The 59,658-nt window shown below is 47.7% G+C and overlaps 1 protein-coding gene and 1 long non-coding RNA gene across 2 annotated transcripts; both read left to right on the top strand.

The window, feature by feature from the left end:
• Positions 1 to 17,311: 17,311 nt before the first annotated feature.
• TNFSF8 (TNF superfamily member 8) lies at positions 17,312 to 36,733 on the top strand. The gene is made up of 4 exons (XM_066201241.1): positions 17,312 to 17,728; positions 24,278 to 24,323; positions 35,004 to 35,075; positions 35,651 to 36,733. Exons 1-4 carry the CDS (start codon positions 17,441 to 17,443, stop codon positions 36,046 to 36,048), a joined length of 804 nt encoding a protein of 267 aa, XP_066057338.1. The 5' UTR covers positions 17,312 to 17,440; the 3' UTR covers positions 36,049 to 36,733.
• A 4,169-nt stretch (positions 36,734 to 40,902) lies between these two features.
• LOC136299681 (uncharacterized) lies at positions 40,903 to 42,080 on the top strand. The gene is made up of 3 exons (XR_010723550.1): positions 40,903 to 41,030; positions 41,138 to 41,204; positions 41,739 to 42,080. It is a non-coding gene; the product is annotated as an uncharacterized lncRNA (long non-coding RNA).
• Positions 42,081 to 59,658: the final 17,578 nt, after the last annotated feature.

Genomic DNA, 59,658 nt, shown 5'->3' with positions numbered 1-59,658 from the left:
CCCTGGGAGAAAGTGAAAGTCCATTGTGTGGTGCTGTGGTTGGGGCAAGGCTGGTTCATTAATCACCCACTGTTGCTCTACACTTTTCTGGCATTTTGCATTCTCCTTGCTCTCTTCCACCTGGGGAAGAGGTTTTCTTTATAGAAAAAGCCTTTCCTTGAAGCTTTGCTTGTATTGCTACAAAACAGCACAGCCAGATAGAGGTGTCCATGTGGGCACGGCGAGGAAGGTAAAATAAATGTTTCCTTCTTCTTCCATTTAGTTTTTTCTTCTCACAGAGAAATCTGCTGGCAAACACTTCTTATTGGAACCCCCCAAACACACCAAATCCTGGGGATTTCCATTTCACCTGTGTCAAAACCTGAGCAGAGACACAAACCAGTTCAATATACAGAGAAAATCATTGCCAGAGCCCAAAGCTTCATCCCCTTCCTCCCTGCACTGCCATCCCCATTCCTTCACATCCTCCCTCAGGGTGGGCAGAGCGCAGCACACAGAGCCTGCCTGCCTCCCGCTGTAATAATTTCCACCCAATGTCCTCAGTGAAAGAGAAAAAAAAAATTAAAAAAACAACAGAAACTACATTAAAGTTTTTTTTTTCTTTTAAAACTGAACTTGCCAGCCCCAGGGGAACATCTGACACAACCAGCTCCCTCCTCCTGTTCTTTCTGCATCACTGTGTGCACACAAGGTGCCCTGTGGGAGGCTCTGAGATGAATTTGCCACAGGTGCTGGTAAAGACAAACCACATTCTCCTTGCAGCTCCAGAACCTCACTGGCACATCCCAACCCCTGATGGGCCACAGGGAACCTCAGTGTGGGTTTGTGCCAGGGGCCAGACGGTAGAACTGACCAGGAGAGAGGCACAATCTGTGCCCCTGGGTAACCTCTCCCTGCACTGACCTGTTTGTTAGAGCACCACAGCACTCAGGCACTTGTGGGTTTTTGTAAAGCTGCAAAACAAGAAATGTCCCCTGATTCTCAGGAAACCTTACAAAACCACACCAGAAATCTGTCAGGCAGCCTGAGGTGTGTTCTCACTGTGCCTGCATCTGTAGGGATGGGAGAACGAACACACATCAAAATTAAAAATGACCTGGCATCCGCTGAAATGAAAACAAACCTAAAAAGCTGCCTCAGCTCTTTCAATGAGCAAATAGTGTTTCATTTCGGTTTTTCTACATGATTGCAGAGTTTTCTGCTCTCAGATAAACCTGTGAAGGCCAAGCAGAGCTGCTCAGTGCCTCCCAGCCGGGCTGGCCTTGGGAAGGGCTGCATCCCTGCTGGCTCCTCATGTAGGGGATGGGATGCAGCTGTGGGGCAGGGGAACTGTGCTGCCTGTGCTGCTTCATCCCAAAACCAGCAGAGACACCTTCCCCTTCACCATGCTCACTGTTAATGGCTTTTGCTCCAAGGGGAAACTCAGGCACTTTCTGTCACGGTCCCACAGGGGTCACAGCCCTCTGGCTCTGGCTGCCCAGCAGGATTCATACCAAAACCACGTCTTGCTTTTGATTTTTCCTCCTCCTTTCCCATTGTCTGAGACTTCAGGCAGTGCTGGCCTGTCCAGCCAGGCTGTGTTTGCCCAGACACTGGACTGCCCCAGGGATGGATCTCTCTCATCCAATGGCAGCAGAGTCTCTGGAGAGGGACAGGACATGAGCCATGCTCTCCTGAACCAGATGCATTAAACCAACTGGAAAAACCCCTTTGAAAAAGTTCCATTTCTCTCTCTTGATTTCAAAATAAAGAGATTTCAAAGATCCCTATTAAATCTTGACTGAGTGGAAGCAGCCAGGCAGAGATGAGCCCAGGGCATAACCCAACAAACCTAAGGAGCATGCCAGGAAAACAAACCCTTCAGCATTTAAAATAAACGAAAAGAATGTTTGTTTTCTACATTGCACAATTAAATCATGGATATCACTGTCACAGGGTGTTACTGGACTCAAAGAGGAATTCACTCAGGTGAACACTTGCTCTATTTTAGCTGTTGCTTTTCCTCTCTCCCAAAGCATCTTGTACTCAGTTATTGCTGGAAGTGTCCAGGGCCAGGCTGGATGGAGCTCTGAGCATCCTGCTCTTGTGGAGGGTGTCCCTGCCCATGGCAGGGGGTGGAATCAGATGATCCTTTAAGGTCCCTTCCAAACCATTCTGTGATTCCATTGATGAGGTGGCTCTGAAGAATCTGCCCCTGCTGGGCTCCAGAATGGTTTTATTTATTTTTATGTTTATCTTTATTTATTTATATTGTTTATATCGTTTATTTATTTATATCTATTTTTATATGTATTTATATATTTATATGTGTTTGTGTGATTGTTTGTTTGTTTATTATTTTAAGCATGTCTGGAAGACGCCTTTCTGTGTCTATTGCTGCTCCTGGCATAAAAATAAAGATAGAACTTTAGGCCAAGAGGGAGTTTCATCTTTACTGAGCTAATATTGAAAGGATTGTTGATCTCCTGTTGAATCCAGGTCATCAGTGGCTGAATTCACAGATTCCTCTAATACATACTCATTCTGGGAGCCCCAGGGAGGGAATTTTGTCTTGCACTTTTCATGGAATTATTATCAGGTATTTTCCTGTGCTTTCATTCAGATTATGGTATTCTAATTTGTGCATGCTGTCACAGTCATGATTTCTTGAAGATGGGGGAAGATTGCTCAAATCTGTGTTCCGAATTACTCAGAGAGGAGATTACATCTGTTATTATGGCACCTGTTGGTAAATCAATCAGCCTGGTAATGAATCAGGAAAAATGCTTCCATCACCTGTCTCAGGTTTTGGCAAGAGCCAAACCAATCAAGCAATCTTGGATCTAAACCACTGCTTGTATCTTGTCTAATTCTGATGTTTCAGCACTTCCAGACCTTGTGGTTTCACCTCAACCATTCAGCAAAACCCAACTCAAATTCATGAACAGGCTTGGTCAACCCGAAAGTTCCTTTTCTAATGAATTGATGAATCACTGAAGGATTTTTCTCCCAGTTTTAGAGCCCCAGCATTTCATGGCAGGCAGTTCTTTGCTCACAGAGATGGCTATCACAGCCCATTCTGCAGTGGGAGTGTTGAAAGCTTGGGCTGTGGGCTGTGCAGCTGTCTAGGACTGCATCCTGTGCTAACCTGAGCTCTTGGGGCACCTCCTCCTCTACCCCTCAATTAGTCCAACAGATTAATTGCCATTCAGTGGCTGCACCCAGTGAACTGCTCACCGGGATTGAGGTCACCAGTCTCTGCCTCTGTCTGGGATTTGCTCTGACTCGCAGTCCACAATGTGCTCTGTCATTTTGGTTTCCACCTGGCTGCTTTCCTTCCCTTTGCGCTGCACACTCAGCGGGAGGCCAGGCTAAATATTTAGATTTTGACATTGTAGGAACAGTGATATAGAAGTCTCCAAGGCTGCCTATAGAAAATTCCCTCTCTATGTGAAGAATCCCTAATCCAGCTGCTGGCTTTAATCAGAAGAATGGTGCCCAGAAGAACTTCCTAAAGAATTTCAGCGTTTGTTTGCTGCTCTGCTGGAGCTGCCTGACCTCTGCCTGGCTCCATCCCCTGCAAGGATGGGCACCTTTTCTTGCCAAGAAACTTTCATGACAGCATTCTTCCCATTCCCTTGGACCCACAAGTTTAAGACACCTAATCCTCACTTATCCCTGCAGCTCCTTCCTTCTCCACCTCTTCCTATAATCACCTGTTTTTCCTGCCTGCAAGTCCCTGTCCCCTCTTGTCCATCATCATCCAGTCCTTGCTCCACTGAGGAACACTCTGTTCCTTCAGCAGACAAAACAAAATAAGTCCTCTCCCAAAGTGTTACGAAATCCATCAGACTGGCAGTAAGGGAAGGCTTCCTGAATTGCTGAATAGAAGTGCTGACAGAATTTGCCATCACTGAAAAACTGCCAGTGATGCAAATCTTTCATCAGGAATTAATTAGCTGCTGCTGTGTTTGGTTTGTAACGAGGCAGTTTAAGAATGAATTCTGTTTACAAAAAAAAATCCTAGAAATGTATCACGAAGGAAAAGTCCCTTTCTCCACCACTCATATGTAGCACACATAGATCAAAAGGTTTAATTTTCCCCATAGTTTCAAGCTGAATACATTGAATAAATAAATTAATAACAAGTGGAGAGTTCCAAAACAAAATGTCGTTTTTATAGAAAAATGAAACCATTTTACTCCCCAAATGCTGAACTTGTGCCTTTCAAGCTTATTAAAATAAAAGGTTGTTTGTTGTTCTTTTTTTTAATTTCTGAATAATTTTATCAGAATGATCGTCTTTCCAAAATCCAGTTTTGCTTTGAGTGAAATGGAATTTCTGAGAGGAGGGGAATCCACTGCAATATTTCATAGAATCCCAGAATGATTTGGGTTGGAAGGACCTTCCAGCTCATCCAGTGACACCTCCTGCCATGGGCAGGGACACCTTCCACCGTCCCAGGCTGCTCCAAGCCGTGTCCAACCTGGCCTGGGAAACTGCCGGGGCTCCAGGGGCAGCCACATCTGCTCTGGGCACCCTGAGAAGCCCCAGCTAGTTTCATGTTGAGGTTGCCCTGAAGGTCACTCTAAAGCTTCCCTGGCCAGGTGTATCCCCAGTGCATCTCAAACATGCCAGGGCACCCCAGGATTTGGGGTATCTTGGGTTTGCTGATGCAGCTGGCACAGATTTACCGGCTGGCACTTTCTGGGACTGTCCCCTGTGGCTACAGCCCACCTAGGCATGCAGAAGTGCCTTGGGTGCCTCAGAGCCCCAGCTCCAAAGGTTTTCTCTTTCCCCCTTCCCAAAGGAAGATCCACCCCTTGCAGGACCAGCACTGAAGGCTTTGCTGCCCACCCTGGGGATGCTCAGCAGGACAAGGGCAGTCCCTGCACTCCAGACTGGGACACAGAGCCTCAAAACTCTGATAAATGTGCTTTGCTTCTCCTCCTCATCTTCCTCTGCACCACCTGATCAGGCTGCACTCACCAGACTACCCCAGAGCGTGTTTGTGCAGCACCCAACCGCAGGTTTCCAGTGCTGGCTGTCACCACGACACCAGCAAGGCTTTGCCAAGGCTAGAACACTTCCTCAAGCGCTCTGCTCACCCTGTCCAGCTGCTTGTCTGTGCCTTTATGCCTCATTTCTGGTTTTTAGGCTTTCAGGTTTTCATGCGCTGCCTAAGGTGTCTTTTGGCAAGAAAACTGCTGGTAGGGATATAAATAATGTCACAAAGCAGCAATAATCACAGCCCTAGAGCAGCAGTGTGCCTGTGCCCTCCCTCCCTCACCTATATTTGGTTTGTGGGGAGCCCAAATCTGGCTCATTTCAGCCTCAGCCCCTGCTCTCCCCAGCTTCATATTGATTATTAATCACAACAACTTCTCTGTGGGCTGTTTACCACCCACGGCCATCCACCCCCAAAAAGCCCCGGAGGAAATAACACGGGGTGACTTGTTGTGTTTTTTTCTATTTATAAACAGAAAAAAAGAGATGATTCCCAGCCATAAAAGAGACTGAGATGTTTATCTGCTACGGCAGAAATGTCGAGTCGATTTCTTGAAATTCCAAATGTGCAGTTTCCTCTGCTCGTGTCGAAGCTGCTTCATGTTCTCTCACAACCTACACCACCACCTCCTCACCATCTTCACCACATCCCTCCCTCATTCCTTGCCTTGCCCAGCTTGGGCTCAGCTGGGACAACAGGGACAAGCCCCTTTCACCAGTGCTCCTGGAGCTTTTCTCTGGCCAATGATCCTGTTGGAATTCAGGGATGAGCCCCACTGCAGCTCCATGGACCTCACTCACCCAATTCATCCAGCAAAGCTTTTGGGGAGTCTCTGCTCCATTTTTCACTTCTCCACCCCCTGCCTGAGATTTTCTGTCTGTAAAATGGTAAAAAAAATCAAGATTTTGCTTCTAACAGGATTTAAGCTCTGGGGTCAAAACAGCTGGATTTAGACAAGTAGATTTTATCATTATCAGCTGCTTCTGCTCAAAGCTGGGTTCAAACCTCTCCCTTCCCAAAGTGTTCACAGAAAAGTGCAGAGCACATCTTTCCTTGCAGAGTGCTCACTGCTCCTCTCCGACTCTTTTCCCTTGGGCTCCTGGCCTAAGAAGCTCGAGGCAAAGCCCTGAATATCTTCTCTAAATGATGCTCCACTCCCAAGGGATGCTGACACCCTCCCAGGTGGTTGTGCCATGCTCCTTTCTCCCAGAGCCACCGGCGTGGGACACGGTGGTGACACAGCCCTGGGCAGGGACCAGATGTGAAACCAGATTTCCTCCCAGTCTGGGTTTTTCCCACGGGCCAACCTCCTCTAGAAAATAGTTCAAACTCAACCAAACCAACCAAAAGCAGCGTCTAAAGACACATCCTGAAACTGCCTCGTTACATTTAGCAGTGGCCACGGAGAAAGGGGATATTTTTTGCATCTGAGTGGGTGCCTCAAACTCTCAATTGTTTGCTGTGTTTTTATTTCATTCATTCAAAACACTGTTTGAAGATGCATCTTCCCATCCTGCATGTTTTGAGAAGTCACTCTCTCTGCTGAGCAGGGGAAACTGGGTACAGATTTTCCCTGCTCAACAAGAACAAGAGTGAACAAATTATTTGGGGTCTAGAAAATCCCTTTACTGAGAGAAATTTGAACAATTTGGTTTGTTTATTTATTCCAACTGGGGATAGAAGGAAATCTGAACCTGGGTTCATGTGAATTTAGCTTCAAAAAATGAAGTTTTGACCATTGGAAATGAGAGTTAATGACAGCAGAGGGAAAATAATCCACAAGGTTTTTCTCTTTTCTCTCTGGCTCTGTCAATCCAACAGAAAAGAGAAGAAAAATCCATGAGACTGGAGTTAGTTAAACATTGTCGTGCCCTTGGAAGAAGTGGCAAGTCCATCCTGACTGGAAATCTGAGCTGAAACCTGGCTGTCTTCTAAAATGAAATCTTCCAGTCCAGCTGAGTTTTCTTGGTTCAGTTGTGCTCAATAAGGTGATTTCTAAGGAATTCAGAAAAAAATGGATTAGTACTGATGTATCCTGGATGACAGAATTGGCTCAGTAGGTGAGACACAGCCTTTGGAAGTGTACCCAGGAAAAATACTCACATTTGCCTCTGTACCACTAAAAATAAGATATATTTCAAGGCAAATTTTCTACAGATTTTCTCCAGCATTGCCCATCCTCCATCTCACTCGTGTTTTCATTTCTCTGCTATTTGATTGTCACAAATTCAAGGCTGAAGCTGTCTTTCATGTGCACCACACTCACGTGAGTGTGAAACCCTGAGTTACCAAGTGCTTGATCATTTCCCTGACTTAGAAATGATCCACGTTTTAATCTCTCCTGGAAGGATCCCCAGTTAATCAGTAAGAGAGAACACCATCACAGTCTCAGCATTTCCTAAATCCCTTTAAACCCTGAGATACAGAAGATGTAGGCTTGGCTATGCCATGCCTGCACTGATTTCCCACCATGCAAAGGATCCATGAATTTTGTCTTCCAGACATGGACTAAAACCATGCCCAGAAGACCAAAGCAAGGGCCAAAACCAAGCTCAAAGCTCAGGACCCAAGGAGAACAAATCAATCAGTCAGTTTTCACTTCAAACCAACTGGGGAGCACAGAAATGTCTCTTTGCAGCAAAGATTTCCCTTGCCAACCATTCTATTCCCAGTAGGCAGAAGTGGACAGGTCACACTTCAAACTTTTGTGTCTGTTACATTTCAGACTCTATGAAATTTTCATAATGAAACCCCAAAAAACAAGGTGAACTGTATGGTTTGGTCTGGAAACCATGAGCAGTTCTGTGGTTTTGCTTAGGTTTGTACTGAAACCAGTCCGAACTGGGGAGTTTCTCTTCGCTGAGTATGACCTGAAGATATTGAATTCATTCACACCTGAAACTGAGAGCGAAATCTGGGGGGCATGAACCCACGCAGACTCAAAGAAGGAAAAGGGCTTTGCATGAAACCGCAGGCCAGGTTTGCTCACCGACTTCAGCATCACCTTGAGCTGCTCAGGGAGGTGTTTGCTGCTGACTCACCAAAGCACAGCTCCTGGACCCCACAGGGCTTCAACTCCTTGGGAATTGTCAGCTCTGGGAACACACAGGGCCCCAGGTGCTGCGAAGAGACTTTCATGAGGATAGGGAGTGATGAGACAATGGGGAATGGCCTTAAGATAAAGGAGCACAGTGTTAGATGGGATATTAGAAATAAATCCTTCCCTAGGAGGGTTCTGAGGCCCTGGCACAGGGTGCCCAGAGAAGCTGTGGCTGCCCCTGGATCCCTGGAAGTGTCCAAGGACAGGTTGGACAGGGCTTGGAGCCACCTGGGATAGCGGAAGATGTCCCTGCACGTGGCAGGGGGTGGGACCACGTGATTTTTAAGATCCCTTCCAACCTTAACCATTCTGAGATCTGTGTAGGCTGCCAGGCCTCCAGTGTGGAAAATCTAAGGAAAAAGTTTGGAGAAGTAGAATTGCCAGAAAAACACTTGCTTTTTATTACAGTGGCTCGTGTTGATGGGTTCTCTTGAGTGTCCTTCAGGCATCTCAGTGCCCGACTCCTTTGGACAAGGGAAAATCCTACTTTTCCACCAGCAAAACCTGCTGTGTGAGCTCTGTCCAGGAAGCCCCGAGACATTTGCACAAAGGAATCAAATATAGGAATAAGAGGGGGGCAGAATTCAAGAATGGGCAAGATTAAATTGTTCAGCCTGCGTAAGAGAGTGACATTGCAAAGATTCTGGGGTTTCATTAATTCAAGAGAAGCTGGAGCAGAAATGATGTGAATATCAATGGGAATGCACAGAGATTTTGTATGCCCTGATTGGAAACAAAGAAAAATGCCAAACTTAATTCCATGGAGGGCAAACCAAGCAGGATCCAGAGCGGATGTGTCCTTCTTGTGGCTAGGAAAACCAGCTGTGAAAAGGCTTTGGATAATCGCAGGGTAACTTCAAGGAATGTTCCAGAGAAAATGCTGGCAGATGCAGGATTTTACCTGCAGGATTTTCCCTGAAAAATACCTCTCTAGGGACAAACAAAGACTGTCACTCAAGGCTGAATTTTTTGTTTTTCCTTTTTCCATTCACCTGTGATTTATACATTTTGTGGCTGATGTAAATGAGCAGGCAGTGGGGATGCCCTGGCAATCATGGCTTTGTGTGACACAGGGATGCCCCAATTCCCTCACCCCCACTGTCACTGCTCCTCCCTGGATGTACCGGACTGTGATGCCTCCCAACCCCTGAATCATCCCTTTTCCATGACAGCCTTCCATAATTTCATTCCCAGGCAGGGTGCATTATGCTAATTTGATGACTGCCACCCTCAGACGGGTGATGGCAAAAGCTGGGGGTGATTTTTCACAAGAACCACAATAAACCTCCCACCCTCCGCCTGCTAATGAGGCTCCTGCTCCCAAATGAGCTCTTTCTCCCAAATGCCCTCAGTAATTTTCCCTGCCTTAAGCTATCTCAGAGAGATCTAGACCAAAGAACTTGCCTGGGCCGTTCCTGTACTCAGCCCTGGTATTGGTAATTACAAACATTACCAAACTGATCTGCCAGATAAGGCAGCATGAATCACTTACCAAGAAAGCACTGTCTATTTACACAGATGCCACCGTCAGAATTGGCCTGGGGAGCTCAGAGGAATTTAATCCCACATGTTTTTGAGAATCTCGCCCCTGCTGAATGAGCAGAGCCTGTGAGAAGCCCAGCAGATGTGAAAAAGCCCTGCAGAGCTGTGCTGATCCAGGGCTGTGCATTGGCACACCCCAATTAGCAGGACCATTAATTGGTGAGGGCTGGGTTCTCCACAGCTCTGGTTGGAGATGTTGGTCAGCCAAGTGCTGAGCTGCTCCCAGGAGGGAAATTCCAGCTTTTCTTTTGCCTTTTCTAGTGATTTTTGTCTTTAACTGTGCTGATGGGAGACCAAGAAAGCAGCTACAGCTTGCAGGTGTCCCAGGCCTCAGCTCATAACCAAAAGCTCCCAGCAGCTTTAAGCTGACCTTGTTCCAATCACCATAAATAAAAAGCTCCAGGTGACTACCATCCTTTAGGGCATTTTGGAACATCATTCTCAAGAGTTTTACCAGTTTCACAATCTGGAGAGAAAGCTCCTGTCCCCCTGAGGAGGCAGGTTATATTGCTGCCTTTTAACATCGATTTTTTAGGTGGGGATTTTGACAGCACTCCATCCTTGGCTGCGGCTTTTCCGTGTGTGCTCATGCTCCTGAGTTATTTACAGTCTTGGGGACTGCTCCAGGGAGCCTTTAGGGGCACAAACACCTAAAGAGTGTCCTCAGACTGTGTTTAACCCTCGAGGTTAAACAGAGGCACTTTCACCTTCTGATGTTTCATCTCTGTCTTTTAATGGGGAGGTAGAGGAGGGACACCAGCACTGACCCACCTCAGCAGCTGCTGTGAGGATGAATCCATCCCACACTGAGTAACAGAAGGTGGCCCCAGCACCTAAGGCACTCTACAATGGGAATTTTGCAAGATCTTTCCTTATTTGCCCTATAGGGTTGGAAAAAATAAACAACTTCACAGTTTCTTGCCTGAGCAGAAGAGTGATGGAGCTTTCTTATTTTGAGAAAGGTGAACTAACGAAGCCTTTCAACCTGCCAGAATTATAAATAGACTTTCACCCCACATTCCTGCACTTCCCCTGATGTACAGACTGCATCTCAAGCTAGTGAAACTTTGATTTTTCAGTGGTTCCCATATTATTGCCCAGTAGGGTTCAGTGTATGGATGCCAGGCTGAGCAGATGCAGTTTGTAGGACACAGGGAGATTTAAGAGCTGTCAAATGCAGGATGCCAGCTTTTGGGGGGGTCTTATTTCTAATCTGGGTACCTTATGTTGCCAGGTGAATTCAGCTGTGAGGTAACTCTGCTCTCCCAGTGAAGTCTAACCAGAGATGATGTGGTCCCTAGGGAGGTTTGGTTGTTTTCACTCTGACCTCAGGTCTCTCACCTCTCTCTTATCAAAAGCTTTCAGCACTTATGCACAGGGAACACAAATAACTGCTTCTTCCCTCAATCAGACTGACCAGTCTTTAGTTCACAGTTCCACTTCTTTCCATGGCCAATGATTAATAATATTTCATACTCACAACTCACACAGGGGAAAATTCTGATTATTGCAGCTGAACCATTCCCGAGCCCTGCCTGTCCTGACCCAGATCTGTGTCCCGAAGACACCCAAGCTGCCCTTCCCAGGGTCATCACTTCCAAAACCACTGCTCATGCCCACCCCTGGGTGCCCCCAGGCCTCTCACTGTCCCTTAGGTGGGTGACAGGGCCACATACAGGTGCAGGATGCTGTTCCAGCCTGATCCTGCCCCACAGCTCAGCCCCACCTGATGCTTCCCTGCCTGGCTCAGCAGCTGTTACAGTTCTGGTTTCTTTTTCTCTGCTGAGGTCAGGGAGACGTAGATGTTGAGTTTGGACTTGGATGTTCATTGTTTCTTATCTATTTACAGTCTCACGAGCTCTGAGCTCCAACTGGCAAGTTAGAGAAATGAGGTAAAGTAGAAAGCTTCTAACTCTTTCCAAGGTTGTTTAAGTGCCAAATACCTAATAACAAGATGACACTTAGATTATTTATGTTTTTGACCTAATAATGATTACACAAGGCTAGCAATGCAGGCCTTTTTTTACCTAATTACAGAAAACCACCTAAGCCCATGAAGAAGGAGAAAGAAGAAGGTGAAGTAGACAACACTTAAAGCCCTTCATCTTAACTTACGTGTACTGCTATATACTAAAACCCCAAAATCTAAGTTTCCAGAATTCCAACGAGCAGCCTTCTCATTTTCCAAGGTTTGGGATAAAGCCCTGTGCCCTTTCCAAACTGTGTGTCAAATTGTATCATCTAGAACACTCTTTCTGGCATAAATTCTGCTATTCTCCTGCAGATTCTGTGGGTAAGATCCTTTTCAGTGATGATTTTGTGGCGGTGCTGCCCCTCTGTGCCAGTTTTGGGGGTGTGTGACACCGTGGCAGTGCCACTGCCCCTCACAGCACACGAGGTCCTGCAGTGGTCTCTGCAGACCTCACCCAGGGTCCAGCAGGGTGAAATGGGGCTTTTCCCTTCACGTCCCTGGGCTTTAGTTGTTATTTCCTCCTGCTACCCAATTCCACACATGAGCACTTCCTCCTCCTGACCCAAATCCATCTCAAGGATTTTCTCAGGACAAGATTTTCAGGTGTACCCAGAGACTTTAAGAGCCACACTCACACCCAGAAGTGTAAATGTGTTTTTCCTCTCTCTCAATGAACTTGAAACAGATAAAATCCTCTTCTGTTTCTTTTCTTTTTATTAATTAGATCCCAGAGTATGCACTGAATATAATTCTGTATGGCTCTTTATTATTATTATTATTATTATTATTATTATTATTATTATTATTATTATGCTGAAATCACTCAGGAATAGCCTGGTTTTCAAGAAATTATGAGATTCTTGTGGGGGAAAAATCTTCTTCTACTGTTCCATAACACAATAACTGGAATTTCAAAAGTCTAGAGTTATTTGAAATCTGAAAATCTCATTCTGAATAACTCTGCGTAATTTTTTTTATTATTATTTAAACTATATTAATTATTCCATTTCTACCAGGTTTGCAATTCATGCATTATTTTCTTCTGGTCGTTAAGGAGAACACAGAGGGATTTAATAACCAGAAATGAGTTTTCCACTTGGATTGAGTCTCTCAAGTGCTGCTGAAAGGCACCAGAGGCTTTCCAGCTCCTCACTTTGGGAGACGCCACATGGGAAGGACTCTGGGTGTGTTTGGACAGACAATAATTCCCACTGAGCAAACTCTGACAAATTTGTGGAAGTTATTGTACTTTTATAACTGTTCTATTTGTATTGTTTTATTATTATTGCATTTTATTATCTCTCCTAACACCTCTCCTTTCTACCTGGGCTCCAAAGGAGTTGGATGAGGCACATCCACTGCAGTATCAAGAGGTGTTTTGTTTTTTTTTTCCCATAACCAATTTTCAGCTAATTTAATACATCTGATTTTCCATATTCTTACAAGACAGAGTGATATAATTCTTTTGAGCAAGGGAGGCAGCAGCACAGCACGAATAAACCCTCAGTAGCTTCCCAAGGAGATAATAGTGCAGTGGCAGCTTTAACCTTCCCTTTTTTCCCCTCATTTTCCTCCTGTCTTGATGTCTATTTTTATCCAGTGATCTTGTGTGAGAAACAAAATGAGTAAAGAACGTTGCTATTCTTGGGAACCCTCCACGAAGCTGGCATGAGAGATGGGAGATAGGCAGCATCTCCCTCAAAAGAGTGTTTTGTGCTGATGGCCAGAGGTATCCTCCCAGCAGCGTTGGGAATGAGAGACTGGAGTGTCATTTCCTTCAGCCAGAGATCAGCTTTGCTCAGGACCACGTGAACGGGCAGGGATCAGAATAAATGCAGTTTAAAAAATAAACCCAAACAACTTTTTCAGCCTTGGCCAAGGGCTGAGCCGTGTAGTACCAACACCACCCCGCAGTGATTCATCGGAGGAAACAAAGCCTCCGACAAGGTGATTCATCCCCTCAGCGCTCAGGGTGTTTTGCAGCCACCTCAATTTACTGATTTTGCATTTCCATATCAAACGCTCTCCATGTGTGCTCACATGTTCGCGTGTGTGCCATCAGCTGCAGCTCAGAGGGGGCTGGAGAACCCTGCGGCCACCGGGGTCTCTCGCTGAAGATAAAGGATCTTGGAAATCATCTCATTCCAGGCTGGATGGAGCTCTGAGCTACCTGGGGGAGTGAAAGGTGTCCCTATCCATGGCAGGGGGGAAGATGGGATGATCTCTAAAGAGAGGGGATGATCTCCAAGGTCTGTTCCACCCCAAACCCCTCTGTGATTCCCTGAGCCATAAGAAGCCCGACAGCATCTCTGCTATCAATGATCCCCAATTAGGATGATGGCAGGAATCACTCAGGGTGATAAAACAGACATCAGGGTTCATTTTGTCTCTTAGATCTTGGATGAGGCTCTGGGAGTCAACTACAGGGATGTAAACAGGGCTGAAGGCTTTGACAAGAAATGGACACAGTTCACATTAAACCCAGGAACCTCTGAAGGCACCTACACTCTTCACCCCCCTGCATTTCAGTGGCAGCTGGGTGCCCACACAGCTCTCAAAAATTGGGCATTATTGTCTTTGATAAGGGTTTCAGTTATCACAACTTCAGTCAAGGGTGAATTTCCAGTGACCCCATGGATGCGTTCTCAGCCCTCAGTGAGTTCATTAATTTCCTTTCAGCTGGGGAGTAGAACAATAAGTACGAACAGAATATTTTGTGTTTCTCCTGACAGAGGCAATCGCTTGCAAAATCTACCAAGAAATAATTAGAGCTGTTGGTTTTGTGGTTCGCTTGTTTTCTGCCTCCCTGCCCTTTTATGCAAAGCTCTTTGCTGCCGAGGACACAGCTCATGCTGATGCAAATTCGGGGCAAGCACCTGCTATTTAACCTCTTGTACCAGAGCTGGGGAGAACTGATGCAACACTGGTCAGAAGAGATGAACCAGCGAACTGTGCTCTGGGAATCAGCATCATCAGGCAGGTGAGAGTGTGAAAGGTGTGTAGGGTGATGCTGTCATGTTAGAAAGCACATCACCACCTCTAAACCAGAACATACAGCCAGAGTACCCCAAAACATCTATTTAATGGGGGATGCCCCTGGATCCCTGGCAGTGTCCAAGGCCAGGTTGGACACTGGGGCTTGGAGCACCCTGGGACAGTGGAAGGTGTCCCTGCCATGGCAGGGGTGGGATAGGATGAGCTTTAAGGTCCCTCCCAACCCATATCAGTCTGGGATTCTGTGATTACAGGACCTTCCCAGCAGATCCCAGCCTCTCCAGCTCACCCTGTGGGTTTGTAGTGCTGTGCTCGTGGGCTGAGCAGATTTATCTCAGAAATCAGCAGGTCTGGTTTAACCTGGATTGTGCTCATTTGCACATATTTATCCCATTTTTTCTCCGTGACACTCACTGATCTCTTTTCCTTTTGCAGCCGTCATCAGCACCTGGTTGTTCTCCCATGAGTTTAGCACAGGTGTGTTTGTGTTTGAAGAGCTGACCTGCAATCCAGGTGTGAGCGTAAAAGCCCAAGAGCTCACTGAGAACTGGGCCTTTCCCACGACACCACACAAAGTGACATGCTCTGGAGTATCATCCACCCCAGTGAGGGATGTATCTGCTCAACCATGCGCAGGAATTGCTGGACTGCCTGCTCTAGAGTCACTGCAGAACCTTGGGAATTTGGATTTTCCTGTAGTTCAGAGCTGTCACACTGTTGAGGAGCCCTGGGGAGAAATTACTTCAGTAGGGGATCTCCATGTGCTGCTTCCCAAAGAGTGGATCTGCTGCTCTGCACTTGCTGCCTTAAGGGGTCAAATGAACTCTCACAGGCAAGAATTTGTAAATCTTGCCTTTATAATAAAGATTAATTTCCAGAACAAGAACCTCTGCTGCTCGTGGCTTGTGTCCAGAAGTTTAGCATCCACCAAGAAGGACCCAACAAGTGAGGAACCACCTCATGCAACCTGCCAGGTCTGACCAAGTGAGACCATTTCCTCATCCCTTTGTCTCTGGTTAAAACAGGTTGTGCCTGTTCCCATGGTGATAAGGGATGCTCTGGAAAACACTGCTTTGCAAATCTGTAAAAGTCTTTGTAGTGCTCTCCTCCAGTGATTTTACTAAAGATAGTGGCAATAATAGGAAAATGCCACAACTCTGCAATGTCAGGGGTGTAAAGAGCAATTGGATTAAAATTGAAAAGTTCTACCTTTTATCTGGGAGGCCACGAGCACAAATCAGAGGAAACTGGAGAACTGCACTCAGTAATTGCCTGGTTTTTCTGTTCTGATATTCTTCCCAAGGAATTTCTTGTTGCTCTCTACTGAAGGCAAGGATGGACCCTTGGTAAGATCTTCTTTGCCCTCTCTGATGTCCTTGTAATATCAAATTTGGATTAGCTGAGACAAATAACCCAGGATTATTTTCCTGTTAGATAAATTAACTGTCTTGAATGGATGTGATTCAAAAGTGGACACACATCCAGCTGGGAACATTGTCAGGAAAACTCAGGTGTCTTTTGACTTGAACTGGCCAGAAAGTCAGGAGTCATCGCACAGAAAGACATGCAGGGACCTTTAACACTGGAACAGAGAAGGAACGTTTCCAGATAAATCTCACTTGAGTTCTGTGCAAAGACAGGGTGGTGGTCCCAGGCCAGGACAGGATAGAAGTGAGCAGGAATTCCCTGATAAATCTGGGATTACAGACACCCTCTGTGGGCACATCCCAACCTCTGCATTCAGCTGCTTCAGTGTCACCAGTTCCTTTTTGCCCAGAACTATCAGAAACATATTTCTGATGCATTTCTGTGAAATTCTTCCTTGAAAATCTCACCCAACTATCTTCAGACCTCCACAGACAAGGGTAGTCATAGAATTATAGAATATCTTGAGCTGGAAGGGATCCATAAGGAATGAGTCCAACCTCCTGCTCCTCCCAGGAGTGCCCAACACAAACTCCTGTGGCCAAGAGGATCATCCAGAGGTTCCTTTACCCTTGGACAGGGTTAGGGCTGTGAGGAGCCTATTCCAGTGATCAGCCACCTCTGAGGGAGGGTGTCCACTCTGAATGTCCACTCGGAACGTCCCCTGATGCAGCTCCACTCCCTTTCCTCCTGTGCTGTCCTGGTCACCAGAGGGACCAGCAGCTCCTGCCCTGCTCCTGTTATGTGGACTGCCATGACATCCCCTCCTCACCCATCCCTTCTCCAGCCTGAACAAACCAAGCCACCTCAGATGTTCCTCCTAAATCCTGCCCTTCTTGGTGCCTCTTTCCCCACCTTGGTTGCCCTCCCCTGGACACACCCTCCGAGTCCGATGTCCTTTTCCTGCTGAGCTGCCCAAAACTGCTGCCAACCCTCGAGGTGGGGCTGCGGCAGGGCAGAGCAGGTCCATCTCCTCCCTCCCTGCCCTGGCCGGTGATGCTGTGCTTGGGGCACCCGGGGCTGCCCAGAGGTCACCGGTAGATGCAAAGCTCTGCAGGTCGCTCCCCGTTGGGAGCAGCGGAGGTTTCAGTGCACAACAGGAAGGCAGAGCTCGCTCCGGGCGACTCCCTGAGCCCAACTGCAGCTGCACCGAGTCTGAAATGAAAGAAAATTTGCATATCTCCCCATTTCACAGCGCCGGCGGCGGGGCGGGGGAGCCGGGGCGGGGGATCGCGGTGTCTGTTCACCTGGTGACATCAGAAACCTCGGCTGCAGCGCGGGACCTCGGCGGAGAAATCCCTGAGCAAGAACATGAAGCTCCTTCCCCTGCTCACAGCCCCGTCCTGCCTCACGCCCCCGGGGCCCTCTCTCTTTGTACAGCAAGTGATGAAGTTTTTTTTTCCAGATCACATGAGCCAGGATGAAGGGGGAAAATCCTGCCAGGAGCAGAGATGGGCTGCAACTTGAACCCGACCGAGGGGAGACACATCGGTGCCTGGAGTGCTATATAAGAATGTGCCAGACACCAGAGCAAACACTTCCTCAGGAGAAGGACTCGCATGAATCAGCCATGAATGTGAATGAAGACAATGTTTCCAGGAGGCTTGGAGCCACTAACAGAGTCTGTTTGTATTTTATCATCGCCATCCTGTGCGCCTTGCTCGTCTTCGCCTTGGCCACCATCATGGTCCTGGTCGTCCAGAGGACGGTAAGAGATTGAGTCATTGCTCTTCTCTCTTCTCTCTTCTTTTTTCTCTCCTCTCTCCTCTCTCTTCTCTCTTCTCTCCTCTCTCTTCTCTCTTCTCTCGTCTCTCCTCTCTCCTCTCTTCTCTCTTCTCTTCTTTTTTCTCTCCTCTCTCCTCTCCCCTTCCCAACTCTTCTCAACTCTTCCCTTCCCTTTTCCACTCTGTGGCCAGAAGAGCAGTTCCTATCTCTCTTATGCACACACACATGAATCAGGGGAAAGATGAAACACAGACAAAAGAACTTCAGGAAAAGAGGATCTTTCTCCACAGACAACGTTTATTCTTGGCAATTGCAACTCTGCAAATGGAAGGAAAGATCTCCTGATCCAAGGTGCCAAGCAACCTCTGTCCCTGCTGGTTTGATGTGAGTCTCCTGTGGGTTCTTTGGAGAGCAAACCAGTGTTAAAGAGGGTTTGGTCTGCTCTGGTCCCCTGAAATGGATTGCAGCAGGGGACATGCCACAGCTCTGTGTGACGCCCTGTGCTGCTGCCTGCTGAGGAGGTGAGGCAGAGCTGTCCTGGAGCACCCAGAGCAGTGGTGGGGGCCAAGGAACCCCCTCGTGCCCCCTGTCCCCTCTGTCCTGTCTTGGGTGTGATTTTTAATGCACAACCAGAGTTCTAGAAAGGATATCAGGGACACAAGGTCACACACAAACAACCTTTCCCTTTACCAACAGTCACTTTAACTCCTCAAAATAAAAGATTGCTCTCAAATGGATCTGGGGTTGGTAGGGAACCAGTGACAGCCAGAGCAGAGATAGATGGTTGTGAGGATAAAAAGTGAATTTCTGACCTTGTCGGGGCATTCCCATCAACTTTACCAAGGTAAAATGCCAGGTTAGAAGTTTTATAGGCTCTGAAATCTTATTGTAAAAATCAGAGTGCTGAGGTACCTCCACTACTGCTCATCGAGGGAGAGCTCCAGCGCAGGGCTGCTGGAGGAACTGGCCATGGAAAACAAACTATGATCCTTGGACTCAATATTTTCTCTTGCTAAATTTGCCCAGTGCAATTTGTGTGCCCGTGTATGCACATTACCCAGAAATTAAACCAGGAAGGCTTGACTGATACGCCTTCAAGAGAGGAATCATTTACCTGTAATCAGTGCTCTCCCAAAAGAGAAGCACTTTGAGGACAGTTAACATGAGACATGGGGCTTTTTAAGTGAGAAATAGTGGGTTATCAGGGGAAATCTTTAAAATAACAGTCGAGGTAATTACAGACTTGCCACGGCTTTGCTGTATAATGAGGCTTTCATTTGTACTGATTATGGAAGCCGGCATTAAATCACCTCTCCATCAGGATAAAGCAGTTACAGGAGTTGCCAGAGGAACAAGATTGCTGAAAGAGCCAATGTTTTGACTTAAAAGAGTAATGACACCATTGCAGCTGCTTTGAAAACAAGCCTGGCTGAAGGAGGAAATACGAAGCTGAGGGGTGTGAGGAACAAATAAAATCAGGCAGCAATTTTACGCTCTGAGGAGAATTTGGCAGTAAGGCACAGTTTTGTGTTTTGCTCTCAGGGAGTTCAGCAGCAGAGCAGTCATCCCCCATCTGTGGCTGGTCCTGATGCCCCAGAGCAGAGAACGAGTGTTGGTTCTGTGGGACAGAGCTAGGCCTGCTCCAAAAGCCCCTCAGCTCTTGGCTGCACTGTCAGAGGGAGGCTGGGCACAGAATCTTTTGGGAATCAGCCGTGGTTGGGCTGAGCATCCCCAGCACTGCCTGCCAGGACCTGAGGGGCTGGGGCATCCCTGGAGCCCTGTGCAGACTGAGCTGCTGTAGGGATCAGAGCATCACCAGCTGACTTCATTATTTTCTTTATAACTGTGACAAAAACGCCAACATTTTGTGTGATCATCTCCTTGGGACAATCAGCTTTTCCCTCCAGATGTTTTCAGCTGGATTGTGTCCGTGCTCCCTGAGTTCTGGGGCAACTTCCCACCCTCCCTATGCTGAGCTTTTATTTCCCTCTCTTCCAAGGGGTGTTTGAGGGTCACAGGGAATGCTGGGCTTGCACCTTTGGGTGCCACAGCATTCAGAGACTTGTGGTGATGAGATCACACAGGCTGCCTTTTGATGAATGCGTAATTGCCTAATTTAAGTTGAAGGAAGACAGACTGGAAAAGGAAAATCAAACTCTGCAGAAAGCAGGCACTTGCAACCCCCACAATCTGGGTGCTCCAAAGAAGGGAAACAAAGAAGGGGAAAAGGCAACTATGATTCAAAGCTGCTTCTCTGAATCCTACGGCACCTCTGACAGACATTATCACACCTCCCCACTTTCCAGCACCCCAAGAAATTTCCTTTACGCCCTGTTTTTAAGAAGGGTGGCACAGCTCGTTACTGCCACGTCTGGGAAGGGTCAGTTTTAGAGCTAAACTCTGTTTTTTGGAACTATTTCCAGTGCTGAAGTCAGTTCATTTCTTCAGCTCTCATCTGCAGAACCACTTGGCTTCAGGCCATTGTTGATCTTTCACTAGTGACTCAATTTTCCTCTGGGATGAGAACAGTCTCTGCAAGGTGGTCTGGAGCCATCATTTTTCTTCTTAACATTGTTTATAAGTGTGCTAAACCCTCCACCCCTCTGCCTGCTGCATTCACTGCTGGATCTATGTGTATATACACACCCCGGGAGATATTTGTGTGTTTAGAGAGAGAGATGTGAAACCAGTTACAGAGAATGGGACAGGAAGGGCTGGAAAATGTCATTTTAAGGCACAAAGACCCTCACAAGGCTGGTGCTGTGCAGGAAGGTTCATCAGACACCTGGGCCTCCCATTACAAATTCTGTGTGAGTGTCCAGAGTCCATTGACTGGGTTAGTTCATCACTGCTCTGGATTTTGTAGACTTCATATATTGAAGCTCTAAATTGTGTGGGAAAACCTTTTTATCACCAGTGTGGTGAATAGTAAAGGTCAGAGCAGGTTTTGCTATTTGCTGATCTGCTCTTCAAGGCTGTTAGGAACCTTTAGCAGTAGGTTTGTGAATGACTCATACAGCACCCAGCAGGATCCTGCACTGTTTATTGGGGTTTTATGTTTCCTTAAAACTCATTTTGGCTTTGGGTGCCCCACTCAGGCAACCCCCTCTTGTGGCAACCCTGTCAGACAGGAAAATAAAATAAAATTTTGAAATTAAAATAAAATTAAAATACTGAATATTCTTCTAAAAGCAGATTTCCCACCCGTTGAGCTCTACAGGAAATCCACTGAGGCATTTTAGGAGAAAACTGCCCTGGCCCAGCTCTTGCTCTGGGTGTTCTGTGCAGTGACAGTCACCTGCTGTCTGGGAGTGCCACTTCAACAGCTTTGGTCAGCACAGGAGAAACTGATTTTCACCCGGGGCCATGGGGACAGTGCTCTGCTTTCTGCACTTTTCATGTCCAGCTTCAACCTCTTGGCACCTCAGGAGGAAGTGCCCCCACCTCCTTCCGCAGGCAGAGCTGGGCCATGGAATAAATCCCAGGTTCACTGAGTTGGAAAAGACCTCCAGGATCAGCAAATCCAACCCATGCCTAGTCCCCACCTTGTCCCCAGCCCAGAGCACTGAGTGCCACCTCCAGCCCTTCCTTGGACACCTGCAGGGATGGGAGCTCCAAACCTCCCTGGGCAGCCCCTGCCAAGACCTGAGCCCCTTTCCATGGGGAAATTCCTCCTGAAATCATAGTGGTTTGAGCAGAAACACAGGAGAATCTTGGGGCTTCTTTTTAAACTGAAGGATTTTCTTTGAGGGCAAAGAGCTCTTCCCCACAGAGCTGCCATGTGGACATGCCCTTGGGGAGCCCTGGCCCAGTTCCCTGAGCCCAGGCCCGTGATGGGGATGGTGCTTTGGGGGAATTTCCTTGGGCTCCCTAGAGGTAGGTAAAGACTCCACAGAATCCCAGACTGGTTTGGGTTGGAAGGGACCTTAAAACTCATCCAGTGCCACCCCTGCCATGGGCAGGGACACTTCCCACTGTGCCAGGCTGCTCCAAGCCCCAATGTCCAGCCTGGCCTTGGACACTGCCAGGGATCCAGGGGCAGCCACAGCTGCTCTGGGCACCCTGTGCCAGGGCCTGCCCACCCTCCCAGTGGTATCTGGTTCAATGACTATTCACTGTTGTGACCCAGGAATTTAGAATGACCCTTTATTCTGCCTCAGCTTGAGAAAAGTTCTTGTGAAATGATTAAGAGGAAGAAGAAATAAATCACTTTCGCTGGCACCTGATTATCATTTTCTCTAATAAAGCAAACTCAAATTATTCTGCTTGCTGAGAAAAGACTGAGCTCCTTCATCACCAGCCCCCAGATCACTCCAGACAGGGTGAAATGTGTTGTCTTGAATTTTTTCTGAGCTGGCACTGGAGAATTTAATCTGTTTGGGCTCCTCCTGTGTGCGTCTTTGCATTCCAAATGACAGCATTACATGTGATATTCTTGCTGCTGGAAAAGAGAGAAATAATAGCAGTAATATTTCAAAGGATGTCCTAAAGGCTTATTTCAGTATCTACTCAGTTGTCACTAAAATAAATTGCTTTGGTCTGTGCTGGTTTTACTCTCTGGGAGCCTTCCCAGGTGAGAACACAATGCCTTTAGTCCATTTTAATTTTGTTTTTACGCCCCGAGTGCAGAGCAGGCTCTGAGCCACCAGCGAGGCAAACACCTCCCTGCCTGATTTCATTGAGTGCAATCTCACTGGGGGCAGAGCATCCGTTTTCTGTTACCTAAAATATCCTGAATTCTCCACAGAGAGCAGGAATGTTCAGATATTGCCCTGAACAACACTTCCTGTGCCCTGAGTGTGTGTGAGACAACAGCCCAGGGCAGGGGCAAAGGAAGGGGCTGAGAGGTCCTGGCAGAGACTCCTGGGGGTGTTTTCAGCCCAAAACCTGCTTAGTTTAACATTTGGTGACCCCTGATGAGATCCATGAGAGTTGCCAAGGGACGATCTTGTGTCAGGGACAACAAGCTTGGATTAATCTATTTTTTTTCAAATTGCATCTCCATGTTCCTGTTCTTCCTGCACAGCTCAGGAAGGTCACCTGGAGGAATATTGGCTCAGCAGGTGATTCTGCCGTGCCTTACACAGGTGTGGGCAGAGAAAATGAACAAATTAGAGATCTCCACATTCCTGGAGAATCACAGAATCATTTAATTTGGGAAAGAGCCCAAAGATCAGAGAGTCCAACCATTAACCTGTCACTGCCCAGTGCCCCTGGGGGCAGCTCTGCCACCCCTGCAGGACACAGCTTTTGGCACCAGACCAAAGGATGACAACCCTTTGCTGGGAGCAGATGCAGCTCCACACTTCGCTGCTGTTCAAAACATGGCCACGTGAAGCCAAAAGCTAATTAAAAACCTTCCTAAAGATTTAAAATTAGAACATTGAGCACCACAGACAGACCCAACACAGCTTCTCTCCCTGTCCAACCACTTTCCTTCTCCCCACACCACCTGTTTATCCCTTTCACACACAGAAATGAGGCGTTTATGCTGTAACACCACTATGGATGGAGCTGTTCCCACCACAGGGGTGCCCAGTTTCTCCCAGGAGATATCACATGTTCTCTTAAAGCTGGTAAAGCTTCCCAAATTTCTCCTTCCTGGGCATCCTGGTGGGTCACTGAACAGGCTCCCCAGAGAAGTGCTCAGGGCACAAGAGTCTGACAGGGCTCAAGGAGGAGCTGGAAAAGGGTTTTAGCCCTACGGTTTCATTTTAGGTAAGTGAGGAGCAGGGAGAAGGATTTAACAATCCTAATGGATCCCTCCCAACTCCAGACAGCAGTGTGCTAAGCTGGGCTGGCCTGATAAGCCTGCACAATTAGCCCAGGTGATTTGTACCCACGTGTGAGGAGCTGGTTCAGCCCAGGCTGAGCAAACCCCACTCCTGACACTGAAATCCCTGTGGGATCACCCAGTGGGACACTGAAGGGATGTGACACACAGTGAGCAACTCTCAGTGCTCTCCTCAGCTGTTGGGAGAACATTTTGCTCCCTGAGGGCATTGCTGGACATTTATGAGCTGCCAGGGACTCCGGGGCGTGTGTCTGGGTGACAGAAAGGTGTCATCAGGGGAATCCTGCTGTTATTCACCCCTGGAGCTGGTTTTCAGGGAATTTCTTATGTCATGCTGACTGAGGACAATTTCCTGTGCCATTTTCACCCCTGGTTTTACACCTCAGCAAGAAGCAGGAGGAGAGGTGAGGCAGGACATCACTGTCATGCTCAGACCTGTTTGGGGCTCTACAGCTTTAATGATCTTTGCCAGCACTTGGCTCTCCAGACTGTCCAGTCCCACTCTCTCCTACTCTCTCCAAGCCTTGCAAGGCACAGAGAGGGACTTTTAGGATTTGTGCTTCTGGAAGAGCCCAAACAGAACCCACATCATTTTCTTACTGTGCTAAGAGAATCTGGCTGCGTCAGAAATGTCGATTTTCTACGTTAGAAAAAACCAGAAATGATCCAGATCCACAGCTGCACATGAAATGTGTAGTTCCTGTTCTCAGAATAATCCATCTCTTTCTTCTCTTTTAGGAAGCTGATCCTGCCATGGAGGGCATCAAAAAACCCATCAGGACAGGTAAGAGCCCTAAACAATACAGGCAATTTGTCATATCTGCAATGCAAATATTGCCCAGGGTCACAAATAAGCCAACTGCGCGCATCTTAACATTTCTAATAAAGGCTCCTCTTGGTGAAAAGCCAAAGTAGTGGGGAAAAAAATGAAAGTAAGAGAAAAAGCTTTTAAATTACTCAGTACATCCAGGAACCAGTGTATGACTGAGGAAATAACAAATATTTCTGACTGTGCCCTGCGGTGTCTGCTCAAAAGAGCTTTTTGCCAGGAGATGTGAACATCACTCTGATTTTAAGGTCTCATTTTAAGTGCTGGCTCTTTCAAATGTGTGTAAAGTCCTCATCTTCACGAGGGTGGGGTAAAAATGTGTTCCACATATTTCAAAACAGCCCCATGTTTGAGGGGAAAAGGGAGAAGGGAATGGGTGGGTCGAGAAGGGACAAGGGGAGAAAAGCAACAAAAGGCACAGAGCAAGGAATTGAAACAGGCAGAGTGTGAGGACAGGGAGCCTGAAATAAGAAAATCTGTCTGACAGGGACAATTTACCCAGATTGTGCTTTGCCTCAGCACAGCTCAGGAGCACCATTCATGTCCCTGGCCCTGCCTCACACGGTTCAGCACCAATGTTTGACTCCCTGCAAATGCAGGTTCATGCCCAGTCCCAGAGGGCAGGAGATGCCTTTGCCTCCAGCACAGCGGGGAAACGGAGTGCTGTGTTCATCCAGAGGTGGAGAATGGGAGATTGGAGGGCACTGGGGTTGTCCAGCTGGAGCAGACTGAGGGCAGAACTCCCCGGGGGCTGCAGCTCCTCCCGAGGGGCAGCTCCCATCTCTGCTCTGGGACAGGGCCAGGAGCCAGGGAAGGGCTGGAGCTGGGCCAGGGCAGGCTCAGGCTGCAGAGCAGGGAAAGGTTCTTCCCCCAGAGGGTGCTGGGCACTGCCCAGGCTCCCCAGGGAATGGGCACGGCCCCGAGGCTGCCAGAGCTCCAGGAGCCTTTGGACAGCGCTGCCAGGGATGCCCAGGGTGGGATTGTTGGGGGGTCTGGGCAGGGACAGGGGCTGGGCTGGGTGATCCCTCTGGGTCCCTTCCAGCTCAGGATATTCTGCGATTTCTTGATTCTAAGTAAGAGAAGCCCAAGGTCTGGGAAGTCCCAGTCCCACAATCACCTTTTCTGCAGCTGCATTTTTGCAGCATTTGGGGACCCCTTACTCCATTTGGGGTAACTTTCAATCCGTGACTCTCCCATACTGGGAACGTTTCACAGCCCACAGTTCCCACAGCAGTCCCTGCGTGTCTCACTCTTCCTGAGAGCTTCATATCGTGCCTGACCATCACCTTTTTTCTTGTTTTAAAATTCCTGTAACCTGGAGGAATTTTCTTTTCTCCTTTGGCTCTCCCTAAGGCACCCTAAACACATACACTGCTTTCTCTCTAGCAACCTAAACATCCCCTTAAATCTTCTGAAGTCTTTCTCAAGTCTTTTTGTGTTTTATTTTGTGCCTGAAGAGGCTCAGAAATCGAGCAGGATCTGAAGGTGTGGAGCCTTCTGATCCACAGAGGAGGAGCCACAGAGGTTGTACTGTTAGGGCAGAAAAGCAAACTTTGCAAAGCAAAGAACAAGGGGTAAGGGCATTTCCAGGGCAGGGAGAAAGATGTCACTGGTCCAAAAGCCCATTTAGAGTTATATGTATTATATTTATATTTATATTTATATTTATATTTATATTTATATTTAAGAAAATAATATATACACATATATACCATACATAAATTATATATAGCAACCATATATAAACCATATATATATATATATATATAAGAATGATTTTATTTCAGCTCAGGCAACTTGTGCAGTTGTTTTTTCTCCTCACCAGCAGCTGGCAGGTGCCAGGTAGCAGCAAAGTGCTCTCTCAGGAATGGCCAGGATGCTGTTCCATCAGCCAGAACATTTCTGTCTTTAGCTCCATACCAACCCCAGGCATCCTCTCGCTCTGAATTTCCAAATTCTGCTGCCCAGTCTGAGGTGATGCCACTAGTGAAGGACAAAAGGGGGGCTGGTAGTGAGGGCCCACACCAGGAAGAGCTGCTGAAAGCTGGTTTCAGTGGATTTGATGCTCTCCCAGCCCAGTCCTCAGTGCCCGTCAGTCTCTGTTGGAGGGTAACAGAGCATTCAAGTGTGAGCAGATTGCCAGGGCTTTTTATTTTCCTCTTAAAATGCATAAAGCAGAGCTTATTAATTAATATACCCAGTGAGTAATTTACTGAGGGCCCCTCACAGGGAGCTCTGTCAGCTGCTGGCAACCAAGCAGGGACTTGTGGCAACTGCTGCCAGGAGCAGGGGGAACACTCAGGTGGGGACTGTGCTTAGGCTGGAGCTGCTGAGGATTAAATTTTGAACCCATTCTGCCTCCCAGGCAGCCCAGAGGGAATTTGGAGTGCTTTGTAGCCATGAACCTGGGCTCCTGCATGGTTAAAATGGGCAAGAGAGTGTTAACCCACGGATTGAAAGTTACTCAGAATGGAGTAAGGGGTCCCCAAATGCTGCAAAAATGCAGCTGCAGAAAAGGTGATGGTGGGATTGGGACTCTCCAGACCTTGGGCCCCTCTAACATAGAATCAAGAAGTCACAGAATATCCTGAGCTGGAAGGGACCCACAGGGATCACCCAGCCCAACCCCTGTCCCTGCCCAGACCCCCCACCAATCCCAGCCTGGGCATCCCTGGAGCGCTGTCCAAAGGCTCCTGGAGCTCTGGCAGCCTCGGGGCCGTGCCCATTCCCTGGGGAGCCTGGGCAGTGCCCAGCACCCTCTGGGGGAAGAACCTTTCCCTGCTCTGCAGCCTGAGCCTGCCCTGGCCCAGCTCCAGCCCTTCCCTGGCTCCTGGCCCTGTCCCAGGGCAGAGATGGGAGCTGCCCCTCGGGAGGAGCTGCAGCCCCCGGGGAGCTCTGCCCTCAGTCTGCTCCAGCTCCAACCTGGCTCCAGCCCTGTGTCAGTGCCACCATCTCAGGGATTCTCTGGGGGACAAAAGCCCATCCCTGGCAGTGTCCCAGGCCAGGCTGGACAGGGCTTGGAGCACCCTGGGATAGTGGGAGGTGTCCCTGCCCAAGGACGAGCTTTCAGGTCCCTCCCAATCCAAACCAGTCCATGACCCTGTGACACAACAATTCTGTGCCAGGTCCAGCCGAGGTTATTCAGTCAGAGACTTCACTGAGATGGCAACGGGCAGCAGCCCAGACCCAGCCACAGCACTGCATTAATTATGTCTTCTTACGGCAAGAAAATGCAATGATTTAATTTAAATCTCCAATGAGATGATGTTCTATTGTTAGCTAAACACCAGTGGGCACTAAAGCAGATTTATGGGATGTTTCCAGCCCTGACTCAGCTGCCAGGCCCCAATGGATGGGTGACAGGAACCCACAGGCACAGGCTGAGAGCAATGCAATGTCAGCTCATTAAATGTTTGTGTGAAAAATGGGACGAGCCTCCTCAAACCCTCCGTGCCACTGTCGGTGCAGTACCTGAGCAACAGAGGGGGAAGGAATTAAATCCATCACAAACTAAGTGTTTGTGAAATGTTCTTTCTGTGGAAGCATTTATGTGCAGAAACTCATCCCCATTTCACAAATAACAAATCATGTATCAGTGTGGATCTGAGGGGTATCGTTATGTTCCTTTTTTTAGAGGGAAAATGAACTCACAGACAAATTGATGACCTGGAAAGGTACAGCCCTCGTCATCTCTTTGCTGGCCTCTCCGAGCCTCATTTCCCTGGGAATTGTGTAATCCTGGGCTGATGGCTTTTCTTGTTTTTCTTTTTTTGCCGCAATTCTTTGAGCTGCAAAGATTTGATATCAAAATATCTTCTCATTTACAAAAGGGAAAAAACAAAAATCCTGCACACACACTACTTTTTTGTAGGTATTTTTCTCTGGCACTGTACAGACCAGGAAAAGAAATCCAGCACCCTGCTCTGAGGTTCAAAGGGAAATAGGTTCCCAAATAAAACTCTGGCTCTGAGAAATTACTATAATACAGGTGACAATATTATATTAATAGCACAAACCTGCTACTGTAGAGAAAATCAGGCTGAAGCAAATGAGCCAAGGAGCCTTTTCAGATTTGCAGCAATGTCTCAGAGGGCAGTTTGGCCTTCTGCAACTAAATCTGATCTCAACACTATGAGGAGCAGCTGAGGGAGCTGGGAAAGGGGCTGAGCCTGGAGAAAAGGAGGCTCAGGGGGGACGTTGTGGCTCTGCACAACTCCCTGCCAGGAGGGGACAGCCGGGTGGGTCGGGCTCTGCTCCCAGGGAACAGGGACAGGAGGAGAGGGAACGACCTCAGGCTGGGCCAGGGGAGGCTCAGGGTGGACACCAGCAGGAATTTCCCCATGGAAAGGGTGCTCAGGCCTTGGCAGGGGCTGCCCATCCCTGGAGCTGTTTAAGGAAGGATTTGGCACTCAGTGCTCTGAGGACAAGGTGGGGACCAGGCACAGGCTGGATTTGATGATCTTGGAGGTCTTTTCCAACCTCATCACCCTGTGGTCCTGTGATGACCTCGCAGGGCATTAGACACCAATCCCACTGCAGTGGGTCCCTCAGAAATGGATATTTCACACTTTGGCCATAAAGGTTTTTCTCCTCTCAGCTTCAGTCCAGGGAGGTGTCTGTGTGCAGAAATGTGACGCTGCCTGAGGACTGTCTGCCCTGGGAGGCCAGGGCAGAGGAGCTGTGCTTCTCAGTTTGAAAAATCTGGGCAAGCCTGGGCTTGTAAATGCTAGAAAGAGTGCAGAGTCCCCTTGCAGGGCAGCATCCCGGGGACATGCACCACACACATCCAGGCTGGGCTGGGGGCTGAGTTCAGCACAGATGGGGTGATTGGTACTGCTCAGAATGCTCAGTGTTGGGTCTTCCTTCACTCCAATACTTAAAACACAAGCTAAAAGTCAATATATATAAATATATATGAATACACACACACACATATGTATGAACAGCTCATGACATTATGTGACCTTTGCTACACTGACAAAGAGGGAGAGATGTGAAGAGTTTGTACTAAATTTTACACTGAAGTTCCACAGGTTTGGCAGTATTCAGGTGTGCCGTGAGGAATTCATACGAGGTTCTTCCTAAATTTGGTGGGGGAAAAAAAGGGATATTTCTTTAGTTTCTTCTTCTTTTGGAAGGAGATTTGGCAGCTGAGTTCAGCCCCCTTCAGCCCAGAGTGGCAGCCTTGGGGCTCTCAGTGTGTGTGTGACAGGCACAGCCCAGAGCTCTGTCACAGAGCCCAGGAGGGGATGTCACACAGCTGCCACTTGTCACAGCATCACAGCCTGGGCCAGTCCTTTGGCTGCTGTTTGCAGGGCACTGAACTGGCAGGAGAGAGCTCAGATTAGCTACAGGGACTCCCTAAAGTCCCTGTAACTAATTTTCAGACTTTTCATTTTTTTATTTCTCAGACTTTATGCTGCTGAGAAATAAAATGAGGCAAAATCTGCTAACTCCGGCTTGCTGACAGAGCTGTGTGCCATCACCTGGCCTAATTCCATAAGCACTGAAATCCACGGGGGTCACAGAGGAATCAAAAGCTGTTTGTTGCCTGCTTTTGCCTCTTTACTTCGTGAAATAATTCATGCTCCTGTGCTCCTGTGCCCACCCACTGTAGGCCCCCACCCCCACGGCAGTGGAATGTCACCAAGGGATGGCTGGGAGCAGGACAAGCCTCAGGAGCCCCACTCGAGGGGCTTTCCATGTCTGGGTAGCAGCACCTTCCACGCTGACAGAGCTACTTTCAGCTCGTGGTTTCAGTGCCCTTTGCTGGTGCTCCTGTCAGAGCCATCTCTGAGGTGGGGAAACTGAGGCAGGCAGCAGAGAGAACTTTCCCCAGCACAGCTACATCCTCTCGGACCTGTCTGGCAGCAGCCCTTGTGTCCTGGTGTCCCTGAGCCCTTGGCTCCCCCCTGCCTGGACAAGGGGCTGCTGTGTTTTGATGTTCTGAGAGAACTTCAGGGGTTCATTTTGTACCTCGGGGGGAAATCCTGGGGGTTCAGTGAAATTGCAGCTTCTGTGAGATCCATTTCACAGTCCTGTCTTACAGCCCCTTGGGCTTGATGCCTTGGGAAGGCTGGCCTGGAACAGAGACTGGACAGAGCCAGAGAATAGAGTAGGTATTTATTGAAAGGCCTTTAGGATACACCTTGGGCAGGACGAGAGCCTGACCAGGGCTACACCCAAGGTGGGCCCAAAATGGTCACAAAATGGATGAACAGTCACGAGGTCTCACACTTTTATAAGTTTTGGTCCATTTGCATTTTGGGGTTTAACTGTCCAATTCCAGCTCCAGGCTGTGAGGTCCCATCCTTCTTGTTCCTCCCTCCAGCCCACCCTTGTTTGTGCCTTTGGGCTGAAAGTTGTCCGTGGTGTGCAGCAGGAAAAGGATTTGTTTTGTCTCCCTGCTCTGTGAAGGGAGCTCGCCAGCATTTAATGTGAGGCTCAGAATTAGGCAGCACAGAATCTGAAAAATACGAAAGTTTTCCCCAGGCTCAGTGGGGAAAAGCTGCCTGAAGCTCCTGGGAACAGCCAGGCTCTTTTCCTCAGGGCAGCACCCTCTGGATGCCCATCCTACCATAAAAGCGGTCAAAAAGACAAAAATAAGTGATCTCCTGATATTTTCTTTAGGGCTTCTCCCTGAGACCTCTCCCATACCAGCAGCTTCCCTTGAAGCAGCAGATGTGCAGTGCTTGTGCCTCACAGGACGCACTGAAACCACTGTGGTCCCCTTGGTCCTTAGCCCCAAGTGTAACTTTGTCTTTCCTCCTCCTCGCAGTATTTTTAAGCCCATCTAATCCCACTGATTGCAGAGGGATTACCTCTGCTTTACACCGTGACGCGTGCAAAGCCAATTAGGCAGTGTGAGCACATCCATCGATCAGTCCTGGTAATTTCAGCCTCTCTTGGCTTGAGCTGAAATGTTTCAGATAAAATGATTAACTTGAGAAATAGAAGCAGAAAACAGTTGCAAGCTGCCTCAGCAGAGTGAGGACCAGACCTGTCTCTCTACAACAAATTTTTTCCATAATTTTCTCTTCTGACTAACGCAGCTGATGTCACCGAAGTTGAATGCAGGAACACCAAACTTGCTGACACCAATAAACGTGAAGTGCAGCTCTGGAAATGCAAAGTGCAGCCAGGTCAGAGAGGGAAGATCTTTCAAGATGCCATGGACACCCCGAGCAGCTCAGGCCCCGAGGTCAGGGCAGGTCTGGGCAGTTTCTGGGCGGGCTCAGCACCTGGCTTGGCAGAGCTCGCAGGGCTGCAGCCTCCAAAGGCTGCTTGTGCAGCAGGGGATTTTCAGCCTTTGGAGGGTAAAGCCCCTAAATGCCACTGAGTTTCTGTAAATAATCTCTCCCTTCCTGCAGGATACACGGAGTGTGAGTGGGCTCGGGGTGCTGGTTGTATTACCAGACACTTGTTATCACCGCAACAGCTTCAGCTGAAATAAGGGCCAGAAGGGATTTTGCCCATCCTATGCCGTATCTCCACATCTCTGCAGCGCCTGTGCCCTCACTAAAACAGTAGATTGACATGACTAACACCGGGAAAGCTGCCTTTGGTTTTTCTTTGGGGATTTCCAGAATGGTGAAGGGACTTTGGTACACAACTTACTCATTCTTGGAGAGCAGTGAGCTCCTGCTCACCACAAAAATTTTTAAGCTACTGAAATCAGAGAAATATTGCCATTTTTTTTCAAGATATCCACAGTTCCTATCTCTAGTGAAAAGTGCAAAGGGTGCAATGCACACCTCACCAACCCCTCCGGCCAGGGGGACTCGGGTGTGGGGACAGCTTCTCCCTGATTTATCCATCCTCATTATCAAAGACTCCCTTAGAAACCAGGTCATGTAGATACAGCAGGGGTCTGGAGATTTGAATCTCTTATCATAACCCCCAGTTTCAGTAATCTTATGAAACTTAAGATCCTTATCTCACTCTGCATATAAAAAGAGTTCTTGTTAGAATCATGGAATCACAGAATATCCTGAGTTGAAGGGACCCATACGATGATCCAGCCCAGCCCCTGGCCCTGCACAGACCCCCCCAACAATCCCACCCTGGGCATCCCTGGCAGCGCTGTCCAAAGGCTCCTGGAGCTCTGGCAGCCTCGGGGCCGTGCCCATTCCCTGGGGAGCCTGGGCAGTGCCCAGCACCCTCTGGGGGAAGAACCTTTCCCTGCTCTGCAGCCTGAGCCTGCCCTGGCCCAGCTCCAGCCCTTCCCTGGCTCCTGGCCCTGTCCCAGAGCAGAGATGGGAGCTGCCCCTCGGGAGGAGCTGCAGCCCCCGGGGAGCTCTGCCCTCAGTCTGCTCCAGCTGGACAATCCCAGTGCCCTCAGCTGCTCCTCATGGGCCCCTCCAGACCCTTCCCCATCCCCGTGTCCCTCCTCTGGACACTCTCACAACTTTAGATCTTTCTTTTATTGTGACTCTCAGAACTTGCCCCAGGGGTTGAGGTGAGGCCGCAGCAGCAGAGAGCAGGGTGGGACGTGTGAGGATCATGACACACAACATTCGATGCCAAGTTTTAGTAGGACTTAATTTTGTGCATTAACTTGTCCTTCAGAGACCCTTGTAGGGCTGGGGGTTGTGATATCAGTTTTATAAACTGAGTCACAGAAAAACTCTGGAAGTTTGTGTACCCTGGGAGAGGGAGCATAATTTGATAAGGCTTTACTGAAACTCCTTCCTGCTTTTTTCTTGGTGTTCAGCTGTGGAATGAAACACAGAATATTCCTAATTTGCCATCTGAGCTCCTGTGCACTTCCACAGCCACAGCAGGGCCAGAAGATGTAAAGGAGAGCAAATGCCAGGAGAAATAACCATTCACCTGTCAGGCTGCAGCACTGGGATGTGCACTGTTTTCCTGAATCCATACCCTGTCTGTGTGTCCATCCACCTCTGGACGTAGGGGACAATTCCATGTCATACAGGATAAAGACAGAATAACCACAGAATCATTGACTGAATCCCAGAATGGTTTGGGTTCAAAAGAACCTTAAATCTCATCTCACTCCACCCCCTGCCATGGGCAGGGACACCTTCCACTACCCCAGGATGCCCCAAGCCCCGTCCAGCCTGGCTTTGGACACTGCCAGGGATGGATAATCAATTCCATTAACTGAACATCCAGTATGGTGGGAGGAGGACAAACTTACAGAGAGGAGATGGCAGGCGGGAATATGGACAGGAAGGTGAAACGCAAGGGGGAGAAGTTTGGAGCAGGGTCTGGGATGCAGGAGCTGGATCACAGGGATGCGGTGCCGGGATGCCGGGGATGGGACTCGGCTCCCCGGTGCGCTGCGGCCGCCTGCAGTGCCGGGCTCGGCCGTGGGATGGAGCCGTCCCCGCGGCCCTGGATGGAGCAATTCCTGTGGCCGTGGATGGAGCAGTCCCCGCGGCAGTGGGAGGGAGCAATCCCCGCATCCCGTGGGATGGAGCCGCCCCAGCGTCGCGGGCGATGGAGCAGTTCCCGCATCCCGGGGGAGGGAACAGATCCCGCGGCCGTGGGATGGAGAAATCTCCGCATCTCGTAGGATGGAGAATTTCCCGCAGTCCCCGCATCCCGTGGGATGGAGCCGTCCCCCGCAGCTGTGGCGGGGCAGCCCCGGCGCCTTCCCCGTCCCGGCGCTTTGGATTTGCGGCATTCCCGGGGCAAGGCTGCTGCCCTGGGCTCGGACCCGCGGGGCTGGGGCGGGCGGGCCGTGCCCTGGGCATGTGCGGGGGGAGCGGGGCAGGAGCGGGGCCGGCTCGGCCCCTCCAGCAGCAGCTTTGGGGTCCCTGGTGCCCAGAGGGGCTGTGGCTGCCCCTGGATCCCTGGCAGTGCCCACGGCCAGGTTGGACATTGGGACTTGGAGCAGCCTGGGATAGTGGGAGGTGTTCCTCCCCATGGCAGGGGTGGGACTGGATGAGCTTTAAGGTCCCTTACAACCCAAACCACTCTAGGATTATGTGAACAACCTAAAATCCTGATGAAATCCACATTTTAACCAGAGCAACATTCCAAAAGCACTCGAATAGCCATTTTCAGGACTATGTTCCACTTAAATGTTTAAAAGCTTTCTGTAATTGCACCACAAAAATCACTTGGTTAAATTAAGCTTACCTGCGCATAATTCCTGTTTCATAGAATCAGAGAAACCCAGACTGGTTTGGGATGGAAGGAACCTTAAAGCCCATCTAATTACAACCCCCTGCCATGGGCAGGGACACCTCCCACTGTCCCAGGCTGCTCCAAGCCAACCTGGCCTTGGACACTGCCAGGGATCCAGGGGCAGCCACAGCTTTGCTGGGCACCCTGTGCCAGGGCCTGCCCACCCTCACTGTAATTCCTCCTTGTGTCTATTCCAATTTCACCCTCTTTTAATTTAAACCCATCACTCCTATTTTTAAGAAGCAGGGTAAGGAATTAAACTTTACACGGCTGAGAGCTGCAATCTGCCAGAGCTTTAGGTTGTTATAGATTTACCAGTTGAGTGACACTGCCCTGAATTCCCTGGGCAGATCAGATATTCTCAGCCAAGGAGTAAGAACTATGCTGGAAGTGGGGTACCAAGTGCTGGCTGCATTTTACACTACCAAAAAAACCGAGAAAATGTTCAGAAGCTATGAGTTAATCTGTTGTTTTCTTCAGGGAACACCTTTGAAGACTGTTTGAGGATCCTACAGAGTGTCCCAGACAAGAAAGCTGTTGCCTACATGAGAGGTCAGTGGGGAGTCCAGGGTGGGGGAAAAAGGTTGGGAAAGGGAAATTTCAGAGCTGTCTGAAAAGCTGCTCATGTCATTCACACTGGGTTTAGTGACAAATAGCTTTTTTGTCCAAAGGGGCATTTTGTAGGAAAAAAATTCCTTAGCTCTCCTGGAATGTGGTTGGCAAACCCCTATCTGATCCTAGAAACTTCTTTTTTCTAACTTGATAAAAATAAAAGGAAATAAATATTTGCCTTCTGCACACTCACAGAGGAATGTAAATCTCCATGAATTTGGAAAGCACATGAATGTTCATCTCTATTAATTCCCTTAAAATGCCAAGTGGGGAAATAATGGAGATGAACATCCATGAGTTTCTCTGCCCTGGGTTTCCCATGGGCTGAGTAAATCCTTGGAACTGTCAGTGCCCCACCTCCATGTGTGACCCCCCCAGCTGCCTTTCCAGGAGTTTTCCTGGAGTTTCCTGCAGGAAACCACTGGGCAGGTGTCTCCTTTCAGCAGGAAGCACTGCTGGAAGTGTCCCAGGGCTGAAGGGAGCTCGGAGCTAACAGCCTTTTGCTTTCCTTCCAGTGTCCAGCACAGTGAACAGCTCCAGGCTGAGCCTGGTGGAGAAGGGGTTCTGTGAGTCCATCCAGTGCAAGAGCCAGGAGGTGGTGATCCAGGAACAGGGCCTCTACCTGATCTTCTGCCAGCTGAACTTTCACTCTGCCAAGTGCTCCAAGAGCCCCATCGACCTCAAGATCGAGCTCCTGGTGAACGACATAGTAGACAGCCAGACGTTGTCCACGCTCTGCACGTCGGAGAAGTGCCAGGACAAGACTTTTAAGACCTCGCTCCAGTTCCACTTGACACACCTGAAAGTGCAGGACCGGATATCAGTGACACTGAACCACCCCGAGTTCCTGAATGACGTTTCCCTTCCCAATGAAAACGTTCTCGGGGTCGTGAGGTACAGCGATGGGATGTGAGCAGCTCCCTGAGCCCCCACTGCTGCCCAGACCCTTTCTCTGAACACCAGCAGCCTGCTTTTACTAGGCACCACCTTGGTTTAAACTTCCCACCTCGCCTCATCCCTAGGGTGAACAAGGAACTTTGTGAGTGTCCCAGAAAAAAGACACTGCAAGAGCCACAGCTGACAGCTGCCCTGGCTCCAGGTGGGATGGTTGGACTTTCCAGCACATAACCCACAGACCCACCAAAGGTTCCTCGAAACAATCTGTGCAAACACAGACTAAAACCCAGCCAGATCATGGCAAGAATGCACAATAAGGAGATTTCTAGGGTCACAAACTGCTGGCACAGTTCCTATGCTCAGGACATGGGGAAAATCTGTTTAACTCTATTTTATGGAGTAGTGTTTTAACCTGGTCTTTCCAAAAACCCAACAGTCAAAGCTTGTAGTCAAAGCTTTTCTTTACCATGGTCACACAATGACAACTCTGGAGCAGATTCATGGTACAACAGCAAAAACCGATGAAATTATTGACTCTGGGACTGGTAGCTAAACTCTGGGGCAGGACATAGGAGATATGGGATTTACAGGATATTTCTGGGCTGCATTCTGCTATGGACTTTATGCCATTTCCTTCAAGTGTCTTCCTTGTAACTATTTATCCATCTTTTCTATTTAAATATAAAGCTCTTTGGGACAGAGACTTTGTCTAAGCAGAATGCTCAGCCTCTGTTCTCCCCTGGGGTTCTCAGACCTTTTTCACGTTAAATATTAGAGCAGCAAAGGCATTGCCAATCTGGCAAATAGCAAAGTTCATTAGGATGAATCTTCCTGGAGTGCTGCCCTGCCAGTGTGACATAGACCACACCAGGCTGGGAATCCTCCTCCAACACCAGCATTTCCTGGAAAACCAGGACTCCAGACTTCCCCAAAGTCCAGACTCTGCTCCAGACATCCCCAAAACCAGTTTCAGACTGGCCCTCAGCTGAGATGTTTGAGCAGGCCAGAGGATGGGTGGTATTTGAGCTTCTTTGGCTCCCTGAGATGTCTGGAGAATGCATGATAAAAGAAGAATTTCAGGCCCTCTTATTCCATGAATTGCAGCAACCCAGACATTTACTTGCAATTTCATTCTTACAGTGTGAGGAGGGAAGGGACCCAGATGCTGCCAAAGCTGGTGTCAGTTCAGCCCTTCCCCTTTTCCCTTCATCTCTGGGATCCCAGGAAGGTCTGCTGGCAGCATTATTGGAGTTTTCCCCCTTGCACAACTGACATTCTTCTATGACTGGAGCTTGGCAAACTCTCCACAGCAAACATTCAGTCACAGATCGAGTTTCTGGCTCCAGAAACCCGGTGGTTTATCATCCAGGCTCGGTGGATGCTGGTGACTGATGTAGCTCAGTTTGTGTGAGCACACTCCAAATATTCCTCAGAGCAGTAATTCTTTTCTTGTTTTACATCACCAGAAACTGATGGTGCACATCAATGAAGTTTTTTTTCTCGTCCACCAGGTGACTTCAAATTACAGCAGACACTTTCCAAAGGTCAGGAACAACTGATATGATTCACTGCTAGAGATACCCACTTTCTGTTTTGATGAACATTGATGCAAACAAAAATTCCTTTTGCTGTTAATGACTCAAAGAAAAAAAAAAGAAAGAAAGAAAGAAAAGAAAACTAAATCAAAAAAAAAAAAAAAAAAAACCACCAAACCCCATAGGTTTTGTTTTCTTTCTTTTTCCCTTAGCAAAGGGAAATTTATTTCCTAAGAGTCAGCTGACCTTGCCTATGACTTTGGAACCTCCTCTGGGATCTCCTTACCCCTCTGGGCCTTATAAATCCCTCATGTCTCTGAACAGGGTTTTTAACTTCTATTTGCCTCCCCTTTGATACACACAAGCAGTTTTCAGAGAAGTTAAAGCAAGCCTGGCAGTGAGGGATCACAGCTTCTGAATATCGAAGCAGTCAGTGAATGAAAATATGCATCTCCTCACACATCCCACCACTTCTCCTCTCCCTCGAGGCTTGGAATTGAAAGAGAAAGGGCAAACTTTTAGAAATAAAGCAGCTCTCCCTGCAGAGGGTGATTTTATTCTATTATTTTGCCAGATGGAGAAAATCCTGACAAAGCGGTGCTAAGCTGCTGAGCCCCAGGCACTTTAATACCTCTGGATAAAGAAGTCTGGCCTCTACCCCACTGCCTCTGAGAAATCAGAATAAATTATAGCCAGAAAGAAAGCCCATCAGTAGTGGACAATTTCCCCATCAGTTACAAAAATGTTAAATAGCTTTCACTGAAGCAAGGCCCTGAGCCAGGCAGACTTCAAATCTTTCATCCCCTTTCCTTCTTTTATGTTCTTTACCCTAAGTTTTTTGAAGCAGGTCATTTTGACAACAAACCTGTATTTAAAAAACAATCCAAGCTGGTCCTTCCCACAAGGATGTGTCTCTCCAGCAGCACCAGGAGCAGTTCCCTGTGGGGAGCAGCCCCGTTTGCAGCAGGAGGGGTTGGTTGGAGGAGCATCTTCTGAGGAACCACTCCGCGCTCTGGCTCCTCACCACAGGGCCCAGCCCAGGAGAGGGGAGGGATCCTAAATGCACTGAAGGTGATGCCCTTTGGGGCTACCTAAAAACAGAGACCAGACAAAATTAAGGGAATAAAAAGCAGGTGTATTTATGGAAGGGGCTTCAGGTACATTTAGGGCAGACAAAGTCCCCCAGGGGCTACACCCCCAATGCATGACAGGTCACAGGTTTTCACACTTTTATCAGTTTGGTCCATTTGCACATTGGGGGTTCATCTTCCAATTACAGCTCCAGGTAATGAAGTCATTTACCCCAAGTTTGCTGCCCCCAACTCACTTTTGTTTCCAGCCCTGGGGGCCTGAAGCAGTGAGGTGTCCTTGATTCCCAGGCCTGGAGAGGAATTGTTGTCTGCCCAAAATGGGGAAGCAGCAGCTCACACTGTGTGGGGGGTTTAGAGTTCTACAATAAAGAATTGCAGGATTACAAATATATGAGATATATAACTATAGCCAAATATATGAAATACATAACAGCTAAAATCCTAAGGCATCAAAGTCACGGAGGAATTGGGCAAATTCCTCCCCTGGTCCTCAGATGGGGCAAATGTGGGATTTTCTGTGCCTGTGTGTGATTGCCAACTCCACCAGACACGGGGAGCAGCAACAATCCCACAGCTCTGCTCTGTCAAGGGGTTTGGGCCCTCCCCAATCCCTGATAAAGCTGAACTCTTAATCTGATATCTGCTTGGCCATGGTGCATCCATAGGATTTATCCATAATCTTGGTTGATAGGGAAAAAAAAAATGCCTATTATTGGCTTAATTCTGTCTGTCGTTAATTGCTGTAGAAATTCTTAACAGGGACTTCAGTAGCAGTCAAACTGATGTAACACTTTTCCATCCCAGCTCACCCGGGGGGCAGCACCCAAAATCTGATCAGGTTTAATATCAGAGATCACAGAGCTGGATCTGAGCTGTGCCTGAGCCATGAAGGCTTTGAAGCCACGAGTGCAGTCAGATTTCACAAGGCTCAATGACACCTCCCGTGAAATTGGCCCCAACCCAAACTCCTCAAAGCTCAGCTATGAAAATTAGGCCATGGCTTATCTGACACAGATTCATTATTCATGGAGGGACTTTCACATTCACTTCTGGGTTTGTTTTGATTTTTGTTCAGCGCAAGGAGAAAGCATCGCAGTCACTTAGAGAGAAATCCCTCCCTGTGCCAGAGGACAGCCAGGGGCTGTTGGCAACCCCCAAAAATGCACAGCAGTCCCTATTTAAAGATCCCACCTGGATCAATAGGGCCCTGACCTTCTGTGCAGCAACTGCCTGACTCTGCACTGCTCTGAGCCACACAGATCCCTTGGGAAAACAAGCAGCACTCTGCAAAGTCCTGGGCTAATTGTTCATGCTCTTTAATAATTATTATTATCATTATTACTCATAATGTTACTAGATAGAAAAATTCAAAGCAGCTCTGCTGCTTTCAAGCACCTTATCCTGGAGATAACATAAGAAAGGGACTACTCAAGGCAAATAACCGACCTAAAAAGCAAAATAAATACGAAGCTTTTACATCTGGGGCCTTAAAACGGGTCTTTAAAAAGTGGAAGTGGTACAACTCGTGTTTGGTGTGAACAGCAAGATAAAACCTCAAAGCTAAGGCAGCTTCTGGAGGAGAATGACTAAAACAAATGCAAATACTGATGAGCAACACTTGAGGCAGCAGGAGCTGCACTTAGTGACCTCAAAACCTCCTCCAGCCTCAACTTTTAATGGTCGTAATTGGCTCAGTTTCAAGGAAGGTGAGGATATAGGGTCTTGGAAAAACGTTTTGGAAGAGCACATTCTGCAGTCAGACCTGGAATTCCCCCCAGCCCCCATGGTTTAAATTCCCAGTTTTTCTTTTCACTGCTGATCCCAGGAGCTTGAAGGTTTGGGATGGGGAAGGGTAGAGCACCAAGGACAGCATGGCACTGTCTGAAATTCAGGCTCAAAGAGAAATTCAGGTGCTTCCAAGGAGAGGGAAGGTTGTGAGACCCCAGAGCTGGACACTTCCATGGAGGCTGAGGTTTCTCCATGCTCAGCATTCCCTGGGATTGCAGCAGCCTCGTGCTCTGGTGCAAGTCAGGGATGCTGCACATCAGTTTTTCCTGAGCTGCCATATCCTGCAATCCTGACATTCCATTTCCCTTCATGTCAACAGTTTCTAAATTTAGGCTCCTTAATTCCTTCTTAGAGCCAATGTGAAACAGGAAGCTCCAGGTGAGTCAGAGCACCCAAAATAGCTGCCTAGAAAAGCCAGGCTCAGCTGCTGAGTGAGTCTTTACTCGGTCCAGCTACCTCACACTCAACAGCCTCATTCAGTTCCAGATAAAGAAAAGATTATTTAATGTGTGGATTGATAATTCATGGCCACTTTCCAGGGGTAATTCATGAACTGAGGCCTCCAAGCAGGACACATTTGGGAGGTAAAACACAATGACAATTCAGCAAGTTGGGAGATTTATGGCCACAGAAGAATAAGATTTGCCACTTTAGGTAATTTTGATTCCACTTATTCCTTGGGCTTCTCCAGACCTGAGAGAGGAAGAGCCACATTTTGGAATAAACCACCAATTCAGAACTGAAAGTCACTTTTGAAGGTACTTTTCTCATATAAAACTGTGTAGTAAATATTTGACAGGTTTTTTTCATTCCTTCAGTTTGTATATTTTTAATTTCCTTGGGATTTTTGTCATTCTGATTCTTCCTCTCTTTGCTTCTGTTTTTGTGTCTCTCTTTCTGCATGAAAGTGGAGGGGAAAGGAAATCAAAGATAAGATAAAGGGGAAAAAGGAAGGAAAGCAAAGTGTGGAGAACTGCAAAAAATACTCCACCTGTTTGAAAAGTGAAAGCTCTGGCTCCAAGGATGTCAGGGAATGTGGCTCCAAAGCCAAGTTGGACAGGGCTTGGAGCAACCTGGGATAGTGCAAGGTGTCCCTGCCCTTGGAATGAGATGAGGTTTAAGGTCCTTCCCAACCCAAACCAATCTGAGATCCTTTAATTCCAATATTCATGTCAATCACAATTTGAAAGAGGCAATTTCTACACCTTATGCTGTAGAGGAAAAGGAAGCTTTATGGTGAAAAATGCTAATTTTATGCAATTTTAAAACACTTTATATGAATTTAATTCCAGGGGCTTCAACCAAGTTCTTCAGCCTCAACAATGGTGGGAGAGCAGGACTTTTGCCTGGGGCAGGCAGAATTATGAGCAGTATTTGCAGAGCCTTAATATTTAAAGGGTTTTTTTCATGTATAAACCCAACTGTGTTGTGAGTGTTCACTGGGGGCTTTAGCAATGGCACCTATGAAACAGCAAAACAATTCTCCCACAAAAAATGAAATTGTGTTTAATTATTGCAGTTTAAATACTGGGGGCACAGGTGTTTTCCAGAATAAACACACCTGGTTCAGAGCACGGTGGTGAGAGTGTCTTTAACTATCTTCAGACAAATCACAGGGCAGCTTTTAGGGTAGAGACGGGCACAGGCTGGTCCTGCAGGCCAAGAAACACAAATATTCCTTTATGGAAAAGGAATTCCTGGTGCTGGACCACAGAACCCTTTGGACAACTCCTTGGGCTGAGGGCTGCAGGGGGATCTGCCCTTCCCCCCATGAAGCTGAACCACAGAATCCCAGACTGGTTTGGGTTGGAAGGGACCTTAAACCTCATCTCATTCCCCCATTCCATGGCAGGGACACCTTCCACTATCCCAGGTTGCTCCAAGCCCTGTCCAACCTGGCTTTGGAGCCTCATTCCCTGACATCCTTGGAGCCAGAGGTTCTTAGAGCTCATTTAGCTGTTCAAACAGCAAGGGTATTTTCTCCAATTCTCCACACTTTGTTTTCTTTCCTTTCTCTCCCTTTAACTTATGCTTGATTTCCTTTTCCATCCGCTTTTATGCAAAAACAGAGACAGAAAAGAGGAGCACCTTTCACTATCCCAGGTTGCTCCAAGCCCCTTCCAGCCTGGCCTTGAGAATTCCAGGGATCCAGGGGCAGCCACAGCTTCTCTGGGCACCCTGTGCCAGGGCCTGCCCACCCTCATGGGGGAGAATTTCTTCTGATTATCCAACCTAAATTTCCCCTCTGCCAGCCTAAAGCCATTGCCCTGTCCTGTCACCACACGCTCAGGTTGGACTCGATGATCTCAGAGGTCTTTTCCAGCCTGAAGGATTCTGTCATTCCCTGTGGCTCTCTGATTCATTTCAGAGCTGCAGGGATGTTTTTGCAGGATCTCCCAGCACTTGGCAGGGTTTTGGTTTTCTCCCATGAGGGCAAAATGTCTGAATGAGGATTTAATGAATTGAACATCTTAGCTGAATGGCAGCTCCAAGTTTTGGAATTCTGTGCTGGAAAAGGCTGGTACCTGTGCTCTGACTCAGAGGAACACTTCAGTGCAGACCCAGCTCCCAGCAGGTGTTTAACAGCCACCAAGATCGGCTGAAAATAGGCAGTCGATCAAACTCTGGAGTGGTTTGAAGCAGGAACAGTCACAGTGCAGGAGTTCAGGTGCTGAAACAACCCAGGGTCACGGCGTTGTATCAACAGTTGAGCAAGATAGCTTTTGTTTAGTGCCAGTATTTTTTATGAGTCACTTGGTCCTTCCCTCCAGCTTTGATCATGGAATCACTGAATGGTTTGGGTTGGAGGAGACCTTGAAGGTCATCTAATTCCACTGCATCCCATGGGCAAAGACACCTTCTTCTGTCCCAGGTTGCTCCAGCCTGGCCTGGGACACTTCCAGGGATGGGGCAGCCACAGCTTCTCTGGGCACCCTGTACTGACCTTTCACTACAAAACACATTAGGGGAGTTTTAAGGTCCAAATAACTGCAATTTAAAGGGTGCAAAACTCACTAACTTCAACTTAAAGGGTAAAAAGCTCACTAACTTCAATTTAAAGGGTGTACAAAGTCACTAAGCAACAAGGGACTTCAGCGTGCATTTTATTTAGGTGTTACATAAATTCACTCAAAGGGTAACAGGACAAGAGAAAAAAAAAATTCTTAAGCTGTTTTTTCTTTAAAAATTAAATGAAACTGAAAACTACAGCAACTGTGCAGAATAAAACACAACAGACCTGACTCATTCTACCAGTCCTCTAATGTTAAATTCCATGAAGATTAGAAAAAGTGACTTCCTTCTTGTAAAAGATAGCAAAATTAGAAAATAACTTTACTAATTATCTGCCCCATGAGGTACATGCTATGTACAATTGCAAATTATTGGTGTTGTTTTTTTTTTTTTTTTTTAAGTTTCCAGTCAGAGATTTGTTTTCCTGAAGGAAGGATGTGATTTATGGAAGCAGATTCATTAGGCTGTGATTGTCAAGGGTGCGCTTGAGCAGCAGCACTGCCAGCTGAAGGTTGAGCCTTTTAAGAGTGAAGCAAAGCTGGTTTAAACACTGCAGAGGAAAACAAAACCTGCAGGTCTTGAGTCAAAACCAGGAGTCTGCAGCAGGTAAAAGGGCAAAGCCTGTCCCATGTCCCATCCCATCCCACCAGGAGATCCCCTGACCTGACAGGAGACGTCTCAGCTCTTCTGGACATGCTGTATCAAGAGATCACACTAAAATCTCACCACTCCAACCTCCCGAGGTACAATAAGCACAGGATAATTATTCAGCAATGTGAAGGGGAGAGTCACTCCTCTGCGTTGTTTTGAATCCATCACCTGATAAGGTTAACACCTGGCCAGAGTGTTATGAACCACGGGTAAAATGCATCAACCTCTGAGGGTCCAGCCCTTGCAGATTGGCTAAAAATAATCTTGGCCAGACTGGTCTTCAGAGGTGTTTTGTAAAGCAATAGGTTTAATACATGGAAAGCAACAAATGTTACAGAAAACTAAAGAAAAGCCGCACACAGGTGTCCGAGCAAACCTCTGACACCCTGCTAGAAACACTCCAAAAATCCCCTTAGTTCTTTTGTGCTCCTTCCTAAATACTGGGTGTTTTAGGAGGGACAATTCAGCCTGCTGCCAATAGGGAGAGGTGCAGGATTTGGAGGACACTGACAAGACCCAACAGGCTCTTCTCTCTTGGCCCTGAGCCAGTTACAATGAGAAGGGCACAGAACTTCCTAGTTAAACTTCCCAAAATGTCTAAAGGTAAACTGAAACTCTTTCCTCCTACCAAGATGCCCACTCGGGGGTGGGAGATGCTTTACCACAATCACTTTTCAGTCGGGGTGAGCCATCAGTGCTCGGCTTTCCTCCCTGTGTCCCCCAAACTGAAACAACTCACGGCCCTCACTCGAGGGGACATCGCTGATTTTGTTCCATTTTCCAAGTTTTTCCACCTGCTGCTACCTGAGCCAGGCACAAAAACAAGGGGAAATGCATAAATCCAGGGATCTGTAAGCAAACCACCCAGAGAGGAAGCTCGGGGGTGAAAGAGAAAGGAACGAAACTCAGAGTGAAAAGCAGCCCAGTCACAGAGTGCCCTGTGTAACTGAGAGATAACTCAGCTCATCTGGTTTCATACATCTCAGAGAGTTCCTAGAAACTGCCTATTTTTTACCATTCTTCCCAAATCCTATCAACTGGGCAAAATGAGTGTGTTGAACAGCAGCCACCACAACACGTAATCCAGGAAAGAAAAATCCACTCCCATCCATTAGCAGGAATCCCAGCTTCTAACAGGAAGGAAGCTTTTCCCTGATAATTTTTACAAGTTTATAGGCTGCAGTTTGTTTACATTCCAGGATCCTAAAATAGTCTGAGCCTACTCAGACCAAATTTATCCCTGTTTAATGGGGACCTGTATTACCGAATACGTAAATTCTTATTATTCCTGTTTTGGTTTTTTTCCCAGAAAGGTCAGTGTCCTCAGGGGGAAAAAAAGAGATTTGTTTCTCCACTCTCCACTAGCAATTGCCCACCAGCGAGTGAAAATGAACAGTTTATGTTGAAAACAAAAGGGAATATCACAGCAAAGAAACTGAACCCAAAATTTTTGTTTGTTTTTCCCAAAGCTTGCAGGGCTCACCCCACGAGGAAAACAAACGTCCCAGAAAGTGCAAGCCACGAATTTTCCCACCAAGACATTATTTTTTCTCACTTTTTCTGGAAAGTACCAGTTTCACCAGCGCTTGTATCAACAGGGCTTGCTGAGAGCATGGCCGGAATTTCTGATCAAAACCACAGAAAAACCAAGGCATTAACAATAAAATATCCAGGGGATCAGGCTCTTCTCAGAGCCAGGAGGGGCTGCAAAGCTTTACACCAGGCCCAGCCCTGCCCCAATTCCTGATAATTAACACAGGGATGTGGTTGTGGTTAAAAACATCCTGGTGGGGTGTCCCTCTCCTTGACTGCAGGGTTGGTGCTTCCTTGCTAATAATAGATTTTTAAAAGCCCCCAAAATGCTAAGGAAGAGCCTCAGAGCTGAAAACTGAATCTGGGAGCTGCTGCTGGGGATGGTGCAGTAAAACGCCTCTGCTGGAAGGGCTGGTGGTCCAAAAATCCCTGATTTGGGAACTAAGGGGGAAATTAAGGGAACTAGAATGCCTCATCTCTGTATTGGAGGTCTAATGAATTAGTGTCAGTTATATATTTTGGGGGTTTTGAGAGAAAAGCTCTGGAGAGAGTCCCTGAAGAGCTGCAAATACTTTCCACACAGAGAAGGAATTTTCATAGAATCATGGAATATCCTGAGGCACCAGGATCACCAAACCAGCCTCTGTCCCTGCTCAGAGCCCCCAACAATCCCACCCTGGGCATCCCTGGCAGCGCTGTCCAAAGGCTCCTGGAGCTCTGGCAGCCTCGGGGCCGTGCCCATTCCCTGGGGAGCCTGGGCAGTGCCCAGCACCCTCTGGGGGAAGAACCTTTCCCTGATATCAACCTAAAGCTCCCCAAACTCAGAATTTACAGTCCACAGTTGTTGGAACCTTCTGGAAATGCCCATCACTCCCCAGAGGACGTTGTGCCATCCTTCCATGTGGTTCCAATCACACCCTTGGAGCAGCACCTGGAACAGCACTGGGCAGCCAAGAGTGCTCACCCTCCCTCACACACTGATTTTCCAGCTCTGCCTCACTCTCTTGTTGCCGTCAGGCTCTTTTCCTCCCTTAAAAACAAAGGAATCCCTGGAAAACATGCACTAGGCCTTTTCTTTGGTGTTTTCTCTCACCACAGAGAAAAGCAGGAAGTGCAAGGTGTTGGCCAGTGCTTCCTCTTTCCATTTCCTCCAGTCCTTTTCTGTCCTACGTTCATTTTCTGTGTTCCAGCTGCACTCTGTGACCTTCCCTCCCTTGGGGAGGGTCACATCACTGGGAGGTGTCCTGAAAACACAGCCAGACAAAAAATCTGCAATGGAAGAGCACTGGCACATCACTGCCCACTTCCTCTTCTCACAAGAAACTCCTGTGGGAGTTGGAGAAAGAAGAAAACTGTTTTGCAAGTTGAAGAGGATGATCTGTCATCTTGCCAGAGCTCAGAGTGGATATTGCCTGGGGTTTTCCAAGGGGTCTGAAGGAGTGAATGTACAGCTTGCTTAGAAACACGCTGAGATTTGGACAGCAGATACCTGAGCTGACAGCACTCCTGATCCTGATTTCATCCTGAACAAATCATTCCTGATTTGTCTCAGGTGTGGTGCTGGCATGGGGCAGTCCCACTGTGGGATGCTGGTGAGCTGGGTGTGAGAAATCCCACAGCAGAATGAGGCTGGGCCCATCCAGGAGTGATCCTGGGCCCATCCAGGAGTGATCCTGGGCCCAGGGGTGCTGCTCCAGGGCAGACACAGAGGCTGGCCTGGCTCACCTGCAGGCAGGTGTTCTCCTGGCCTGCGGTGACGGTCACTTTGATCAACCTCACACCCCTGATCAAGCTTACAGTGTGTCCTGCTGCCTGTTCCTGTCCCAATCCCTGCACTGACAGCATGGGACAACAAAGAGACAATGAAGCTGGCCTCAGGGTCCTCTGCAAACTCAAGGACAATGACTCTGAGGTGTTTTCATTTCAAGCCCTGCTGGAGGTGTGTTCCTGCTCTCACCACCCTCCAAAAGCACTCGCACAAAATGAGCTGTGACCCAAGAAAATATCTGACCGTATCCCAGCTGAGGTTTGCTTCCTGACCCACAAAAAAACACACCTGACATTACTCCAGCTCCCCCTCATAAATGGATGTTTAAAAGCACAGGATTAATGTTATCAGAGAGACTTCAAACAATGAGAAGTGCATTTGTAAAAAGCACAGAAGGCTTTCACAGCCGAGTTTTCACTATTGCACGTGGATGAACCACCCCTATGGGATACAGCTCTGGGAAAAAGGGATCCAGGAAAGTTCCCCCAGTGCTCCTGAGCAGCATCCAAATGCTATGGAAGCACAATCAATTCAGCAGGGAAGCTGAGACACAAAAGTTTGGAGGCATTTCGACTGTACATCACATATTGGATTATGTACATCGATCACAGAGATGTCTCCCAAAAAAGAAGGTTAATTCTGCTACTCTCTTCAGTTCTCTGAAAGTGAAATTTCAGTGCATTCCTCTGTTCAAAATGTTGCTGTTTAATCATGATTTCTGATTTTCAAAATATTTTTGTTTACTTGAAATGATTTAATCTTGACCTGTGGAGTATTAGAGTTTAGGGCTCATTATATTGAGATAGAAGGAATGGTAAAAAAAAAAAAGTAAGCTTATGATGGAAAATAATTGTCTCATTTTATGGAAAGGGAAATTCTTTTCTATTTATTTTCTAGAAAACATTAAGAAAAATTAATCACAGGTCATAAGCAATCATACTCTCCTCAACTCCCCTTGGAAGTGCTGGATGCTGGATTTCACCTTGGAAATGATATTTAGGCATTTATTCATGTGCATTGCTCTCATTACTTTCATTTTTAGGATGAAAATGGAGAAGTTCCCCTCCTGTCACTGCTCCCAGGTATCAAGCACAGTTGCCCAGGAGAACCATTCTGAGTCCCTCAGCCTCCCTGAGCCGTGCCCTGGAACGGAGCTGCCACTTTCCCTGTGGAGCCATCCCAGTCCAGGCTGGGACAGCAGCATTCCCAGCCCATGCTCAGCTGAGGCACAAACCCAGCACGTTTTGTTTGGGGCCAGGCACTCATGAAGTCACACAGACTGATTTTCAACACTGCCAGGCCTGGGCAGCCCATGGCAGTGGTGAGTCAGGGAAAACCTCTGGGAAGGTACTTTTCCCTGCCTTCTTTCCCTGCAATGCTCTTTCCCAGAGAATTTCTCTGCGACCTCTGGCTCTTCTCCTGCTGTTTTGGCTCAAGGAAAGAGTTTTTAGCCCTCTGCCCCTTTCCCAGCCAGCAGGAGCAGAGTCACAAATAGAGGGGCAAGGTTAAGAGGCAAGTCTTTATCTAACCAAAGAGATCCTGCAGGTTTCCAAATAAATCAACAAAAAACCCCAGGCTCTGATTCATCCAGCAACTCATTTTGGTGAGGAATGGGAGGAAATCACTCCAGGCAGAGCAAAGAGCAGTGATTTTATGGATATTTTGTCAAGCACTGAGGCAGTCAGCACCCATCAGAGTTCAAGAGCGAGGCTTTGGTGGCAACTTGCTCAGCGTGCAGGAGAGACCACTGAGAATCTGCCCAGAGCCTCAGATCATCTCAGTGATGGAAAGAGGCCCATGCACAAGTCTTGTGCAAGTGGGAGATGTGGTTGATCACAGGCAATGCAGAACCCTGTGGGTTTTGATGTTGCATTTGATGTTACCAGACACTATCCTGCTAAAAGCAAAAGTGACCTAAGAATGAGTCTTGTAGACAGGAGCCAGCAGGTGCTGTTCAGTCTGATAATTGGCTGATTAAATGTGTTCACTTTATCCTTTTCACATCCATTAAATGTGTAGGCTTTATCCCGGGACAGCACGGGCTGCGATCCCATCTTTGCCGCTTTCTCCAGAAACTGCGCAAGGAGCTCAATTAGGGAGAGGAGAGGAGATTGAGAAGCACCAGGGCGAAAACCGCAAGCCCAGGAGCTAAACCGATCTGCCTCTTGTTTTCCACACTCCCCTTTCACGCCAAGCCTCTTGCTGGGGATCCAACAAAACAAGTTACATAACCTGCTGAGGGCACAGTGACGTCGTGGCGGGGCCGGTCCCGCTCATCCCCATCTCACATGTGTTCAGACATGCCCGTGAGGTACAGCATCCAGCTCCTGCTCCTTCCACCGCTGCCACAGTGCCCTGAAACAGCCCCTCCCCTGCTCAAAGAGCTGTTAATATTAAACAGGCACAAATTTCTCTTTAATCAAAGGCACGATAACCAGCAGTCCAGCAGCCACTGTTTTGCGTTCGTTTTTTCATTCACGTCAGTGCAAGACCTCAAGGTCTTATTACATTTCCCATCTAAATTTCTTTCTGTCATGCCTGACTCTGCTCTGTGCACATTAAGAAGCTCTGCACATGCTTTCTGATGCTCTTGGTGTTCTTGTGAAGCACACAGATGTGGGGTTCTTTAATCAGGAGGATGACATATGACCAGACCCTACTAGACATTGCAAAATCAGTGGGATCGTGCTAAGGAGCTGAATGACTCCAGGACTTGGGCCAATCCAGTAAACAATTAGCCTGCTCTTGGCAGGAAGGGAAGACTTGTTTTGGGGAGAAAAACTTCTAGAAAAAAAAAGCTGAACAGAGTTAAATAAATCACTCGTCACAGGCCTTGGCTGCGTATTCATCCCAAGCAGCACTTGGGATGTTCTCCTACTGCAGCCACAGAAAAGGAGAGGGGGAAAAGCAAAAGGATATTTCAGCTCTGAAGACTTGGTTTTTCTGCTTTTTCTGACTCCAGTGGCCTTGCTGAGCTTCCAAAAACTGGTCAGCCTTTTCCACACTTCCTTTGCTGTTGACTTGTGGGCAACCACAGACCTGGAAGTGCTGTGGGAAGGACTGGGCTTCCCCTGCCCCAGAAAACGTCCCTCTCCTACAGCTCCTCTGTGCTGCCAGTGACAACCCATTCCCACACACTTCCTGGGATTCCTCCCTCTCGTTCCTGGGCTGCTGCCAGCCCTCTGCAGCACATGGGCTCCCATGGCAGGAAGTCCAGTGGCCATCACAGAGCCAGGAGAAGCGTCCTGCCCTCCTGGACCTGCACATCCTCAGGGGAGGCTGAGTGTGCTCCGTATCTGCTCAGGATCCATGAGGTGAACGTCTCCCCTGCCCCAGAAGAGGCCGAAAGGAGGGTGAGGCCCCCCCGCCTTGCCAGCAGCTCTGCCCCACACACACCTCCAAAGGCAGGGGAAGCTCAGCTGGGCCCTGGCAGTGTCCTGGGCATGTTGTCTGCCAGGGAAGGTCTGCCAGGCAGCTGTGCAGGCAGGGCTCCACAAACCCTGCTGGCCCTGCTGACTCACAGCCGTTGCTTTAGTCTTCCTTCTGCTTTTTCCACCTCTGCTCATGGTCACCGTCTCACAAGTAGGAAAATAAAACAATGACGTTCGTAGAAATCCACAGTGCGGCCTCCTCTGCTGGCCAGCGTTGCCTCATCCTAATCCCTGTCCTCTCAGGGGGACGTGGCCACCTCCCCCCTCGCAGGGAGCCATTGTTATCTCCAAAGGCATCCAAACATTTCCCCAGAAAAAAGCAACTTCTCTCCTATGTAAACTTTTATGCAGTGATAACTGGACCCATCCCAAACCACAGTTATGTGTTGGAAAAGCATCTTGCCAGTCACTCTCCCAGTTAAGCAAAGCTGGAGGAAGTTAGCTCAGGAAATAGCAGGAATTTGGCTGCATAATAAAGGATTGTTTCACTTTGCACAATATCTGAGACATGAGAAACTTGACACGAGAAACTTGACACTACAAGGGTGCTATTTAAATGATTATTAATAACATTATCAGCTTTAATTCATCAAAGTCCTTGCCAGAAAAAGTTACATGCGCATATAAATATGTGTTTTGGCTGCACCAGATTTTGGGGATCTGTAGCCCGCCCTCCTGCTCAAAGCAAGACTGGCACAAGATCAGTTTGGTCATAGCTTTCTCTGGCCAAGTCTTGGCATCTGGCCAGAGAAGGCTTTCAGACACTTCTCTGAGACCTGTTCCTGAGCCCTATTACCCTCTGAGTGAAAAAGGCTATCCCAGCTTCCATCATCACACTCCTGAAAGGCAGTGGTGGGCACCCTGGGTGCATTATCTGGCACTGCCAGGACTCTTTGGCTCCCTTTTGCCAATAAAAACCAAACCAGCCCAGCTTCCACAACCTCTGAGCACCTCTGTAGGAAGGGGAGAGGCACGTTGCTGATCTCTGCTCCCTGGGATGGCACACGTGGGAATGGTCCAAAGCTGCATCAGGGCAGGTTTGGACTCCACCTGGGAAGCATTTTTTTACAGAGAGTGTGGTCAAAGGCTTGACCAGAATTCCTGGAGAGGAATGGCCTGGCCATGTTTAAGAGGCATTTGGACAATGCCCTTCAGAATTTGATTTAACATTTGGTCAGCCCTGCAGGGGTCTGGCAGTTGGACAAGATGATCCTTGTGGGTCTTTTCAAACTGAGATTATTCTATTCTATTCTATTCTATTCTATTCTATTCTATTCTATTCTATTCTATTCTATTCTGTTCTGTTCTATTCTATTCTATTCTATTCTATTCCATTCCATTCCATTCCATTCCATTCCATTCCATTCCATTCCATTCCATTCCATTCTCCTGAGCCAGAAATGGACACTACATTCCCAACACAGTCTCACCAAATGGAGAAGCCTAACCTTGCCCCTCAGTTTTCTGGCCTCTCTTCTGATTTTAACAAGATAACAACAGAACACTTGGTTTTGTCATCAGTTTGGTGCAATGAGGCCTGACCCAAATCTTTGCCAAAAGCTGTAGAACTCCTTCCACTGATTTCTCTGGACTGGGAACAAGCAGTCCCAACTTTACCAGCACTGCCACAAACCCAACAGCAGTGCCAGCTGCACACAGAGCACGAGTTGGAACTTCTCTTCCCTGGATTTTAGTGTTTCCCCTCCCTGGGCCAGTGCCACCCTGACACAATTGTGGTGTCTCTCAGTGCATTCCTTTCGAGCACACAAGTACTTGGAGGAAGAAAAAAAAAAAAAGTTTATTTTCAATCCCTTTTTTCCTCTGGCAACCCCGGGTTTCCCTGGAGCTATCCCGCCCACGTCATTCCTCGGTGCCTCACTTGTCAAGGAGCTACAGAGTAGTTTCTCTGCGTGGGGGTGGCCTTCTCAGCCACCCCCAGATGCACTGGAGGAAACACTTTGCAGAGGGTGTGTTGAGGCAAGCAATGGGATTTTCAGCTCATGTGGTCACATGCGTGGGATTCCAGGATTTTACTTCTTTTTTTTTTTTTTTTTCCATCTGCATCTTTATGTAAATCACATCCAGAGATGGAAGCAGGTATTTTTCACTGGAAATGTGAATAATAGTGCAAGAATATCAAGCTTTGTCCTATTTCTGGAGCTTTCCTCTCATCCTTGGGAGTTTTTCCATCATGGCTGAAGAGCTTCCTGAATTAAACAGGGCTGCTCTGCTTGACCAGCAAAGTGAGAAAAGTGAATCCTGTCTTTCAACCAAAACAAAAATTAAAATAGAATTCTTTTTCTTAAATGTTTTCCAACTTAATCCTATGATCTGTGTTAATAATGGACCACATCCTCACCAGGGGACACATGGAGTCCTTGCAGGCTGTCCTCATCAGCTCTGTCCCCAAGAACATTCTGCTCAGGAAATGTGCAGTGGGTGGCTGTCACAAAGTGTTCTTCCTGTAAAGTGTTCAAAGTGACCACAGGAAGGTTTGTGCTGCACGAAAGCTTCTGATTCATGGTTGCCCACCTCTCACACGGTGCAGGGCAGTGGGGGAAGGAGAGCTTCTGGGGAGATGTGATGCTGCCATGAAGCAGCACAACAATGCCTCAAATGGTCTCCAGGCTGGAGTGACCCGATGGGACTTACTGCAACACAAGGCTGCTCGTGGTGATCTTGAAAATCCTGGGCTTCCTTAGGAGCTGCCAGCTGGGAAAGAACGGAGACACGAGCAGAAAACAGTTTGTTCTCTTAGTCACAGAGTCACAGAATGGCTTGGATTGGAAAGGACCTCAAAGATCAGCAAGTTCCACTCCCAGGCTGCTCCAAGCCCCATTTAACCCGGCCTTAACTTCCAGGGATCCAGGGGCAGCCAGAGCTTCTCTGGGCACCCTGTGCCAGGGCCTGCCCACCCTCCCAGGGAACAATTCCTGCCCAATATCCCATCCAACCCTGCCCTCTGACAGCTTAAAGCCATTCCCTGTGTCCTGGCACTCCAGACCCCTGTAAATTGTCTCTCTCCATCTTTCCTGTCAGCCCGTTCAGGCCCTGCAAGGCCACACTGAGCTCACCCCAAAGCTTCTCCTCTCCAGGTGAACACTCCCAGCTCTCCCAGCCTTTCCTCCCAGCAGAGCTGCTCCATCCCTCTGATCCCCCTGGGGCCTCCTCTGGATCTCTCCAGCAGCTCCAGGTCCCTCCTGTGCTGGCCCAGGGCTGGGGCAGCTCTGCAGGTGGGGTCTGAGCTGGTGGGGCCCTGGAGCAGCAGTGACCACACAACACCAGCAGGTCCCAGCAGACACAGGGACAGCTTTGTGTGGTTCTGAGGGCAGAGCTGGGTTCAGGAGCTTGTGTGTTGCTTTTCATCTTCTTTTTGCCAGGGTCAGGATTAAATGCTCAAGATGGTGTTTCTTGTTTGGACTCAGATGTTTATTAATTCTTATCTATGTTACAGTCTCACAAACCATGAGTTTTACAGCACTTCAAGCTAACAAACTAAAAATGGAGCCGTATCTCTCTCTCTCTACAAGGCCCTTTAAGGATAAACTGTCCAATTAAGAAATGAAACCTAAATTATTTTGCTTTTAACCCAATAACCAACTACCCGTGGCCTGCAATGAGGATTTTTCTATCCAATTACAAGATACCACCCAGACCCATGAAGAAGAAGATGAAAAACAAGGACTCAGCCTATGCCCTAAAACATCCATCTTGCTTTATTTACGTTACTATTTTCTAAAACCTTAAACTCTAAGTTTTCCACCCTGTGATATCATACACTTCTATTTAAACTCCACACCCACAATCCCAGTGCTGTCACTCAATTTTGGGAGCCTTTTCCGCGGCCTCAGGTCAATGCAGTGTTTGCCTGGGGGTCAGTGCCTGTCAGCACAGAATGTCTGGAATTCTCAGTGCCCAGGGTTCCAACACTTGTGCCCAGCTCCTCTGGCTGCAGCTCCTGCTGGAGGAGCCTCTGTGCTCTTGTAGCTTCTCAGCGAGAACTAGACATGGGATGGGGAATTATCCAAAGGTAAAACAATCCATCGACCCAGCTGGGTGAAATCCAACGTGTGTCAGGCCTAAGCCTGACCTTAGACCCAAATTTTGGTATTCCTGCATTTAGTCACTCCCAGGCTCCCCCAGGAAAAGTGAGGAAGGCTGGCTGAGAAGTGATGAGGATACCACTTTTTATATATATTTATGAGGTTTGAGTGTTCACTGGGGTCCAGTCCAGCTCCTTCTGGTAACCTCAAAAACATTTAGAATACAAGCCAGTAATAGGAACTCTGACAAATGCAGACTAAGATCCTTGGAGTAACATCACAGCAACATAGACATGACTGTGTCATTGGGTTCATGTCACAAACACTCTGCTGATTGCACCATTCTATCGTGGAACAGCTCAAAATTCTGCTTCTATTTTTCAGCACATCCTTTTTCCAAATGAAGACTCTGGAGAGGAAAATATTACAACAAAAAAAAATTGTTTCTGACTGGTGAAATCAGGACACAGACAGCTCTGGACGTGTGCTTGTCCATATTCTGTGAAAATACTGTTTGAATTACTAAGGAATTGCTCTTTTCTCACTGGAACTGTCTCATGGTGTGGCAGACACAGGTTTGATCTTGCCACTGCTAAACAGAGATGATACTTGAAATTTCCTTTCTGTGGGCCCTCTTCAGATATTTCATTTTGTTTTCTTTCAGTACAGAATAAAAAGGTGAAAATTATTCCCTGAGTATAATTCCTTGATTTGTCTAATATTTAACTTCAGTTGAGTTATAATGGGTTTTTTTAATTTTTACCAAAACAGAGAAAAGAGGAATTATTTTGAAATTAAGTCAAACTAAGTTAAAACAGGACAATCACGTATAATTGAAAAGAAAACTATTGATGTTAGCTCTTGACAGCATAATTCCTCCAAGTTTTCACTTGATTCAAGCTGATTTTCTTCCCAGAGGAAAAATATTTTTATCAGAAAGGTTCTGTTTAGCTCTGACATGGCTCAATGTGAAGTGCCAAGGGGGGTGCATGCACCTCAGGATTGAGGTTTTTTCATCTCATCCTCCTTGCACATTAATTTCTGCTTGTTCTCTTCTTCCCAGCCATTATTTTTAACAGCAGAACTTTTGTGTTACGCAATCTGGGAAGATTTTAAAAGTATTTTTGTACTAGATCTGCAATCCTGAAGAGCAGAGGCTGGTTTAAACAACACTGATATTACAGGTGAAAATATTAGTGTTTAAGAAATGTCTGCCAGCGAAGAAATTTACTTAATAATAACAGTAACAACAGTAACAATACCAGTAGTAATATTAAGAGTAGTAATATTAGTAATAACAACTTCTGATTAAATCATCAAGTGCTTCACAAAGGTTGGGCTCAATGACCTTGGAAGTCCATTCCAACCTTAATGGTTATGTGAAATAAAAAGCCCAGAGTCCCAACCTGTGTTTTCCTATTGCAAATTCAAAGCCCAGAGAAGAAGAGCAACTGGCCAGTGCAGAACACACAATTTAAAGTCTTTTTTCAGGCCCATTTTTGAGGTGTTGATCATTTCTCTGTTCTTTTCCTCCTCTCAAAGGCATTTCATGTAGTACGTCTCAAAGAAGCCCTGTAATCATCTTTTAGCCACGCACTTCATGTGTTTGTGCCTTGTGCTGTCTGCATTCTCCACACCTTGAGTAATCCTTACTGGATTTTCCTGGATTTCCTTCAGTTGGACATGCTGCTACAGAGGAACCTGAGACAATCGTATTTCCAAACTGAAAGAGGGGGAATTTAGGTTCAATATGCAGGAGAAACTCTTCCCTGGGAGGGTGGGCAGGCCCTGGCACAGGGTGCCCAGAGAAGCCGTGGCTGCCCCTGGATCCCTGGCAGTGTCCAAGGCCAGGCTGGACATTGGGGCTTGGAGCACCCTGGGACAGTGGGAGGTGTCCCTGCCCATGGCAGGGGTGGGATGGGATGAGATTTCATGTCCCTCACAACCCAAACCATTCTGGGATTCTGTGATAGCTCTCTGTGTTATTCATTACTGTCTCTTGCATGGACTGTCAATAAAAATCCCTTGACACCCAGCCCTGCAAAGCCCTGACACACTCAGAGCTCTTCAGGCACGTGTGAAAGCCTTTCCCAAAGACAGTGATCCCCCAAATGACCACAGCCCGACACATAGGGGAGTTGGGCACTCCGAGAGCCAGCACTGGCCTGTCTGGGGCCCCAGGGTCACCCCAGGGTGCGGGGGCTGTGCTGGGCTCCCAGCGTGGCTGCACAGCTGTCCCCTGACACCTGAGCCAGAGGTGGCTCCTGGCACATCACCACGGGCCCTGCGTGCCAGGGATTGTGCAAGGAGTGCTGGTGGTTTCCAGGAGCTGGGAGACTTCCCTGCCAGGCCAGCAGCCCCACAGTGAGAACTATTCACCCTGCTACTGTGTGCTGCCTGCTGGGATGGCTGAGGGGTGGCAGGGATGGCTCGGCATGCACAGGGAGGGTTCTGCAGGGTGGGGACGTGCCGTGAGTGAGGCAGAGCAGAGGTGCTGCAGCCTCCTGGATCAAGTCCAGCTTGAGAAAGGCATGGGGGAAAGTAAAAAAGGAATCCAGATCTAGATAAAAAAGGAGCCTTCCTACCCGATTCCCTAGTTTTTATCTTCCAAGGTCCATAATTTCCATTAAACACAACACTTCTCTCCTTGCAGTGGTCCAAGACCCCACATGACCCCAAATGCCCTCTCATTACTCATTCCAAACACCAGTCCGAGATGATTCAGTGAGGGACATTTTCCTCATGAATTCCCAAGACTTGCGGTAGCACCCTCCAAATCCAGAGGGCTCAGTGGTGAGACATCCTACAGAGAATTTGGAAGAATATTCATCATTGTAAAAATGCATTACTGGAATGACCCAGAGAACAAGAGGGGAGAGGAAGTTGAGAAGACGAGGGAAATTGTGTCTCAACAAATCGATGGAGAAACAAAACAGAGGAGTCTTTAAATTAAGCAGGGAGGCCGGAACAGCTTCATGATTTGAGCTCCTTCTTTTCCTCCCATCAGGTGGGGAAGGCTGGTCTGCTGAAGGCTCAGTGGAACAGGATAAAGGAAGCACAGGGGCGTCCTTCATCCAGTGCCTGCTCCAAATGAACACACGCAGATGATTCATTTGTCTTTATTTATCGAGACTGTTTTGCTGAAAGCTGTAGAAGTCACTGTGATGATCCCCCTGTGGTTTTATACAGCTTCATTTTCTCGAGACCATTGCTTATTCAAGGAAATGAGATTATTTAGGATGTTTTCCCCACTTGCTATTTTTCACCATTTCAGGTAATAGGCAAAATTTCTGGGAATGGCACGGCAGCCTGCATGGCATTTCTGCAAATGGAAGAGTTTTATTACACAACACAGACAGTTGTTAAAGCTTTCCACAATAACTCATCTTTCCAACAGGAGAGGAGAGTTTAATCAATACTAATTACAAAGAAACGGGCATTAGTCCTTCAGCTACAGCTGATACAATCTTGTACCTGACAAAGAGATAAGAACACAGGACAAAATTATTCTGCAGATTTAGAAATCACTGTTCCTCTTGCTTGATCCACCTATGACAGCAGAAGGGAGGGGGACAGGGTGTGATTTGTGTCCCTTCTCTCATTGCCGTGTGAGTCTTACACCACGGAACCTTTCCCAGTACTCCAAATTGATCCCCTAATCTGCATTGCTCATATTCCCCCAGGTGCTTCTGAATGTCCTGGTCCTCAATTCTTCACCTTGGTAGTAGAGAGACTTAAAGACAGAAAAGGATGGGGAAAAGAGGCTAAAACCCTTCTGCATTTTGTTTCATTTACCGTGGCAGCATTCCAGCACTTCCCTTCAAACTTCCCTGTCTGCTTCCCACGCATGGAGCTGGGTGTAACAGGGAACTGATTGTCACTGGGAAGTCACTGTGGGCCTGGAGGAGCAGGACAGTGGCTTTGGGGCTGGAGTGGCTCTGTAAGGCCACATCACTGCCATAAAATGGCCAGAATTGGAAGTGCTGCTGTGTGAGCTACAGGGCAGTCATGTGTGGCAAAGGGAAATTAGATAAGGAACATCGAGTATTTCTGTCATGTTATCTCCCCAAGATATCCCCAGGATATTTGGTCTAATAGAATTATTATCTCCCCCAGCCTACATTCTCACTTGCCTTCTGGTTTTGGATTACTAAGACCAGATTTCTACTGATCAGTGTAAAACCAGAACTGATTTGCCTTAAATAATTGAGTGGGGGAGAGTACAAGGGAACAACGTTTCTCCACAAGAGACCTCCAGTTATCCATGACATTCCTGCATTCTCTACTCTAAAAGATTCAAAAATATGAAAATTCCTCCCATTGTCAATGGCAGTGTGTTAGTTTATAGGGTTCAAATCCCACCGGATCAGCTGATAGAACATTCTGGGGGCAGAACATTTTGCCAAGCATTATGTGCTGACAGCTGTGTGTAAGTAACAATTCGTTTGGATGACAGTACAAAAACAAGCTGATGTTTAACCTGGGAAATGACAAGCACTTACAGATACAATCTGCAGGTATAATTAGGTATAGAATTAGGTATAATTTTGTAATAAAGCACAGACTGTGCCATTAAGCTGAGCATCTGTTTCTCAGTGTTTTCCTCATGTAACACCTCTCACATCAAACCACTGCCCCTCTATTGCGCCATACCAGAGAGGCTGCACATGGGAAAAAAAAATATGAAGCTTTTAGAGAATTTTGCTTTTCAATTAATTCTTTGGTCCCAGTTAAAAAAAAAAAAAAAATTCCTGCTTGATTTCTCTATAGGTGA

This window comes from Chamaea fasciata, unplaced genomic scaffold, assembly GCF_029207755.1.
Source record: "Chamaea fasciata isolate MVZ Bird 193981 ecotype frontalis unplaced genomic scaffold, bChaFas1.0.hap1 SCAF_20, whole genome shotgun sequence".
NCBI lineage: Eukaryota > Metazoa > Chordata > Aves > Passeriformes > Sylviidae > Chamaea > Chamaea fasciata.
This window is presented reverse-complemented; position numbering and strand designations above follow the sequence as displayed.

Bases quoted from the DNA above. Each gene is read 5' to 3' on its own strand.
- TNFSF8 (XM_066201241.1), top strand. From the start codon at position 17,441: ATGAAGGGGGAAAATCCTGCCAGGAGCAGAGATGGGCTGCAACTTGAA. The intron at 17,729-24,277 runs GTAAGAGATTGA...CTTCTCTTTTAG, and splicing joins TCCTGGTCGTCCAGAGGACG to GAAGCTGATCCTGCCATGGA. The intron at 35,076-35,650 runs GTCAGTGGGGAG...CTTTCCTTCCAG, and splicing joins AGCTGTTGCCTACATGAGAG to TGTCCAGCACAGTGAACAGC.